This window comes from Amphiura filiformis, chromosome 11 (assembly GCF_039555335.1).
Source record: "Amphiura filiformis chromosome 11, Afil_fr2py, whole genome shotgun sequence".
Taxonomy (NCBI): Eukaryota; Metazoa; Echinodermata; class Ophiuroidea; order Amphilepidida; family Amphiuridae; genus Amphiura; species Amphiura filiformis.
This window is the reverse complement of record NC_092638.1, coordinates 51163027-51224271: the sequence shown is the minus strand read 5'-3', so window position 1 is coordinate 51224271 and position 61245 is coordinate 51163027. Positions and strand designations below refer to the sequence as shown.

Below are 61245 nucleotides of genomic sequence, written 5' to 3'. Positions count from 1 at the left end.
TTAACCTGTATGGGGTATGACGATTAGCATTTCAGGGACTTCGTGGGGTTCATTTTAAATTTAGGACTTAGGTGGTTTTTTGAATCATATACAAAGACAACAATGTTAGAATGAGATTACCACTAGTAAGATAATACAAAATAAAGCACACAGGTATCTATAATGTTGATAAGCATTCTGCCATGTAATATAAACCACACACTTTCCTTTATTAAACCCATTTTTTGTTCAAAAGTCATTCTCTAGCAATGAATGTGTTACAAGTGGACTTTTATACATACTGGATTTCAATCAATGTGTTACAAGACTCAAATCATGGAATTGGGTGATTCTTTCATACATGCTATTTTTCACATGCCCAATAGACACAGAGAATGAATTTGAGTTGTTCTTTCATGCATATGACAGGCCTATGTATAGCAACAATTTCCCATGCTTAACTCAATTTGGCCAAAGTATGGACTTAGGTGGCTTTTGTATTCATATATTCAATTCCTTTACTATGAACTTCACGATTGATATTCCACAAACGTAGATGTTCGTCTGATACATGGTCGAGAAAAGTTGTACGTTCTAACGCTGCATAGTACCTAAAACAAAACGAACACAGCGACTTCTACATACAGTAAGCCAAAAAATTAAGGTAACAGTTATGTTCACCCCTTGTATACCCTAAACAAAGACAGATATGTCATATTTGGAACCTGCAGCCAATAGCTGCATATTTTAGCTCGAATCCAAAAACCCAAGGAAGATACGAATTCAAAAGTTCATTGCGTGTCCTATTGATTTGCACACAAAGTGTTCACGAACAAGAGAATCAGCGCCGTACTTCCATTGATTAAAACTAGCGTCGTGCTTTCATTGATTAGAAAAAAGTGCAACTTGTGATTTCGTTTCTTTATTAGGTTTTAGACCACCGTTTCTTTAATTCTCAACCACTTAAATCAGAGCTAAAGAATACAGGTATTAGCTGCTTGTTTTAATTTTGACACATTTTTCTTTATTAGGATATACAGGGGTGAACACAACTGGTACCTTAATTTTGTGGCTTACTGTATTATAAGGACCAGTAAGCTTTTTTGCGTGCAGTTTTTTCGGTCGTGACAAACGCTATTTTTCCGTTCACCTCTACGATTTCTCGCTGGTAACGGTTAGTCATGCTTGGTAATTTTTTTTCTAAACATTCTTTTTCCGGAGTAAATGTCACTGCGTTTATCGCAATGTAAACCGTCGAACTTTATAGTGACCGTAAGACACGTTTTAGTTAGGTGAAAAAGTTCAATTTGGTGACCACTCTCTGGCTAGTAAGGTTTGACGATTGATTCGACTTCTATGGACCATTTAGAAAATAAATAGCCACCATGTCCCTCGCGAAAATCCCGGCATTTTTTCGCTAGAGGCCAAAATCCAAAATGGCCGCCGCCACCATTTTGAAAATTTAAGTTTTGAACCAGAGCACCTATAATCATGCACAAAGACACTTTTTCGGATATGTCGAGTACAAGGATTCCGATTCTGACATTAGTTTGACATTACGGCATCATTTTCACCCAGAAATCCAAGATGGTGGCCGGCACCATCTTGAAAAATTTAGTTTTGAACAAGAGGACCTAAAATCGTGTACAAAGACACTTTTTGGATAAGTCGACCACAAGGATTTCAAATTTGACATTACTTTGACATTACGAACTCATATTTACCCAGAAATCCAAGATGGTGGCCGCCGGCGCCATCTTGAAAAAAAAAAGAGTTTTGAACCAGATTACCTAAAATCGTGTACAAAGACACTTTTTCCGGTAAGTCGACCCCAAGAAATCCGAATCTGACATTAATTTGATGTTATAACATAATTTTTGCCCAGAAATCCAAGATGGTCCCTATTTGGTAGAGCGTAAATGTGATTTTTGAATGAGAGCAGAGGCATAAGTGTGTCATTTCCGCCTTATCTGGGGTTCATGTCCCTTATATGGGGTTTAAACTGCCTTATCTTGGGTTTACATCCTTTACCTAGGGATAAGACGCCTTACCTGTGGTTTAGACGGCCTTATCCTGGGTTTACGTTCCTTACCTGTGGCTAAGATGCCTTAACCTTATCGCAGTCTAAACCCAGATAAGGCATCTAAACCCCAGATAATGCGCCGTAACCCCAGATAAGGGACGTAGACCGCCGATAAAGCAGTCCAAACCCCAAATAAGGCGCCTTAAGTGTGTCATATTCTGGCACTCCTTCATCCATCGCTTCTACAGCTGCTGCACCTCCTACTTCCGCAATAGCTGCAATAGACTTTATCAACGCAATCTCTTCATCAGTCTTACGAATTCGCTTACACATAATCGGCTCTGCAATATCTACAATAGCTCGATCAGGAACAGATACTTTAAACTTTTTCATGTCATCAACTGACATGGTATCAAACTCGCAGGCGACTTTACCACGACTTGGAGCAAGTTCCTGAGCTACTTTCGCCAGAAGTGGTCTTTGTGCCAGTCGGTGTATACTACATTGTCGCAGATATGAGCGCGACGCCATGGATGGGCCCAATCGGTAAGAGCAGATATTGTGGTGACTTTGTCCATTGTGACGGCTAAGCCATATGGACGACCCATACTGAGGTGCAGGAAATCTGAAAAGTAATTGATGTTGTGGTACGACGTGAGCAGGACACCTTCTATACCACTGGTTTTCATGTAATCGCGAAGTGTTGCCAGACGGTTTTTCATCTCTTGATTGGAGAACGTCGGCTCAATCTGAGGGTTAACAAACAATGTGTGGTATTCATGAAAAGCCAGCAAGAAATCAAACACTATATGTGATGCGATCAAGCAAAATCAGTCGGAACTGGGATATATTGATTTTGAGATATAGCCAAACAAAGGAACCATTTCTTTGTGTTTTCTCTTGTTTTGAAATCTCGTTAATTGCTCATACAGGGTGAGTAAAAAAAGTGCAATAGAGCAACGAATCGATATTTATATAAGAACCAAGTTGAACTTTCCCATTATTGAAAGTGTCTATAAATGCCACGCTCAATAGTCACCTTCTGTGAAAAAATGAAGCGACTCGCTTCTACCGTTTAATTTTTACGAGTCCTTTTGCTGCGATACCCAATTTCATTAGTTGTCCACGAGGTACCGTGTATTTTGAATGGGAGCACACAATGCACGATAAATGCACCAGCTCTGAAACTGACTTTAACTTAAATAACGTTGATTTTTGCGTGATTTTTATTTCTTTTTTCTGTTCAAACAAACTTTCTAACATTACTTTATGTAAATACATACCTCACTCGACTCCAACTCCAGTTTATTTAATCCCAATATGTCCAACTTACTGGATGTTTTGTAATTCACTCCACTCCAATTGGCGCGCATTTTATTTCGACATTTGAAAAACCCGCCTATATGGTTTATATGGTTTTGACAGAGAATAAACATCTTTAAAATAAAGGGAAAATGAAAATAACAACAAATAATGTTTCTTCTCCTTAAACAAGACCAAGGGCAATAACACTTTGGGGCTCCATTTTATTTCAATGCCATTGAGGTTAAGAAAGTGGCAGTTGTTCCAAATCTACCTTACACAGAGTGGGCTGACATTCAAATTTTAGGTGTCTCTTGGCCAACATTAAAATTGGGTATCGCTATAAAATGTGTCATAAAAACAAAACGGTAAATGCTAATTCCTTGATATTTTCACACAAGATCACTAATGGATATGTTATTTATAAAATGTTTTTTAAAACATTTTATAAAAACCTAAAAGATTCAACTCGGTTCTTTAATAAAAATGGATTCTTTTCTCTATTGCACTTTTTTTTTTACTCACCCTGTATCTTTGGAACTGGTTGTTCAATTTCAATGTGGTTTTCTGCAAAATCCAGCTCTGTAAACTGAAAATTTAATAGTTCCGAGTTCCGACTGATTTTGCTTAATCGCATCACATATAAAAAAACATTTTTGCCGATATATTCTTAAATATGTTACTAAGTTTCCAGCATGTGTATACATTTCACCTAGTCTCAGACCTACTTGCAAACACAGAGGATATTTTAACGTGCCTACTTCGAATTCCGTGCATCAGTTTTGGACAAAGGTACCTCAAATGGGTAAGAAATGTATCTCATTTTTAAGAGGATATTGTTGAAGAGGATAATAAGCTTCTACCTATTTCTATGGAACTCATAAATATCTCTAGTCTTTGTTTGCTTTGGCTAAATCCTGTTCAAGTGGTGGGTTACAAAGCATTGTATTTTGTCTAGGTATGTATAACCAACATTCTTAAACACTTGTTAAGGTTCCTGCAATCTTATTGGTTCTTACCCGTGTGATATGACACGATATCACACGGGTGAGCGCGTGTGTATCAATGCGATACATGTACACGCTATTTAAACCAATCGGAGACGCATAGCAACAACGGGATTGGTCGATTTTAAGTCCTAGGCAGTTCCTTATAAAATGTAGGATTTAATTTGATTAAAATTTGTAATATACTTATGATATTTCTATTTGAATTGAAGTGTTTAAGAATGAGAATAAATGTATTGATTTTAGTCGCTGTCGTGCATCTATCATCTCATATAACACGGGCGACATCATTATTTTTGGCGTAAAACAACTCGGCGGATATCGCTCGTGTTATTTGAGACGATAGATGCAATCCAGTGGCTAAAAGCAATACCTTTATTCTCTAAATTAAGGGGACGTTCCTAAACCTCGTTGACATGTGGATAATTTGAAATGACCGCCAATTATGTTTGATATTTATTACCAGAAATGTGGGAAAAGACACACATGTAGAACCGGTATAGAAATGGTATACCATTTTGTTGAAGGAGAAAATTTCAACAAACCATAACCCCGCTTCTGGATATCGTTTGACGTCAAATGATATACCATTTTAAAGCTTGTGATATATATTTTCTAAACACGAAATAAAACAAAATTGACCGGGCGAAATTTACGGCTCATTCGTGATGTACGGGCACATTTTCCATTAACTTTTTTTTGTGGTCATAATTGAGCAAAATCATCAAAATAACGCATTTCCTAAAAATATTGCATCAAGGTATAAAGATGCAACGAGTATTGAAAATACATGTATTCTCAACAGCAAATAAGTTCATACATTCAAAGTTATAGCTGTTTAACTTTTCAGAAATTCTAGCCAAGTTGAACAGAAAGATGAGGTTCTAATGATCAATTCTAACCCGGCTGGCACCTTTGTCTAAAAATGATGCACGAAAATCTTAACTAGAGCAGTTAGACCGATATGGCCTCTCTACTATTGCAAGTACGTGTAGTGAGACAAAAAAAAATCCCTGCAGTGAGAACCAATACCCTTTCTCCTTATTTTAGTCACTCATGGAGAAAGCTTCGGGATGGATTTGTAGTGGTGCTGGCCCCAGACAGAGATTGCCCATAATTGTGAGGACACGGTGGCTCGGTGGACTCATAATCTGAGAGCTTGCTCGGCGTGCGTGGTTGCGAGTCCCAGTCCCATCACCGTGTTGCGCCCTTGGGAAAGGCGGTTTGCTTCTCTTGCCTCGCCCCACCAGGTGCAATGGGAAGCTGTTCGGGGAAGTTACAGTTGTTGTACTGATAAACCCTGCGCCATCTGTAGGCAGCAAACGTGGTTCCGACATATTCTAATGACGGCGGAATACATGTAAAGCGCTTTGAAGCTGTTTACGGCTTAAGGGATCTAAAATGAGCGTTTATCGGGTTTCGACAGTATTTTTTGTGGGATATGAGAGCACCTCAGACCTATCGAATTGCATTCTGAATACGAAGCATGTCTTTCTGATATCAAATAATTTTCATTTTTGAAAATCACAATATAATACAAATTTTATGACAAATTATAAAAATTTGATATTTTTCAAATTTTTGATATATAACAGTCCTCGAAGTAAATTATATAAATCTAATGATATATTCTTAAAGTGTATGTAGCAGGAGGAAAAGCCGACGGTCAATTGAACATTTTGACCTTTCATATTGAAGATATGGATTTTTTTCCCAAAAAGACCAAATCTTTTTTGGTGTTTTGGGGAAAAAAATCCATATCTTCAATACGAAAGGTCAAACTTTTCAATTGATCGTCGGCTTTTCATCCCACCTACATACACTTTAAGTATAAATCATCAGATTTACAAAGTTTACTTCAAGTACTGTTAAATATCAAAATGATTTGCCATAAAATGTGTATTAAATTCCGAATTTCAAAAATCAAAATTATTTGATATCAGAATGACATTCTTCGTATTCAGAATGCAATTCGATATGTCTGATGTGCTCTAATGTCCCAAAATAAATACTGTCCAAACGTTCATACCCCAGCCCTTAAAGCGCTATATATCTACATGTTTTTGTTTATTGTTTTTACCTTGCGTATCTTTCTTTATAGGTCGTTAAATACCTTGATTTTGGGTTCATTAATTCTCAACCAATTTCAACAAATGAGGTCTTATGTCAGAGCTAAAGATCACAGGTATATTAGTTGCTTGTTTTAATTTTGACATACCGGTATCTGTCTTTGTTTACAACTAGTACCTTAATTCGTTTGCGCACTGTATATAGCTATTAGTTCAAAAACAGTGTGCTTATATGAACTTTCCCGAATTGTATATAATTTACCGATATCTATTAAGCAACATATCAATTTGAATTTACAACCTTACAAACAGGCGAAAATATTAACGTTTTTCACATGATTTGCAATATAAAAATAATTGGCCATTCCTCATTCAAATGACGCTAGTATATGGACAATATATGTGTGCTCTTTCATTTAATGACATAAAGTTTGGAAAATACTGTAAGGAACACTTGAGGTTTTGATTTTTAAAACCTACATTTTGGTCAAAAATCGTGCTTGGATAGGTCGTTTTCAACAGATATACCCTATTTGCTTTGCTATAAACATTGAATCGGTTTATCTGTTGACCTAGTGAAAAAAAAAATGTTTTTAGGGAAATGTGTTAGCTTTCGTTCGATATAAAAAAATGTGATTGGATGAAGAGAACACTTGAGGTTTTGAGAAAACCCAATCACAGAGGCCTATTTTCCAGCTAGAATATCACACAGCTCTATGATGCTATGCACTCAACGTGTAGTGTAATGAAAGACTGTGTTCAGAGAATTCACTGCTAGCTTGGACGAAATTGTGTGCTCAGGTGTATCGAGGTGGAAACTGTGCATAGATGATTTATAAGAGAATCGTTTTGTAACCAAACCTTTCCAAATGCGTTGTGAAATATTTATCATCACATTTAGAAACTGTTATTTTGAACCATTTTGTGCCACTGGGGTGAGCTACAGCTAGGACAAAAATGACAATTCAATTGAATGGATTAACATTAAAGGAAGATCTGCCCTTAAAAAACCCATTTGACATTTTCTTTTCTGATTAAAATTTTACAGAGATTATAATTTTATGAAATTTTAAGCACCTGTGTGCACTTAATGCAACGTTGCCGTGTGTGTATGCATCGTATACTTTCATAGAGCTGCAGTTATAGTTTAAAATGACGACGATTCAGTTATTTATGGATTGACATTTTAAAGGAAAGCCCACCCATCTAAATCAATCCAATTATCATTTTCTTTAGTCATTTTATAATATTTCAGAGATTAGACTTTTTTTGTATAATGAAAATTATTTTTAAACATAACACCGCTTAACTTGGTATTAGTGAAACAAATGTGTTCTTTCAACGAGCTGTAGATTCATATACACATTCCGTGTACATAGCCTTAAAACTTTTGAATCCATGCTTTCTTCAGCTGTTTTCAGCTTTGACAGCTAGTTGCCATGGCAATTACCATGGGCATGAAAGTTAGTCTTAAAAACACATTGGTCAATCTGTCATCATAACCAGCTGGACATCACTTTGGTCACCACACTATATGCCCTTCGGCAATTCCAGCACTGAAACTACTTTCAACCACTATTTTTATCAATAGCATTAAATCATGCCACTGACCTGCCCAGCTGACCTCCAGAGCACCGAGAATGTGATGACATACAAAAGGTCAAACATCAGCAGGTGTCGAGGTATATGAGATCAAATTATGGAATCCAATATCAGAAAATGAAACAAGTGGAACAAAATTTATTACTCTCGCTTTTCTCTAATCGAGGGTAACTTTGCTAAAGTTCTTTAAGGATCCGTCGACGAAATGACTTTCAAAGTCTATACCGTAAAGATTCGCCTAATGGCGCTATGGGCTCACTTGACATAAGTGAAAGTTTAGGCACAACCTAAGAGTGCTCTCCGTAAAATTTCCACCCACCAGCAAATAAGGGCACGGAGCCTTAATTCGTGTTGGGATTTCAGAGAAGGGACCTCTCTATTTGTACATGAAATTTACCAGAAGGCAAAGGAGCCCAAGTGCGGCATTGGGCGAATCTTTACGGTAGTTGAATAAGTCACATCACAAAATAAAGAGAATGGTGGTTTATTATTAGCAGTATTCTTAAGGGGTTGTTTGGAATGGCAGGTCAGTCAGGGGTCAAAAACAAAATTGATACCTTTTTGACCTCAGCACATGTGTATGTATGATGTGCCATACAAAAATTAACAAAACAATACCTTAAAGTATCATTTTTTAATGTTTTTTTTGCCATAAACAGTATCTTTTGCAAGCTACAACTTTTTGTACCGTGGGCGTGTCTGTTGTCACGTCGTTAACAGACGGTCAGACCTTGAATAATAAATATTGTGGCTTTACATTACACATTGCTTAAAGCAATTATAGTAGCCTTGGCCCAAGGCTTTGGGTCTATAAGTACTCATCGAAAGTTGAACACAAGCACACCTTCGTTTGTATATTTTTTCTTTATTACTTTTTAATTTTCTCTTATTTTTTCGTGGTTGAACTCATTAAACAAAATTAAACATTGTACACTGAAAATAAATAAGTTTGAGAGCTTCTTGGTGGTAACAATTTAAGGAAGATGGTCATTAGAGAAGAAATGATGTTTTTGTTGAAGGTGTTTCTGCACGCTGTATCTCCTGCCGGGATCTCCTGTCATCAACATAGTGAAATTAATAACAATCTTTTGCATTTAGGTACATAGATTGTGTCATGAAAAGGACATTAAATATTTTGTTAACATTAACTTAGATTATCTACATGTAACCGTCTTTTGGGACACCCGGTATATCAATGTAAAGCTTATTTTGAGGAAAGATTACCTTTCCAATATCTAAAAAAAAAAAAAAAAAAAAAAAAAAAAAGAAGAAGAAGAAGAAGAAGAAAAAAAAAATGCCGACATTACAACCCATTTCTGTGAACGGTCACATATAGACTCAAAATGAAGTCTGGTATCCACCAACCTAACAACTGCCTTCAACAACCGTGACTGCCTTATGAAGGTAGTTGGAATGTGATATTTCTTGTTGTATCTTGTTGTATCCCCCCTTGTAGTAAATACCCTACACCACACACCCACAAACGAAAGTTTCAGTCCCAAGCCAAGGCTTAGGCTAAGCTACACAGCTATAAACCACATCTCCACAATCTAAGCAACTAGAAGAATATATACATCTCCTTTTTCTTTTCCATGTTCCCTGCTTGATTCGTAGTACGTTATAGGTTCTTTGCTCCATTTTGAACAAAGTCCTTCTGCTACAAGAGCCTGTAAATCTGCCTCCACATTGTCTTGCAGGAATTTGGGGTAGATCGTTTGTGTTTTGGTTATATATTCGGTCATGCAGAAAGTGAATAGTCCACCTGCAAAGAAAAACAAAATTAAAACAATGTGCTATTGATGACAAGGGGCTGTGCAGTAAATTATCTGTCCCCGGGCAAAAAGAAAGAAGGGGCAAGCAATTTTTGTTAGGGCAAGAAAAATGGGGGCAAGTAATTTAAAATAAAATGGGGTGGGGGATTTTTGGCATGTCGGAAAGGGGGCTAGAGGTTTTTGGCAAGTTAAAATAGGGGCTGGGAAGAGATTTTTGACAGCATTCATGAGATGTCTAATAAATTAAACACTAGAGGCTTTAGGGAAACAGTATGAAAACGTTATAATAATTATGCAAAATGTCCTGCTCATTTAGCTCACATTTTACATCTATTAGTTTGCAAATTGTGTTCCCCGTGGATGTAAATCTTCAGGAAATTTCCTGATTTCAGGAAATTTTGCTTGGATGTACCCTGTACAAAGTGTAGGGAAATACCCATTTTCAGGAAATGTTACAGCAGTTTCAGGAGATTTTGTCAGTGCTTGTTTTCATCCCTAGTTCCCTATAATCTGCATGTACAATGGGAGGGGTGATGATATTTTTGCAGGTCTAAGGGGATTTGGGCAGTATTTTATGGCAAGCCATTTTGAAATTTGCCCACCCGGGGGATAATACAATTGGTTTTATGAATTTAAGAATCATTGAATTATTGATCATTATAAAGTTTTCTTACCCTTTTTGGTGATTCGTATAAGTTCTGGAAATGAATCCGGTGTGATGCATCCAAAAGTGACACCACCCAATACACATACCACGTCGTACGTATCTGCAAAAAATGCATTTAATATATCACAATCACAGTTTCATATTAAAAGTAGAAATCTACATTTGATTGCACACATTCTGAGCAATACATTACAAAAAATTAGACACTTTTCTTAAAAATCCAACGCCCAGGTGCCTCCACTGAAGCAGCGTGTGACGGACAAGACATATGCCACGGCTTAGTACTCCTATTACTACACTCATAGAAATGACTTGTTCGCCTTGTTGGCGCAATTCAAAAGGAGTAAGTTTGGACAACTCAAAAATAGTGTAAAAGTTGCCAAAACAAAATTCATTTTAGTTATCCGAACTTAAAAATGCTGAAAAAGCTCAAAAGTTCCGTCAACTAATCAACTTTGTTGGCATTACTTAAAAGTTGATGTAAGTCGTTGCGTCAACTTTTTAAGTAATGCCAACTTCTGAATTCAAGTTCAGGGAACTTAGAAAATAAACAAGGTTCAAAGAACCAATTAGTTGAGTTATTGTAACTCAACATGTAAGTTGATGTAACTCGTTCATATTAAGTTACTGGTACTTATTGTTTGAGTTATTCCAATTTGGTACTTTGTTACTTAATTCACGTAATTGGATCATTTTCTGCACAATTAGCAGTATTCAAATATTTATTTTTGTAATCAGTGCAAAATTTTGTATACTATAGCACACCTCTAGAAAATTATGCTAGGCTAGTTTCATTTTCTGAGTAGTAACAACTCAATAAAGTAAATGCAAATGAGAGCGATCAACATAATGATATCCAGTCAGCGTTACTCAAAATTGTGCGCGTTGGCATTACTCGGAAAGTTGACGCAACGACTTACATCAACTTACTGAGTAATGCCAAGGAACAATTTCTATGAGTGTAGGGATGTCCACTGTCAACACATTTGCTGCTAGAACAGTTTTCAACTCAGTGTGGGTGTGTGTGTGTGTGTGTGTGTGGGGGGGGGGTGCACTCACCCATGTATTGTCTATGCAAACACAGCTTCATGCACTAACTCCCAGACCTGTTAAATGGTGAACAGTACTTGTTGTGGTCCAAATTTAGGCCTAAAACAGGGTGTTTCAAGAAATTCCTTATTCCACCAGAAAACATTTACTAAAATGAATGGTGAGTAAATAGAGAGGACCTTCCTTTATCAACTTTTTTTAAAAGAAAAAATCAAAGAGATGAGAACTACAACAGGCTAAAGTGACAAAATTATGTGCATCGGGTGTTGGAATGCAATTATTTACGAATTGAGATTGATTCAGACAAGCAATACGGTGATCGAGCAGTGACCAGATTGGCAGCCTGCATTGATGAAATCAGTGCGTGGATGACTCAGAATAAACTGAAACTTAACAATGATAAGTCCGAATTCTTTGTCGCTGCTTCACCTTATAACATCAAGAAAGTCGACATTGACAATTTGTCTCTCAGAATCGGTGACAACACTATCAAGAACCTTGGCGTGACATTCGATCAGACAATGTCCATGACTGACCATGTCAAAGCTGTCGTTAAGTCGGCTAATTTTCACCTCAGAAACATCTACCGGATTCGCCGTTACATTACCACAGAAAGTTGCCATCATCTTGTCCGTGCTCTGATTCTGTCCCGGCTCGACTACGCCAATGCTCTGATGTTTGGGATTTCGGCCAAAGACCGTTTAACAAGCAGTTACAGAAAGTCCAAAACAGGGCCGCAAGAATTGTTTTAGAGCCGAAAGACTACATCCATCAGCACCGCTACTCAAACACCTTCATTGGCTGCCAATTGAACAGCGAATCAAGTTCAAAATCTTGCTTATCACCTTCATAGAAGTCCACGGCCTCATTCCACCTACCTCGCCGAATTTCTTCAGAAATATTCATGCGGTAGGCCAAACTTGCGTTCCAGTGATGATAGCCTTCTTTTACGCAATCCACGAACCTACAGAAACGACGGTGACAAGGCCTTCTACGCTGCAGCCCCCCCCGACTATGGAACTCCATACCTGCTTCCCTTCGTCATTCCTCCTCTGTCCTTGCTTTTAGGAAGGGTCTTAAGACCTATTTATTCCCCGGTTGATACCACCGCTTTATTCATGCCCCGTATATTTGTGTTTTGTGGAGCTTTTATATTTATTTTGTTTGAGCAAGGTTTTTAAGTCAAGTCAACACATACATAAATGACAGCCAGTGAAAAAATTTCACTGACTATCCAGGATTTGAACCTGGGACCTTCGGATCACCGGACCGATGCTCTACCAACTGAGCTAATAAGTCAGATGGAGAAGAGCAGTGATGTTATTATCTATAGGCCTTCAGTTCAATACCCGTCCCAGGTTCAAATCCTGGATAGTCAGTGAAATTTTTTCACTGGCTGTCATTTATGTATGTGTTGACTTGACTTAAAAACCTTGCTCATGTTTAATTTACCACATAGATTAAACTTTATTTCTCCGTCTATTTATTTTGTTTGTTTTTATCCATGAACTGCAATGCCGGACTGGCATCTTTTATAACATTTGTTCATGCAGCATGCTCCTCTGCTTTAATCAATTATTGTGTGTTTTTGATGTATTTTGCTTGTGTAATTTGCTATGTTTTTGTAAAACAATATTGCATGTCGATTGCTAATGTTCTTCAAAATTGAGCTGGTCTCGCTAATATGTATTTTATGTAATTGTTATGTATATCATGCTGCCTATGAGGCTTTCATAATACATGTACATGTTAGGCCCTCCAGCCACATAGCTGGAGTTCCATATTGAGCTGTTTTAAAATTGCCTAATTTCCTGCTCTTTTAAATAATGAGCTGGTCTCACTAAGTATTTTAACTTTTTATCGTATTTCTTGCTAAATTGTTGGGTTTTTTTTTTTTTTTTTTTCTTGCCATATGTAATGCTATTTTTGTTGATTTTATGATGTATTGTATTGTAAAGCGCTTTGTATATGAAAAGGCGCTTAATAAATGTTGCTTATTATTATTATTATTATTATTATTATTATTATTATTATTATTATTATTATTATTATTATTATTATTATATTTATAAAATATTTTAACTTTTTAAAATGTTCTAGCAGCCCTAAATAAAACCGTGACACTCGAAAGCCATATCTCTGGAATGGAACGTCCGATTAAGATTATTTAAAGTACTCTTTAAAAGTAAATTTTATTGGACTGATTGCCGTAATGGAAAAACAAACAAACCAATTACTGCAGTCAGCTAATCATTCAAATCAGTCAGCGAGTCATTGCATCCAATAAAGTGACGTCACCCACGTCCGCATCATTGGGCTAATAAACTAGTGGCGTATTAGGGTTGGTAGCGCCCGGGGCAAGAAACAAAAATTGGCGCCCCTACCCCCCTCCACCGAGAATATCTTAGACGCGGGGTGTATTTTAATAATAAGACATTATGAAATTGCAATCATGCTCATGCATGCCAAAAGGTAGGTTCAATATTTTTATGTGAATCCGATTTGGCGCCCCCTAGTGGTAGCGCCCCGGGCATGTTCCCCCTAGTTACGCCACTGTAATAAACAAACTTGTAGGCCTAGAATATAGGACGTAGGCCTACCGATAGCGAAAAACCCTGTCTTTCCTTCGATTTGGAGAGAAATTGAACAGTGTACTTCGGTTATATTTATAAATGTGCTTTTATAAATACGCACGTGACCACCTCCGCGTTGCCATAACAACTTATAGACAAGAAGTCTCGAAGTGACCTTATACATAGCGAGTGGTCTTTCTATACATTTGAATGCAAAGGCAGAACAATATGAGACTGCTGTGCAGCAAAATTATCTATATTGTTAAACTTTGTGAATATATTGTAAACGTTTCCGTCATTGAATATTTTTTCCGTCGTCAAATACTTTCAAAATGTTGTTTTTGATAACATTATTACAAAATCGGAATTGCAATGTGTGTAATAATTTTGCTATTCAATTAATACTTAAATTTGATGATATTTATCTACAGAGTTCCTATCCTTTTCTGTATAGTGGTCAATGCATGAGGATTTGGTCACGCTTGTTGGTCTTGGTATGTCGTGCCCATGGGTCACGTGCTTATTTTATTAAAGCGCATTTATTAATATAACCGAAGTACACTGTTGAAGTGGGATAGCGATTGACAGAAAGTTGAGAAATAATGTAGGTAGGTAGGTAATATCCACAATAACGTTCCACATTTTTTCCCTTTGAAAATGGCCAAAGCGTTCCTAATGTTCTAATGTATTATTATGTCTAACCGTCCTCTAATTTGCACAATTGCATAATTAATGAGCTAATTTCCATAAAAATGCTAATTGTGCAAATTAGATCGTGACTAGACTATATAACACCTTAGAACATAATTATTAGAAACATTTTGACCAAGTTTCAAGGCAAAAGTATACCAAATAAAAGTACCCTGAACATTTATGTATGGATTTTTAGCAAAATATTGGCAAAAATTACATAATTAATGAGCCTTTTTAGTCATTTTCGCTCATTAACTTAATTGATTATTGATAAAATTAATAAGATAGAAAGAAAATGTAAATTGACATATTTTAAAAACCAATTTGCTTCAAACAAAAGGCATATTTATCGGTGTACTTTCATACTTTGCTCTACTCAATCTGTTTAAAACATGCTAAACAGCCATTTCCAAAATACCGCAAATACCACCTTTTAAAGGCTAAATTTAGAATTAATATAAAGGTTTGTTTTCTGTTCGGTTTTAGTCAAATACCATTGAATACTTCCCGATGCTTCATACGAAACAAGGCGAGAGTGTGTTTGATGGATCACAAAAATATATTTGTTTTATTGTTTAAAATAACGTCAGTCACTATTTTACAAAAACGGCCCTCTGTACGCAAAAGCTTGGTGTAACGCAAAAGGCATCAAATCCCATAACTTTTCGACCTTACACCATTCAGCGGACATTGAACAGTGTACTTCGCTTATATTTATAAATGCGCTTTTATAAATACGCACGTGACCACCACCGCGGTGCCATAACAGCTTATGGACAGTAAGTCTCGAAGTGACCTTCTACATAGCGAGTGGTCTTCCTATACATTTGAATGCAAAGGCGGAACAACATGAGACTGCTGTGCAGCAAAATATTATACTTAGTTCAACTTTGTGATTATATTGTAAATGTTTCCGCCGTTGAATATTTTTTTCCGTCGTCAAATACTTTCAAAATGTTGTTTTTGATAACATATTACCAATTCGGAATTGCAAAATGTGTAATAATTTTGCAATTCAATTAATACTTAAATTTGATGATATTTATCTACAAAGTTCCTATCCCTTTCTGTATAGTGGTCAATGCATGAGGATTTGGTCACGCTTGCTTGTCTTGGTATATCGTGCCCATGGGTCCCGTGCGTATTTATAAAAAAAATAAACCGAAGTACACTGTTGAATATCACAATTCGATACTGTTTGAAACCATTTTTGACATCGGAAGAATAGTCTTTACAAAATTCCATGCCCGGTTGTCGAACCCCCAATCAATTAGTCACCTTTATATACGTCTTATTTTTCAGGGCAGACATTTTTTTTTCCAAAAAATATGTCTCATATAAACGTTCTCCATTTTGTAGCAAACAAGTTCATCTTGACTTGAGCGTCATGATGCTCCAAGAGATCCATTTAATTGAGTATATTGCTGCAAAAATCAATTGTCAATGTTCGAACTCCTTCTTTTATTTTAAAGTTCTTTAATGCGCATCTATATTTATAGTGGCAATATCGGTTTTAGACGCATTTGGTACATTTTGTCATGGGGAGAAGGGCATAGAGTAATCGGCAGCTTCCTGAATATCTTGCGACAATTCGCTACGTTTGGGCGTTGCTGTGACTGGAAGAAACCTGCTGCTGTTCATGGCTTTATTATAGTAACCCCATTCATTCTCCAAAAGACTCCCTTGTAGAACAATACGAGAACTAATCCATGTTTTCATGATGTCGCGATCCTCCGGCCATTCTAATAGACTCTCACTATACGGTATTCCAACAGCCTGACAGAATTGACTCAATATTGAAGATGGATTACCCTGAAGGTCATCAGCGTCTATGATGACAGGGTTAGGAATAGGATCAAGATGTTCCTGTACATACTTGAGAAGTTTAAACTGCATCTCGTAGCCATTCGGTATACCTCTTTCTTTCTGTAGATCATTCCAATTCGTTGTATCGTTATCCATATTGTGCATTTTGGTGACTACATGCTTCCATGAGGGCAACACTTTATACGGATGTCGAATCAGAAAAGCGTGTCGAAATCCAATTGGAATGGTGTCATACCTTTCATCCAAGTAAAGGGCATGATCTCTGACCAATAACACTTTCTTGCCAGGGTAATCAGCCTCCAGTTGTTGTCTTATCCATCCATAGGTACACTTGCTATCATCAAAGGCGTGTTCAAATGTCACTTGATGGTTTGAAGAAGCACGGTCTTTGAACTTGACAAAATCCGGATTTGGCGTCCTCCCTTCAGCAGGACCATAGAGATATGCGCTTACGCAAGGCTCGTTCATTATTTGAATTCCATCAACGTAACTCAGACACTTGGTAAGGGCAGTTCCTAGCGTACGAGGCACACACCAAATGAAACACTCTGGTCAGACCTGCGGCTGGTCTTAGATCAGAAGATGACTCCATGGTCACAGACAATATCTTCAAGACTTCTTCACTACCGTTTGATTTAGCCAGGGAAGTGCACCCCTGATTTAGCCTATATCTTATTAGATAAAGCAGTACAGCTTTCCGTTATGTTCAAACTCAAGTTATATATATGAGTATTTTATGCCGATTCGTACATTTGCATATTGACCTTTTTCCCCTCAATGCACTATTCCAGTGGGTATGACGTCACCGGAACCATAGCCAGGTTACAGCGGGTCATTTAAAGCTCATTAATTTTCATTTATATGGTATATGGTATGACGACACCGGTACCGGATTAAGTGACTAAGATAGTAAGTGAGATTTCTTTCACTCAACCTTATTATTTTGACTTAAAATGAAAATTTTTCCTGACAGCCAGTGACGTAGCCAGCACTGTTTCAGAGGGGGGGGGGGCAAAGGGGGACAAGACAACTTGTAAGAGGGTCAAAGTTTGACGAAACTGGCCAAAAATGGGCAAACAATACAAAAGGCCTAAAATCATAAATATCAGGCCAGCCGGCAAGGGGAAGACTTCTCACAGAGGGCAGCTTCCCCCTTCCCCATTTGTCCCCTGGCTACACCACTGCTGACAGTTGTTGATTATAATATTTGGCAAATAATAACCAAATTAAAATTTGGCCGAAATCGTTTATCATTAAGGCTTTAAATGGAACAATAAAAGTATCTTTATAACTCTAAGGAACATTTTGTTTCTTTACTAAAGAGGCTGAATAATCTGGAATGGTTGTCTAAATGTTTTTTTTCATTATCAGGAACACTTTGAGGGTTCAAGTATAAAGGTTCTCTCTCCCAGGAGGACACGTTAAAACCCTTTTGGCACCTTTCTTTCCAAGAATGTGACGTGAAACTTACCGGCAGATACTTGGGTGTTTTCATCCGGTCGTATCATGTCGCATATATAATCACTGTAGATACCCTTTGATTGAGCTTGCTTTAGCATTCCTATGGCAGGATCCATTGCATCGATATTTGTGTAGCCAAGACGTTTAAGCTAAAATTATTATTAAGAATATATATATAGAGAGAGTACGTGCGTGAGTAAAAAGGGGCAATATTGACACAATATAATACTTCAACTCTTGTTTTATATGTTATAATGTCCTAATCAACACACTGGATAATTTTGTAATCGTGGTAGCTGCTATTTAAAAGCATAGAATTTTCTACACATGAAGTACAAGGCCCAAAGTTCATTTTAAGATTTTCATTTGACCCCTGGTGACCGCTAGAGGTCACTAAAGGTCATACAGGGATAAACAATTGATCTTTTCGGTAAATCCCATAGCCCTTGCGCGTAAACAGCTGTAAACCTGAGATGTCGTCATTTGACGTAACGCCGATCTGCGCCGATCGTTTATCGAGCATCGTTACTGCGCATTGCAAGTAGCTGTGACGTCAAATAACGACATCTCAGGTATACTCGCAAAGGCTAATGGGATTTACAGAAATGGCAAATTGGAAATGCCCCAATCTGGTTAAGAGATATACCAAATTATTCTATGAACTCTCGTTTTTAGATAAAATCTCACGTTTTTGGTTGAACAGGGCTAACAATAATTACAACTTGATCCGATTTTGGAAAATGGTGGCAAACTGTTCATTTAGCTTAAAGGTGTCAGAAAAAGAATAGTTTTGCCTATCTACCGTACGTGTTAACCTATTGAGATAGAGGGTAAAAAGGGTCAAAGTATATTGGCTGCACTTGGGCCACAGTTGATCTTTGACTTCTATTGCACATAACAACCAAAATCGTCAGATTTTATACCTGAAAATTAGATTTTTTTTTTATAGAATAACCCTAGAATAACGATAGGTCATAGCACAAACTGTTTTTTGAAATCCTTACCTGTAAAAAGACGAATAATTTGGCATATCTTTCAACAAAATGGGAGCATTAAATCTAAAGTTACATCTAATTTTGTTTGTGTGTGGGTGAAAACAGGGGGGGTGCGTCTGGGGGCGCAAGCGTGTATGTTGTGTAGGCGGGGTGGGATGTGTGAGGTATGGGGACTTGGTTACGTAGATATTTGGTGGGTGTAGATGTTAAATCAACCTTTTGGCCGAGGATTCCTGTTCCCGCTGCTGCATCTAATATACGAACGTCCTTCTTTGGTTGATGTTTCTCAATCACTTTTGAATATTCAAGTGCGCCAATTTCCTTGCCAGTAGCATCGATATACTTCAGAAGAAAGTATAAAATAATATTCAATAAATAACAATAAATACAGTGACGTACATAAGAGGCTAGACTACCTCGCAGCCTGATCTTTTTTTTCTTCTTTGCTTTTTACCTCTCAATCCCAATCAGATATGTCCTCTTTTAAGTTGGGCCCAAGCAGATGAGGCAATACAAAAAAAATCGCTATTTAATACCAGCGCATATGTCGCCAATGCGAGCCACTCATTCGAACGTGGGTCGTGTCGGCTCTTTTGATATGTCACGACTATCCGCACGCCATATACGTACTGTGTTATGCACATCATGTACGCGTACGACTAAAATTTCCATCGTAATAATAAAACAACGATTCCTGCGGTTTATTCAAAATCTCGAATTTCAAAATCTCAAAATCTCGAAAACTATAGCACCTAAAGTCTTGATTTTTCAGGATATGTTAGTTTACTAAGTACAATCGTGTAAAAAACGGAATTTTGAAAAATATTGAGGGTGTCCTCATCAGCAAAATTAATGATATGGCTAAAACATTCTTCTGTACGTTACTTCTTATAAAAAAACAGACCGGATAAAAAAGTATTTTTGTGATTCTAGCATCCTCTTTCATCATTATATTTCAGTTGTTAACTTGTTATCCATGAAAAAACATTTTTCTGTTTTCTGTTGATTCAGATTTTGCGTTCTTTCATATAGGTCATGTGGCGTAATTTCGTTCTGGTGTCAGAACATAAAACAAATTTGACGATATTTTGGCTGTCACCGTATAGTAGTGACAAAGGGTGGATGTAGAGGGGTTTTCCCCTAAGTCTTCCCCCGCGAAGCGCAAAACTAAAAAGCTCACAATAGGCCAATCCAGGAGGCCAGTATCTCAAAACATTCTTTTGTTTTAATTTCTCAATATAAGTGGATTTGTACATACAACGCTTACATTCAGTGACATACTGGGTCAAGTATCCACAGGGAGCAAAATTACAATTTGTTCTCACTCTCGGTCATCCTTTCCGAAAAACACCAATTGTGACAAAAGGGCGTGAAGCGCACAAAAATGTGCAATTACTTTACACTAATTGACTATTTGCCTCAGTTACCTATAGTCATGTTATTATTTTGTAAATTAAATCTAATACTGGAACTAAAATTTTTGCAACTCACTTTGCTACGTTGCGTCCGAAAGCATCGGACTTCGTCAGGCATCTGATTGAAGATGTTGTGATGACGTCAGATGTTGTGACGTCAAGACGGCGAGGAAGACGTCAGACGGCAGTGCAATCTAGTTTATGGCATTACCTGTGCTGCCCCGGACTGTGGTGACTCCTATGTAGGCGAGACAAAACAATCTCTACGAGCGCGATTAAACCAACACAGGCGGTTTACAACCACTGCAACAAGAAAACTGAACATTTCTTCAACCCTGAGGAAGTGGTTATTCTAGATAAGGAGGAGACGTGGTTTGAGCGAGGAGTCAGAGAATCCATATGGGAGAGAGTGGAGGAGCCCGCCATTAACAGAAAAGGGGGACTCCGCTTCCAGTTGTCACGTGCATGGGACCCGGCGTTACGAGACATTCCTCGCCGTCTGACGTCACAACATCTGACGTCATCACAACATCTTCAATCAGATGCCTGACGAAGTCCGATGCTTTCGGACGCAACGTAGCAAAGTGAGTGGCAAAATTTTTAGTTCCAGTATTAGATTTAATTTACAAAATAATGTTTTGAACTACTGGATGAATAATCTACACCAAGATATAGTCATGTTACTTGCGTCATTGTACGGCATTGCATATAATTTTTATGTTTTGCAAAACTCTTTTAGCTCCTCCACTGAGAAGTTGAAAACTGTTTTGGTCCCGTTCACGAGGTTAAAAATTTAAATTCATCCCAACACGTAGGCTAAACAAACAAACTTATGTCTCAAAGTCATGGCAGTTTCACGAACGAATGCGGTGCTTTTCTTTTCTTTATGTTTTTTAGATTTTTAAAAACTTAATTTTGAATCAAGATGTAATGTACACAGCATAAAATTGTGGTTAATTTACCACATTTGGAAGTACAAATATCAATCAATATTGTTTATCTAAATAATGCGAGTATTGAATTCAATAAATTTCCTTCAAAATATATCTCAGAATTTCATGGCTTTACGGCAAAATTTGAAATCATGAAAATTGCGACCTGCGATGTATCGATGCCACCTGAACCCGATTTCTCAAACAACAAGAACAAACTCAGCTCATCACTTACCTTATCGTAAGTTTCTGCAGTTTTGTTGTAGTACTCTATAACTGGTTTGGTATCGTCGTCAGAACATGATATAGCTATGTCATAACTTTCCTTTCGTGAAAATTGAATTCCGTCTTGAACAGCCATGACTTTGCTAAGATCCTTGTTTTCCCAGAGTCAGTTTGTTTTACAATTTGCTTGGATTTACATCCAATCCAATTCGATATTGATAATAAAAATAGACTTTTGTACATACATGCAGCGCTTTAATAAACTTACTTGCGCAGTGGAGTTGCCTGCTTTGTGAAGCAGAATCATCAGTTCAAATGTGAAGTACAGCGGAAAATTATCATAATGTCTGATTAATTAACAAAACAGAGGCCAATATTCGTCCACCTGGATGGAAATTATAATCAATTGTTCACAATGGCACTTGCGCCATGTGACTATATAAATTGTATTTTACACGTTTTCTTGTTCATCATAAGTATTAAACCTTTTCACTCTTTTTTTAAATACATACAAATAAGATCAAAAACTTTATTATGTGTTTCATGTGTATGATCCATGTGTATGATCCATGAACCTTCTTTCGGTCTTCTTTCCAAACTTTTTTAAATCCAAAATCCGTATGGCCCTGCGAATAAAATACTTCTGTGCGTTTTCTTTTCTTTTTGCCTTTTCTTGTGTAGTAATTCTGCTGTTGACCATAAATGGACCATGAATACACTATGGACCACATTAGCCTTATCCAATAGCATAATCCAATAACCTCAATTACATAATCATAGTGCACAATTTGACCTCAAGTTGCAGAGTATGAGTTTTTGTACCTACATTTTCAAAGGTCATTCAATGTATGTACAAATGTATTGTGGTTTAAGAACTGTGACCCTGATAGATGAGCATGCTGTGGATCCTAGCGATAGTGTCCGGGAATTGTATATCTGAACAGTATTGTTTTCTTACAGTAAATTAATTTCGGTCATTTCAGCCGTTTGGTCAGTAATATCTTACCATGCGTAAGTTATTTAATAATAGAATAGTTTGCTTTATAGACAAAACCCTGGTGTGATCCTTTTGTTTGGTAGTGTTTGGCCCGATGTTTGGGCTGAAGGTCAACGTTTTTAGAGACTATAATCTCTGATATATTATGTCCGAGTTAGTGTAAAGCTCCCGGTAAAGCTGTAAACATTTTGTTATCAACTAGTGATCCTTTTTCCTGGCATTTTAATGTGTTCAAATTCACTGAACATTTCCCCCTTTTTAAAGCTTTTTAAATAGTTATTAAAACTTATTTTACAGTCCTCCGGATGAGCAAATCACTGAAGATATCATATGGAACATGAGTTATGGTATTTGTTAGCTATTTGTTAGACTAAATTTAAATATATTATTTAAATTCAATTCAATCTTGTATTATTTTATTGCAAAATATTTCAACAACAACAACAACTTCAATTTGTTTAAGGGCTCTGGCATGAACGTTTCGACAGTATTTTTTGTGGGACATGAGAGTACATCAGACATTTTGAATTGAATTCTGAATATGAGGAATGTCCTTCTGATATCAAATTTTTTTTTTGAAATTCGCGATATAATACAAATTTTATGACAAATTATCCAAATTTGATATTTTTACATTTTTGATATTTAACAGTCCTCGAAGTAAACTTTCTAAATCTGATGATATGTTCTTAAAATGTATGTAGTAGCTGGGATGAAAAGCCGACGATCAATTTGAAATGTTGACCATTTATATTGAAGATATACGTTTTTTTTTTATCCCAAAAGACTAATTTTTTTTTGGTGTTTTGGGGGAAAAAATCCGAAATTTTCAATTCATCGTCGGCTTTTCATCCCAGCTACATACACTTTAAGCACATATCATTAGATTTATAAATTTTACTTCGAGGACTGTTAAATATGAATAATAAAAAAATATCAATTTTTAATAATTTACAATAAAATTTGTATTATGTCACCAATTTCAAATTTCAAAATTATTTGATATCAGAAGGACATTCCTCGTATTCAGAATACAAACTTCCCACACCCGGTTCCGGAGCCACTGAACATTTTAAAAATGTTGTTGTAGTGGTTTTTTAGTTTTATACCCTTTATACATGTTATATAATACAGATTTGACATGAAATATGGAATGATTTTTGGTCTGCATCAACTGCAAGGGCTAAATATCAATTGGGGTGTGTCGGGAGATGGTGTAAAATAATTGTTTAATAGAAAATGTGCTTTTCATAAGTCTACATTATGGTGCTCATAATGTAGCGAATTTGCCTAAAATGACGGATTTAGGAAGGCTGGAATTGAGCTTTGTGGGGGACACAATTTTGGACATTATGCAACATTGTTCTGTTATTATCAAATTTATAGGGGTTTGAGGTGATATTTCCTCTAAACTTCGCCAGCAATTGGCATTCATCACAGCTGAAATACACTTGCAATATACCAATTTTATGGGAGGAGCTTTAAAATATGGCGCTTAAAAGTTGTACGTACTTATAATTACTTGAATGGCTCCTCTGGGGTCAAATGTTATAAACTTACGGTGCAAAAACAACTGCGTTGTTTCTTTGTTCAATGAACTCACGCTGTTTTAAGAGCCACATTTCTCCATTTTTACAGCCTATTTCTGGTAAAATGAAGTTTGTCATTAAACATATTCCAACTTTGGCCAACAACTGCCTTATGAAGGTCGTTGGAATGTGAGATTTCTTGTTTGTATCCCCGCTTGTAGTAAATATAAGGGGGGGGGCTGACAAATGAAAGAAAAAAGTGTCCTCTGACAAAACATGAAAGAGAAAATCTGGAAGGCAAATGAAAAAGAAAAGGTGAAGACTGAAGTAAAATCTGTCTAAGGCTCAGTAAAAATAAAATCATGTTTAGCATCCTGGTGTTTTGAAAAAAGGAAGGGGAGGGAATTTTTTTGCGAAACTGCTCTAAATACCCATATTTAACGCCTTATTTTGTGTATTTGGCGTTGTGAATGATATCCTAAAATGAGCAGGAGGCGCTTTTTATTTTGTTGTTTTGGAAGGTAGCCCCCTCCTGTGATCACAAACTCTTCTGAAATATGTCTTATACATTTGCAAAGCTGTATACAAAATTTCAACTTCTCAAACATCTTTGAGAAGAAGTTATAAATAAAAATTTACAAAATAAAAAGACATGTTAAACATCTCCAAAAAAGGAGGTGAGCGGGGACGCTAAACTTGTTTATTTGTTTATTGGTATTATTTATAACAGCCCACCGATAATACTGAGTCAAAGTGTTGCAAACAGGAAATATTTGTTGTCTTTCTCCCCGAAATTTTATTTTGCCCCTTGACTAAGAAAGCTGGCTACGCCCCTGACCATACACACCCCCGCACGAAAGTTTCAGTCCAAAGGCTGAGCTACATAATAAACCACATCTCCACAATCTAAGCAACTATAAGAATATATACATCTCCTTTTTCTTTTCCGTGTTCCTGGCTTGCATCGTAAAACGTCACAGGTTCTTTGCTCCACTTTGAACAGAGTCCTTCTGCTACAAGAGCCTGTAAATCTGCCTCCACATTGTCTTGCAGAAATTTGGGGTCGATCGTTTGTGTTTTAGTCGTATATTCGGGCATACAGAAAGTGAATAGTCCGCCTGCAAAGAAAAAAACAAAACCAAACAAAATCAAAACAGTATGCCATGCACTATGGACCACAATAGGCTCATCCCAATGGCATAGTCCAATAACATCAATTACATAATCATAGTACAAAATTTGACCTCAAGTTGCAGAGTGTGAGTTTTTGTACCTACATCTTTTAAGGTCATTCAATGAATGTACAAATGTATGGGGAGGGGGGTTAAGAACTGTGCCCCTGATAGATGATCATGTTATGGATCCTAGTGATGGATGACAAGGGGTGTGCAGTAATTATCTGTAACAATTATCTTTGTTAGAGCAAAAAAGGAGGCAAGCAATTTAACATAAAAAGGGGTGGGAAGCAATTTTGCCAGGTCAGAAAGAGGGAAACTTGTCCCCTTTCTCGCCCTTCAAAAATATCCTCACCCCCTCCCCTTGCACATGCACATTTTAGGGAACCCAATGTGCAAACTTTAAAGCTCACATTTAACATGTAGATCATTTAAAGTTTGCACATTGGGTTCCCTAAAATTAGCATGTGCAAGGGGAGGGGGTGAGGATATTTTTGCAGGGCGAGAAGGAGACAAGCATTTTTTGGCAAGCTTGTTTGAATTGTGCCCACCCGGGGCCAGATAATACGATTGGTCTTATGAATTTATTTGATGAAAACAAAATTGAAAAAACAACAACAAAACAAATTGAACATTTTATGGTTTTCTTACCCTTTTTGGTGATTCTTATAAGTTCTGGAAATGAATCGGGTGTAATGCATGCAAAGGTGACACCGCCCAGCACACATACCACGTCGTATGTATCTGAAAAAAAAAATTGTATCTAATATATCACATTCACATTGTTATATTAAACGTAAAAATCTCCATTTGATTACAATAAGCATTACATTCTAAGCAAAACTTTTTTTAATCAAATCATCCAACGCCCGGGTACATCCCCTTAAAGGCCCATTCATCAATATTCAGATTTTAGTACCTTTATCGTTGATTATCGTTGATGTGATTAACATAGCCTGCTATAGTGGTTCAACAGAAAGCCATGTGACTTTTTTGAGTTGGAAAGAGTGAAATAATGATTTTAAATCAGGAAAGAAGTTGAGAAAATATTAAAAAGTTGTATTTTATCAGTTTCAAGTAAAAGAATACATCTTAGTGTTCAACTATTTATAAATATTAAGGAATCTCAAATTCGGGTGTGGTCGAATGTGTCTTCCCTAATTCTACCTTTAAGTGGCTAAGATACCGTAGTAAGTGAGTTTTCTATCATTTTACCTGACCAGAAAACGTACAGCTGTTGGCAAATAATAACTAAATTAAAATTTGACCGAAATCGTATATTAAGGAACCATAAAAGTATCTTTGTTCACTCGGAGGCTGCTGAATCTGCAATGGTTCTCTAAAGGGCCTTAAGGGTTCGTGCATTTTCAGGAATCATTTGTGAGGTCAAGTGTGAGAATTCTCCCAGGAGGACACTTTAGAACCGTTTTGGTACCTTTCTGTCTAAGAATGTGCCGTGCAACTTACCGTCAGGTACCTGGGTTTTTTCATCCGGTCGTATCATGTCGCATATATAATCACAATAGATACCTTTTGTTTGAGCTTGCTTCAGCATACCTATGGCAGGTTCCATTGCATCAATATTTGTATAGCCAAGACGTTTAAGCTAAAATGATTAAAAAAATATAGAAAGAGGGTCCGTGAGTAAAAAATGGCAAGACACAATACTAGCTGCAACTCTTAAATTTGCAGATAATGTTCTTATCAGCACACTGGGTATTTACAAGTGTTTGTGAACGGTCCCTTACAGCTGATTTTGTTTTTGTGTGGGGGAGTAGGCTGGTGGTTGTGTGTGTGTGTTGTGTGGGTGGTGGGCGGGGGATGTGTGAGCGCAAGCATGTATGTTGTGTGGGTGGGTGGGATGTGTGAGGTATGGGTACTTGGGGTACGTGGATGTTGGTGTGCGCATGGTACGTAAATGTTAAACCAACCTTTTGGCCGAGGATTCCTGTTCCCGCTGCTGCATCTAATATACGCACGTCCTTGTTTGGTTGATGTTTCTCAATCACTTTTGAATATTCAAGTGCGCCAATGTCTTTGCCAGTAACATCTAAATACTACAGAAGAAAAGTATAACATTATATTAAATTAATAACAATAAATGCAGTGACGTACATATTAGGCGGGCCACATAGAGTGCCCGGCGGCTCATGATAGACTAGTTCTATCATAGCTTTCAATTTTGGAAAATTCGCGATGCGTTCAGGAAGTTTGTGTACTGAAAATCGTGTGGGTAACAGCTATTAAAGCCATAATACCGCATTGCGTTTGGGTTTTGGAAAGAACCTTCTGTTAAATCATGCATGACTCAATTACAAATCTCTACATCCCTTTCTTCTTGTCTATTGATATTTTGAATAGTGTTTATCTTTCCCTAATAGATAGCGCCCTGATCGATTCTTCCTGCATATCAATATGCTTCATTTACATTACATCGGACACTAATCTCTACAATAACAAACCATAAACAATGATCACCTATATTACAGGTGATATAACAGGTCTATATTACAGGATTAGATTAGTAAACTATGATCTATTTGCAAGTATTATAATATATTGATTGAGCAGGAAAGATGTGATACTATTTTTTGTATAGTAGTCTAGTTGCCGGCGTCAGGTATACATAGAATGTTTTTTAAAAAAAATGATGATGACATGTATGATGCAAAATCATAGGTGTTGTGCGTTTGGCAATTTGGGAGGGGTGGGGGTTCAAAATGATCCCATAGGATTATAAAATCACAATTTCAATTGCTCAAATACCTCTTTCAGATATATCAAATTATTTACATAAATAAACAAAAATACATAAATAAATAAATAAATAAATAAATAAATAAATAAATAAATAAATAAATAAATAAATAAATAAATAAATAAACGAAAAAAATTGAACAAATTGTAGCGTAGCATTAAAATAATAAATATAACCATTGCTGTCAGGAGGACTCGAACCAACGATATTAACATTAGCAGTCTGATGCTCTACCATTGAGCTATGACAGCATGTAGTGATTAGTGTCGAGTTTTTAGCTTATACAGTGTTTGTCTGTGATAATGCCGCCTCGTGAAAGAAAGAAATATAAAATCTCAATTTTTAATTTAAATTTATTTGATAATTTTCTAACCTATATTTTCTTTAGAGCAGGGACAAATATTTCCCCTTTTATCCAATTTGACCGCTAAATAAGAATCTATATACTTCTTTTATTACTAATTTAATTCCGCGATTTGTTCCATTAAGCAATATCAAAGATTAATGTCAAGCATCTCACAACAGATTTTTAGTTGGCTTAGTGGTTTTGCACAGTGCTTTTTAACCGGGAGGTACCGAGATCGATTCCCACCTCTGCCTGCATTTTTTTAAAGACTGGGAAATAATAACCTGACATTCGCCGCTGACATTCGTACTGCAGAAGCGGAGTTATAACTTTTTAAACTTTACTCCTTCCGTAAAAGGGTACATTATTTTGGCACTTTTTCTTTTTTTCCACATTGCTGGTATTAAATATCAAATGGTCATAATTGGCGGTCACTTCAAATCATCCCCAACTGAACGAGGTTCAGGAAAGTCCTCTCATTGTCAATTGTTGGTTAGCCCACCACTTGAACAGGATTTAGCCAAAGCAAACAAAGACTTAAGCTTTTTACTAATGCTATACATAAGTATAAGCTTATTATCCTCTTCAACAATAGGATTAAAGATTGGTGCTTGACTGGAATTACGTGCTAGTGTCATTGGTTATTGTTAAAAGGCAATAAGGTGTGTAATTGCAATATTTCCTATGAATAGGAAAGACTTTCTACATCGAACCATGGATGCTAAAGGTTCGCAATACTGTTATTAGCTGTTATTTAGGGGAAGGTATCTTCCAACCCCAATTTCAAATGGTATGTTATAATGCTACACAGGGACGCCCTTGATTTTTCGCGCATTTCTACTTTCATGATTGTAATGCCCAAGGGTGTACTAATAGGGGTGAGCACTGACCCATATTTTTTCAGGAAGCAGTTTTTCTATGGCCAAATTTCATCATGAAAAAGAATCTGTCAAAACAAAATTCACCAGATGAAGTCATAAGGTCGGGTTTTGGTGAAAATTCAAAATGGCCGCCAAAATATGTGTTTTTTTAGGGATTTTACCACTATTAGTATAGTTTTAGGCAAAACGCACCACGTATTATGTCTTCCTATATGTTTTTGAGGCTGCTAATTCCAAATCTACCATTACTATAATGGCCAAATGAATATTTAGGTTAGATATTGGTAAAAATTCAAAATGGCCGCCAAAATCACCATTAAAAAATAATTTGCGGACAGTGCGCTATTTATATTGATATATTGAGTGAAGTTTCTTTTTGGTGTTTTCATTTCGCAGACTATGAATCTCTAATCTTTTAAGCGATATGATTAATAGTGGCAATAATTACCTCAGATTATACATTTTATAATGGTACATGAGGCACCAAGGCATTTTTTTATATTATTGGTAGGCACGACTGTATATGGTGTCAATTGTGTCATTTCAGCTATTACAGCTCACTATAGCAGCGGAAAAGCAAACATGAATCCATAATAACGCTAAAGTCTTGCTGGTTCAGGTCTTTCGCTAATCTAAGAAATGGAAAGAGTGTCTAATTACAGCTTAATCTCTGAGCAAAAGAATCCTCGCTGACTATGACCAATTCAAATCTCTACACAGTGAATAACAAGCGGCACAAAAAATCTGAAGATTGGCTTGATAAAGTCGGGCAATTCAATTGGGATATGAACGAAAATACTTAGGAAATACGTACAAACAGATACCTACCAAAAGAAACTGGAAGTAGAATTTGATGTCAAAATGACTATCGAGGACGAAATCTACACGGACAATTACATAGGGGAATAATTTTTACAAAACCGAATCGGCTGAAAGAGCTAGAGAAAAATTATCATGCAGTTATTGTTAACTACATGTATGCACACAACACAGGGGCCCGGCTTGTGACCAAGCCGGGCCGCCCTGGCTTGGTCACATTTGCAAGAGAGGTGTCACGAAACCGTAATAGGTACAAATTTAGTACTTTCTGTCAATCAAGTATGCTTTATTCTCTACATGTCAATCTTTAAATCATTAGCATAGTCCTTATAATAAGGGTGGACCGTGAAAATTGCGATCTGCGATGTATTGACACGACGGACCAAGATTTTAGGGAAAGCAACCTCTCACCAAGCCCACCAAATTGCTTCGTTAAACAAACTCACTAACCTTGTCGTACGTTTCGGCAGTTTTGTTGTAGTACTCTATGAGTGGTTTGGTATCATCATCAGAACATGACATGGCTATGTCATGAGCTTCTTTTCGTGAATGTTGAATTTTGCCTGGATCAGCCATGACTTTGCTAGTCTTTGTTTCTCAGAGTCCTTGTTCTCTTAGTCCTTGATTTACATCCAATCCAATTCGATATTGAGAATAAAAAGTAGGCTTATGTGCATACACGAAGCGCTATGTAAACTTACTTGTTGTCGCGGACGCGATTTTTGTCAGAAATGGCGCGGACAAAATAAAACAAAAGGAAAGGGATCTTTGAAACAATAATGGCGCGGAAATAACACACACCAGGGAGGCAGCGTTGAGAGTCCTCTAGCTAGTAGTTTTATTGCTGATGTGCAGAATCCAGGGTGTTATGAAACAACAAAACAAAAAGTAAAACAATAAGTAAACAATGAAACAAAATACAAATAAATGTGTGAAACATGAATGGAAGCACCATGATACCTATATCAATATCATCTCTAAAATAATAACACGGTGCAATAATTTAAGAACGTCCAAACCAAAATCAAATTATGATGAATTTTAATTCATCATAATTTGAAAGTGTGGCAGTATACGAAATCAAAAGTAAATTAACACCAAAATAATGAACAACAAAGTATGTGCAAGTGTGTAATAATATAATACAAATGGTACTACAAACAAAACAAATGTGACGGATCCATTATAAATGGTGCTTACGATGCCGTCCTTATTAAAGTTATTTGCCTACCGTAGTCGCGACACGCATGTATCGAGCGTGTAACCGATTATATTATGTTAATGCAAAATAATAATAATGAAATAATATATAACAACAAAATAATAATAAAATAATAAAAAGCAATTTATATAGCGCATTATGCAAAAGCCTCGATGCGCTTTACAGAAGAAAGACAATAATAGCAATAATAACCATTAAATTACTACATACTTTACAAGCTTTGAAATCCAAAAGATGCTTTTCGGGTAGTCCTATTATTTGAACTTACCTGAAATCCTGACATTCCTTTTGGTTTAACAATTTGAATTAAGAATGTACATGTCCCGCAAGATATTAGAAGAAAAAAAAAAAGCCTCCTTATCCTGTATAGCTTTAACACACACAAGTGCATATATTTACGAGCCACATGTTTTTCATTATATCATATTATTTTCATAATGCTTATTGCATGTGTACTATGTTAATTAACCCAGGCAAGCGAATTTGGTAAAACGCTAGGATCCAAACATGTTCATCTATCAGGGCACAGTTCTTTAACCCCAATACATTTGTACATTCATTGAATGCCCTTTGAAAAATTGGGTACAAAAATTCATACCCTGCAACGTGAGGGCAAAGTTGACCCTATTATTGCTTAATTGAGGTAACTGAACTATGCCATTGAGATGAGACCATTGTGGTCCATAGTGAAACACACCGTCGAAACAAAATGGAGTCATTTCCAAATGATCAGTTCAGTAACATTCAACAATCATACAAATTTGACCTAAGTTGGGGAGTATGAGCTTTTCTACCCCGGGTTTTCTATCCATCACATCTTAGTTCAATGAATGTATGAACATATTGGGGTTAAAGGACTGTGGCTTAGAGATGCGCATAATTATTTAATATCTTAGTGCCATTTTTAGAAAACTTGCAAATTGTTATTTATTTAAGTGTTAACAAAATATTTTGCAAAATTGTTCGCCAAAAATATTTGTAAAATTTTGGCAACATTGAAAATATGTCCTTGTTGTGTTTTGTTAATACATAAAACGTTTCATAAGAACCTTTTCATAACCTTTATGTAACCCGGCATTTAAATGATGTTAAAATTTGTGACTTAATTTCAATTTTAACAACATTTTTGTGCTTGCTTGATCGATCTGATCTCTCTTTTTTGTATTTGCAGGTTTTGAAACTTAGCAGACGATGATTTTAACTTAAAGCCATATTATAACATTTTCAAACAAATTAGATTAGCATTTCTTTGCCATAAAATGTTAGCTTTTACTGTCAGATATATCCCCTTTTATTTTTGAGCCGAACAACTACGGTTAAGCAAAGAAAAATGGAATTTACTACCAGCGCACATGTCGCCAATACGTACCACTCCTTCGGTCATGTTGTGTGGTACGACCCTTTGTTGTGTAGATCACCGTCCCGCACGCCGTGTACGTACTGTGTGTTATGAACCTCGTGTATGCGTTCGACTAATAATTCCATCGTAATAATAAAGCGCCGGTTCCGGCGTCGCCGGTTCCGGCGTTTTATTCAAAATCTCGGATTTTGACAAAACTACAACACTTAGAGTCTTGATTTTTGCAGGGTATATTGGTTTAATAAAGTACAATTTAATCGTGTAAAAAAGGAATTTTAAAAATTCAGTGAGGGCGTCTTCCTCAGCAAATGTTATAATATGGCTTTAAGCAAATATTTTTATAACTTACCTGACACTATGGAACACAATGGCCTCATCCCAATGGCATAGTTCAGTAATCTCAATCAAACAACCATAGTACAAAATTTGACCTCAAGTTGCAGAGTATGAGGATTTGTACCCAAATTTTCAAAAGGTCATTCAATGGATGTGCAAATGTATTGGAGTTATGAACTGTGCCCTGATACATGAGCATGTTGTGGATCCCCGTGTGAAATGCTGGCAAGTTGGTTAAAAGCAAAATGGATGTATAGTGTATCACATTCAGGCATTATTAATAATAATATTTATATATAATGATTATTGCATATGCACTTTCATCCATCTTTAATTAACACAGTCCAGGGTACGCAACTAAAATGGTCCAGCAGCTGTTGAAACGATTGGATGGACGTTCGCTTGGTGTCATCATTTATTAACGTTTCTAACATTATTTTCAATTTTACTACCTTTACAATACCAACATCAATCCCACTAATATATACATTTCTTTAGTTGCTTAACTTAGACTTTCTTTTCATTATAAATTTTTCATCTTTTCTACGTTTTTGTTGTAATTTTTATTCTATAAACTGTATATTTGTGTGCGAAATGAAGGTTCTAGTTTCATATATTTTTAATTTTATTTAGCCCAATAATATTATTCCTTTTATGATAAAAAGTAGTTTGAAAATTTGCTTACTATATGTTACTAATTTTTATGTTTTATCCATATGTCTACCCCTTGTAAAGCGGCAAACAATATTTAAAATAAATAGCGCCATCAGTGTTCAACTTTGCTTGAAAATGAATACAGTTCTACATGCCATCAAACAACCGCGGATGGCCAATAGCCGGTGCGTGTAAATTGTACACATTACATTCTACCAGTGTGGTCTGCGGGTTGGGTTAGGTTTAGGGTTTAGGTAAGAGCTAGGGGTAGGGTACTAGCCAACTTTTTCGAATTAATTTCTTAGATTGAGAAGTTAATCTATTCTATTGCGATGAGATTAAACTAATCTAAATTATATTAACATTTTTTAATCTTACAGATTAAAATTTAAATCCATAAGATTTACTTTTTAATCTTAGCATTGATTTATCTTGGATTAGAATAGACAGTAATACAAGACTAATCCAAATTAAGATTAAAAATTCAATCTAATGGATTCTAATCTAATGGATTCTAATTTTAGTTTAATCTATTTTAACATTAATAATAATTGTTAATCTAAGCTTGGATTTGTCCCTCATCGCATTCGAGAAGATCAACTTTTTAACCTTAGCAATTTAGAGAGCACATGCGGACCAGAGGAGGTAAACCATGCAGCAGGGCTTATCACTAACACCGTTCCTTTGATAATTCCAAATAAATTGAGTTTATGACATAATTTCAGATATAACAAAATCAGGTCGGAACAAAATGGCCATGCGTGATTGTTGAAGAACTATTGGATTCGGCCTACCATCATGGCGATTTCTGCCATGAAGATATCGGGGCGATGACACTGTGTACCAAGTAAAATGCAATATTATTATCATTTACTTTGTTTTAAGACAAAATGAAGACCTGAGCGCAAGAAGAACTTAAAGCCATATTATAACATTTTCAAACAAAATTGATAAGCATTTCTTTTCCATAAAATGTTAACTGTTACTGTCAGATATATCCCCTTTTATTTTTGAGCCGAACAACTACGTCAAAGCAAAGAAAATTGGAATTTACTACCAGCGCACATGTCGCCAATACGTACCACTCCTTCGGTCATGTTGTGGTACGACCCTTTTTTGTGTATATCACCGTCCCGCGCGCCGTGTACGTACGTGTTATGAACATCGTGTATGCGTTCGACTAATAATTCCATCGTAATAAGAAAGCGCCGGTTCCGGCGTTTTATTCAAAATCTCGGATTTTGACAAAACTACAGCACCTAGAGTCTTGATCTTTGCAGGGTATATTGCTTTAATAAAGTAAAATTTAATCGTGTAAAAAAAAGGAAATTTAAACATTCAGTGAGGGCGTCTTCCTCAGCAAATGTTTTAATATGGCTTTCAGTCCACTTGGCCCCTCAACATGTATACACTAAAGTTGCGTATAGTTTCGTATAGTTTGGTAATGTTTTGTACATGTTCAGGGGTCAAAACAAATTAATCACAACCTTTCATGATGTTTTCACCCTGCAGCATGTATTAAACATTATAAAACCCTAAGAAACTATACGTAACTTTAGAGTATACATGTTGAGGGGCCAAGTGGACTTAAGGTTCCTTGCGCTCAGGTCTTCAAATGTAGACGTTAGTCAAATTTATGTTAATTTCTATGCATACAACGGCAAGGGTAATATCGAGGGCTTAGAACCAGAACCACCTATGTTCACTTGTTTTCTGAATTACATGTTACTCATTTCGGCAACAAATGGACGGTTAATTATGCCATCCATAATAAATGCAAGTGACTTTGGGGTGTATGTTTGGTCACATAAACAGTTAGTTAGACGCAAGTGACCATGCATATTCCCCAAAGTTACTTACATTTTCTTATGGAGGGTATAATTAAGCATCCATTGTTACCGAAATAAGTAATATGTAAATGAGAAAACAGATGGACATAGGTGGTTCTGGCTCTAAGCCCACGATATAAATCTCAAATGTGTTCTTAGAAATGTAAATAAACGCAGACCAGAGGTTATAATAATAAAATGTTGAAATGATGTATCTTATAATGAAAGACAGAGATAAAAAGATTATATCGCGTCTGATGTCACTGTCAATTACTATCCTTGATCATGTTGATTGGTTTACACAGGTTAATAGCGCGTAAAAGGAAGGTCGATTTATCTGGTGCCAGTCGGAGAAAAGGAATAGCAGAAAATGCCGAAAAATTACTTACTTTTACAAGACAAAAAGCAACTTTTCTTGGCATTGTTGACATGGTGCCTTCGCGAAAGAAAGTTTCCTACTATAAAGAACTTTCGAGATGGTTAAAAACTCGTATTATGTAAGCTGAACTAAGCTTTTGTTTAGTAGGACCACTAGTTTCCCCTGGTAAACTAGTTTTTAATGTCGGACTAAACGTCCATCTAGTATGCTTGGCTAGTACAGCATGCAGTGAGGGAAATTGTTAGTACGGACATGCCGAACTATGCCAAATTATGGTACTTTACTAATAAGTGAAAATTAGTTGCACCGCAAAAGTCGGTCCAACTAACTTTTCTGGCTTTACGAATTGGTAGAACGAATCATGGTTGTGGACCGTACCAAGGGTTGTACTAAAGTTGAATTTACCGCCCTTTTGATCACATGACATGACTCTTATGACAAATAAAGCTAGTAGAGCTAGTCTGATGCAGCTGTAGACATAGCACATCTAGCGTCTTGAGATGGACATTTTAGCCCCGATTCTAGCCCGTTAGAAATGGTCGAAGAAATGGAAAGGTATGTTTATTGACATTTTTCCCAAGCTTGTTTTTGAATAACTTACAAACCGTTAGAATTTGAAATGAGATTGTAAATCGGAACACAAATGTCATGATGATGGACCGTGGGTTTGTGCATGCATGGTTGAGGCTGCCATGGTTGCCGAATTCGTGGAAACCTTCATCATGCCGTGTGTAGAAGAAAACAGGGCTCGAAAAACGGGGCCAAATCTATTTTTCAAATTCTAACCATGCTAAAACGGTTTGTAAGTTATTAAAAAATACAAGGTTGGGAAAAAAGGTCAATAAAACGTAAGTTTCCATATCTTCGACCACTTCTACCGGGCTAGAATTGGGCTAGTTCCACAGACTAGTTCAGTCAGTAAGTCGAACATTAGTACAGAATGCCCTATTAAAAAAAATAGTCGTACTTGACATCGTTTTTGATAGTAGAGCCCATTAGTAGAACACCCCAATATATTAGTAGAGTCCCTAGTAAGCTCTAGTAGGTCTCAGTTGAACTAATTTATTATATTAGTAGGTCAAGATTGAACTAGTATTTTGATAGTTAAGTCCCTAGTGTATCCTGACCTACTAACATATAGTTTAGTCCAGTCCAGCCGTATTAGTTACAGGTTAGTCGTACTTGACATTGTTTTAACTAACTTTTCCTTAGTTAGTCACCCCAAGTTTCGTTTTCAGTATGTTTGAAGGTGCAAAATTAACAATAAGGCACCCGATATTACAATCACCAATATTGTGCCTCTTATCAACTCTGTCAGAGATGCAGGAAGATGAACCATGCAGAAGATATGCTCTCTACACCCCATTACATAGTAAAAGAAGACCTGGAAGGCAAAGAACATCCTACTTGTCTTATGTGCAAAACTGTTGGGGGGATTTCGACATCTTTCTACTGCCAGATCATGCCATTGCCACTTTGGCTTCAGATCGTAGTAAATGGAGAAACTTTGTAGTCACCTGCTTCGCAGCCGAATGAAATGAATGAAAATGAATGAATGAAATGAAATACCGCCGCGTTCAGCAATCATATCATCATGACACTTGCAAACAAACCGTGCTCGAGTTTGATTGACAGATGACGTCAGACACAAACTAGTCTTTTTATCCTTGTCTTTCATTTAGGTCGAACATGATTTGTGACCACTGACCCAACATTGCTCTTATGCATTTTCACCCTCCTGTCATTACTCTAATGCTATTAAGCTCTAACCTCATCCCTTATTCTTCTAACATAAAATGCCCTAACCATAACTTTAACCCCTTTCGGGCTATTGAACTTTCGGGCAAATTGATTGGATGTGAGATAACATCAATACTATTATTGATAAGAATATCCTATTTGGCAAGGATCAGGACATATAGTATAGCGCGGGCTCCCATTGAACATGTAAATTGTCGTGCCACCCTAACTGCGCCTGTCCGTTGACGTCTGAAATCATATCAATAAATCATAGTAATTATTAATATTGCTTGTTTCACTTGTTTTCAATGAATTTCACCCCATTACATTGTAAACGCAACCTAGATAGTTCTACATTCTCAGTCTCGCACCCAGACTGCATGGTCTGTTACGAAAGACGAATGATAGGACTGACAGAAATCGGTGAAACATTCAATATAATAATTAACATGATTTATTGATATGATTTCAGACGTCAACGGTTAGGCACAGCTAGGGTGGCACGACAATGTACGTGTTCAATGGGAGCCCGCGCTATTCCATTGAAGGCAAGCATGATATAGATAGTGCATTATTACTTTGGGAAATTGAAAATATTGTACTACATATTTATTTCTTGAAAATCCCACTTCTGATAGACAATTGTTTTACAATAATACAGATCCATGTTATTATTAGTTAGGATATCATCAGTTTCTAAGTTCTATATTGAACTAGATAGATGGGGTCTTCTAGTGCTCTGATCTCGATACGATGATCTCCTATGATTGGGGTTGTACACAACTTGATAGATACATCCGGGATATGAAGTCGTGTTATCAGCTCTTGGGATTTGAGCAAATATGGCCGGTGTATTTGAGGATCTCTGTGGTAGAAAGATTCTTGAACCAAGATTAAATTGTGAATTGCTGAACGCAGGTGGTTCTGTAGTGAATCCTGAGTTTACAGTTCCCATTGAAGTAGGTCTTGCCTTGTTTTCTTCCTTTCGATTAGAATTAGGTACAAGAAGCATGAGGAAAACTGGTAGGAAAAGTAGTCCGTGAAAGGTACCGATGACAATGACCAGGAACATTGTCCAGAAAAAAGTACGGAAAATGTAGGATTTACTAAAGGCGAATGTGAACACGGCCAAAGCGGTAGAAATAGCACCTTGTAGTGTGGGAGCTCCTAGGGAGTACAAAGCATGGATAGATCGTTTTCGGCGATTTTGGTACGGAGATGTTGTGTATGCGTAGCTAATATGAGCAGAGTAGTCGACGCTGAAACCCATGGATATAATGAGAGTAACCATTGAGATGGAATCTAGTGGGATAGACAAGTGAGACATGTAACCGATGACTCCAATTAGGGTGGAGACAACGGAAAATGTGACTGTTATTGCGCAGATTGGATGAGGAATGAGAAGGAAAGCAATGAGAAACATTGACGCCACACCAATGCTCATTGTCAATATCGTGTTGCTACGTATTGCTATAAATTGTTCATAAGTCCGAGGAGCAGCACGAGTATAGGTAATGAGGTCCAAATTAGATTCGGCCACGACACCACGGATGTACCAGAACATGTCACGCTCTTTAACAGTTGTGTCAAGATCTTTTCCAATAACGTAAAACCGAGAACTAACTATTGATTGGTTGTCCGAATCAAAGATGATATCTGGCACAAATTGCTTATATACTGGTAAGACGAGAAATTTTTTGCGGAGAGTATTCAAAAATACTTCTTTGGATGGCCTTTCTATATTTACAACGCTCAAAAAATGTAAGTAATTCCTCAGCCATGAGATTGAGACATTTGAGTCGTGAAAGTACTCACTTGCTTCGAGATCTGCCATAACATTTTCTAAATCTCTCTGCACATCCGATTTCCAGTATTCAAGTTCTGATGTTGCTATCACAGACATGTCAGGGCCGTAACTTCGGAAGTATTTTTTCTCTTCCTTGTAATACATGCTCAGATAAGAATCATCAGTAGCGATATTTTGTTTCAATTCCCCGCCTTCTTCCAAATATACACAGCCCCATATCGCTAACCCAATGTATGCCAGGAACAGAAGAACAGTAATTGCAGCGGATAACGGATGTGTGACGAATGGACCGTAATATTTCTTAAAGAATATCATCAAAGCAGGTTCTGAAGATTCACTTGCATTGTCTTGATGGTTATCTTTGTTTGTTGAAGACCCTCCAGCACAAAGTAGAAAGTATGCATTTGATGGTGCGTCTTGTTTGGGAAGAACTTTGAGAAAGGTCAGTGCGTGACGATTCTGTTTTTCTCTGTATCCAGTTATCACTACCGATGCTGCAAAGAACGTTATCATATACAGATAACAAAACAGAACAGCAATGCAAGCATAGATACAAAACAGTCGAATGGAATAGAACTGTGTGATGCAGCCGATTCCGAACGCGAGGGCGTCAGTTACGCTGGTAATGGTGATAGATAATGCAGAATCTTCCATGGCTTGGCTCATTCTATCCGGCACTGATTTATAGACGCTTGTCTGTCGCCACGCAGATATCATGATGAACATGTCATCTACACCAATACCTGTTGGAAATTAAAAAAAATAATAATAGAGTTTTATCTTGCCGCAATCAATCTGTATAAAATGTAGAAAGAAAACAGGCTGCATGACAATACATCGCTCCTTTTACCAGAATTATATACGAGTAACATCTGGCATGCAATACCAGGATACCCCATGAACACTCGTCGTCATACTGAGGCAAATATTGTAACAGGGGCGTACTACGAAGGTTGTGTTGAAGTCAGTGTTGCAGCCGCCATTATATTTAGAGAATAATGGTAATGTTTTTTAGCCGCTGGAGTGTATCTATCGTCTCATATAACACGGGCGACATCATTATTTTAAGTAAAACAACGAGGCGGAGCCGAGTTGTTTTACGCCAAAAATAATGATGTCGCCCGTATTAGGTATGAGACGATAGATGCACGACAGCGGCTAAAAACAATACCTTTATTCTCATTCTTAAACACTTCATTTCAAACAAAAATATCATAAGTATTACAAATTTTAATCAAATTAAATTCTACATTTTACACGGAATTACCTAGGGCTTAAAATCGACTAGTCCCGTTGTTGCAGTGCGCCTCCGATTGGTTCAAATAGCGAGTACGCGTATCGCGTCGATTCACACGCGCTGACATGTGTGCTATCGTGTCATATCACACGGGTAAGAACCAATAAGATTGCAGGAACGTTCTCAAGTGTTTAATAATTTTCCATATTAAACGTCATTCCATACTGTCCATCTTTTTGTCTCCCATATTTGTCTCCCCCATACTTGCCTGTTGGCTTGCTAGTTAGACAAAAGTAAACCATGAACTTGTGTCATATGCGCTGAAGCACTTTAAGGTCTAGCTAAGCCAGACCCCATCCAATTTTCTTGGTAGTATATCACAACGGACTGAAGCTTTTATTAATCTATTTTGTCTGATTTGAGCGCTGACATATTGAAAATGTTGCCAATCAATATTTATGATGTCGTGCGATCGACAGCTGTAGTCTAGGTGTGCAATTAGCGACTTTATAATTAGGTGTTTGTATTTAAACATCGGGCGTATCGAGCTATATCGCCAGGTTATAGTGTGTTCATTCATGTTCTTCTAACCCTAGTCACCGCCTTGGAATTACATAGAAGGTTCTGTACTTGCGACAAAATTGAGGCAACTCAAGCTAGTAGCGAATACAGCCTCTTTTTAACGGGCGCGCGCCAAAAACCAAACACGATTGTATTATTATCATTATTATTATTATATCTGCACAGTTAGACTTTTGGGCCCCAGGGATCCAAAGTGGCCAAACATCATACAATAATAGCATTTGGGCCTCAGGGACCTCAGTTTAAATTAGTGTCTTCCTCTTATCTTTCCCTGTATTATGTTATGGGAGTTTTCATATACGTATACATATAGATATGTGAGGAGGGTAAACTTTTTGTCGCAATAATTTTGCCGACCATTGTCAGGTCTCTATTTTTTCATTAATTTTAGTACCTTTCCTTCAGTTATCACATTTGCAGACTTATTACTACTAAAATGTGCACCAAGGGATTTAACAGTTTTATTTGGTACAATTTCCATTCAAAATCATGCAACTTTCTTTCATTTGCTTTACGAGATCCAATCCACGTGGCTTCAGTTTTTATTGAATTGCCACAATAGAAAATTCACGCAATCTTTGTAAAACTTGACCGACCTGTTGGGTATGTGATAGAAATACTGTAATATCGTCCGCATCGCGCATATACATTAATATACGTACTGTACTTTACAACAATTCTGAAGGGGAAGTTTTATAGAATTTTATTTCTTATCTTTTTTACAGGCCAAAACTTCAATATAAAATATAAACAATAGTGCAGAAAGTGAACAGCCTTGATGTACATCTTTCTCTGAAGGGAGAAAATATGATACGATACAATTTTGAACAATGCAACTTTCCCTTCGATTCATCTCTTTTCCTAAAGTTCCTCATACCTCTTTCATTTTTCCATTCCTTGACTTTCAAGGTAAATTTATACACTCTTCTTCCTTCCACTTCCTCGTTTGCGTTTTTTTTCTCACTTTCGGTTTTCATATATAACTATAATAACCATATTGTTTTTATATTTCTACTTGCTTGTTTCTTGTTCCTGCTATTTATTTTCTTTCTCTCTTTTTCTATCTTGGTTTGTATCTTTATTTGTTTGGTTTTTCTTGCTCTTCTGAAAAACTTTTTTCGTTGTTTCTGTAACTTGCTACCCTTTTCCTTTTTTATTTGCTTCAAAATTCTTTTTTTTTTCCAGATGAATATCTTAAAGAACGGAGGTTAGGGGATAACGGAAAAAGCGACGTATTCCTGGTTTGCTTTATATTTTGGCCTCAGCCAGCCAAGCCCTGCGTATGGATTTCCAAAAATTGCCGTTTTGGCTTCTTTTTTGGACATGTTACCGGAAATGTTCGGTTTAAAATGGGCTAAAATCATTAAAAATGTATTTTTCAACCCAATTACCTCAACTCACATCACTGTTTATTTTACACGATAATCTTAAATAGAGCAATGCATCTGCCCAATATTGATATAGCATTTTCATAGTTTTCAATATCGTCAGTAGATTCTTGATAAACTTGAAAGAAAATTAGGCCATTTAAACAAAAAACATTACTCACCTAAAATTAGAAATGGCATTGATGCCGCTGTGCTAGCGTAGGGAATACCGATAAACGCAAGCAATCCAAATGTAGAACCTAAGGAAAGTCCAGCCGTGAACAAACCTAATATAGCCAATAAAGGTTTGCTACGGACCCAGTCCAGCATGGTGGTAGATAGTATACAGAAAGCGGCAACGATAAATACCCCACTTACAACTAGGTCCAAAGGGACGCCTGTAGACTCACCTAGGTCTTCAGTCACAGATACAATGGCAAACCGGTAGACATTGAGCTTATCGGAAATAAAATGCTCCATTTGATATAAAAACGTTCTTTCCCATTTCAACCCATTCTCTACTTCTTCATTAGTGTCATAACGTAACGGATACGCCAACAATAACGCTTCTGCTTTCTCGATCATATTCTTACCCTGAAGTGTTACACCTCCTAAAAGCCCACCTGTTAAGAATCTTTCTCCGTTTGAATTCATTGCAAAAGGATATGTGAGCGACACATTTTCCAGAAATCCCGTATAGTCTAGAAGAGCTAAAATTTCATTTTCGTGACATTCGCCATTCCATTTTAAGCATAAATCTTCAAATGTGTAATAAGCATCATCCTGTTGAATTGTAACATTCATTACTCTCCTGTGCAATCTTAAAACTTCTTTCATATTTGGTATTGTCAAAATATTGTCGTCGGTTTTGGGTGTAACAATTAGCCACCCGGAACGTCCAATTCTAAGTTGATGTCTGGGTAACATATTCTCGTCGACTACGTCAGAGTACATGTCTTCCAGAACGTCGCGATTTCGGAGCGATTCTGAACCTTGTGGACCGTACAAAGCTTCTGGGTCATTTTCTTTAGTAAAATGTGTAAACATTCCAGCCGCTAGCATCACAGTAAGCAAAAGTGGGATAATGATGAATGGTGCAGGGTGTTTACCAACAAGTTTACCATGAGCCGAAAACAACACTCGGAGGTGTTTCTCAACACAGTCAAATTTCATCTTGGTTCGGGTTGTTTGTAGTCAATTCTATAGAAAGTGTCTGTAGCCCATACCCCAGTATGTTGAGCTATTGAACAGAACATAGAAGAATAAACAATAGTTTTCATGCATTATACATGAGTTTGGTAAAAAAAGTTCTCAAGTAAATAAAACTATTCGTAGACCTTGCGCCTTCGCCGCCTGGTATGTCCATGGAGTACAGTAAGATGACATCGGGTTATATTTTTAATGTAGAACTTTACCCGGTAGTTGATACCCGATTTTGTATAGGCCTATAAAATTAAATCATAAAACTAGCGTAGTCGAATATTTATTAACAACTCTCTATAACTAGAAACATTGGGTTATTCCACTTAAAATCCACACTACCCCTGTGGAAAATTATGGAACTATCTTCCACAGGCGAGTATGAATTTCAAATGGAATGAACACATTAGGCACCTCTATTTGAATTTCATACACCCTCTGAGAAAGATTCAACCTGAATCTTCCACTGAGGGAGGGTGAGTTTCAAATGAAGCTGCTAATGTATTCATTCCATTTGAGATTCATACTCCCCCGTGGAAGACATTTCCAAAATCTTCCACAGGGGTAGTGTGGATTTCAACTGGAATATCTCATTGTTTAAAATGTGGTACATGAATTTATTAAAGTGGGTTAAGGGGACCTTTAAAAGTTTGGCATAGTTTGCTTGAAAAAAGGTAGAGGGTTAATTGTTGGTTCAGAATGATATTTAGAATATAAAATGAAAGTTTCTACTAGCACCTACGGGCATCTGCTGCAGACGTGTAACAATTTTAACTTTACAATAATACAATGCAAATCCCAAGTATTCATATGATGCGATCAAGCAAAATCAGTCGGAAATCAGTTTTGGAAACTCTTTAATTGCTCATATCTTTGGAACTGGTTCTTCAATTTCAATGGGGTTTTCTCCAAAATCCAGATTTGTTAATGCTGTTTACTATCCTATATACTATTCAATATTTCCGAGTTCCGACTGATTTTGCTTGATCGCATCACATATTAGTAACGGATAATAAACACTGCCGCACATGCATTACTTGTGTTAATATGTCAACGGTTTTAAAAAAAATATTTGAAACCTTTTTAGATTTAATTTTGAAACTTTTTACCACTGAACTGCGTCACGTTTTGAACATTTAAAAGACAGGACTTGGTCGTTATAATAATTGAATATATGAATACAAAAGCCACCTAAGTCCATACTTTGGCCAAATTGAGTTAAGCATGGGAAATTGTTGCTATACATAGGCCTGTCATATGCATGAAAGAACAACTCAAATTCATTCTCTGTGTCTATTGGGCATGTGAAAAATAGCATGTATGAAAGAATCACCCAATTCCATGATTTGAGTCTTGTAACACATTGATTGAAATCCAGTATGTATAAAAGTCCACTTGTAACACATTCATTGCTAGAGAATGACTTTTGAACAAAAATGGGTTTAATAAAGGAAAGTGTGTGGTTTATATTACATGGCAGAATGCTTATCAACATTATACATACCTGTGTGCTTTATTTTGTATTATCTTACTAGTGGTAATCTCATTCTAACATTGTTGTCTTTGTATATGATTCAAAAAACCACCTAAGTCCAAAATTTAAAATGAACCCCACGAAGTCCCTGAAATGCTAATCGTCATACCTAATACAGGTTAATCCACTCATTTGCACGTAAAACTTACCATATTGACCAGGTAAATCTAACTGAAGGAATTAAAATGATACACGAGTTTTTCTCTCAAAATAACTTCGCATGGACTTAGGTGGCTTTTGTATTCATGTATTCAATTGTATAATTGCGTCGGGTATTTTCCACTTTTGATGCTTTCTGTTCTCTGTGCAATATACAATGTGTGCATCGTATAATCATGTTATGGCCCAGTGGCGTAGCGTCATAGGGGCGGGGGGGTGTGTGGGTGTGTGTGTGTGTGTGGGGGGTACTTTCCCCCAATTGATTGCAAAATTTAGAAAATCCCATAGGAAAATTGCCAAAAACGGCCACCCAATCATGGCCGGTGCCTCCCCCATATGATGACCGACGCATACAGTTTACGACTGAGTTGCTTGGGACCTACAATGCTAAACAAAATAGGTTGGAATGAAAAATAAAATGTGCACCTTATAATGGCCATATTTTCGTTATTTTTAGAGTGATGAAATGGCGCTTTCTTTAGTGTCAAGTCTAAACATTACCCTCACCCCAATACCTCCCCGTGCCCCACCAATCAACAACTTGGGTACTACTGAGCGGAACAAAATATCAGGATTCAACATTGATTGGGGGGGGGGGCTCATTTGCAATACCGTACTAATTTCATTCCCACCCTTTTGTTTCAGGGTTGTAGTCAATACATAATCCTACAGGGAACACATTAGTTTGACAATGGAGTGAAAGACCCATTGCTGATTTGGCGCTGATATTAAAAGCACAGCCCTTTTGCGTGTATAGCAGAAAATTATAAAGTTTACTTCGAGTACTGTTAAATATCAAAAATATCAATTTTTAATAATTTGCCATAAAATGTGTATTACATTGCGAATTTCAAAAAATCAAAATTATTTGATATCAGAAGGACATTCTTCGTATTCAGAATGCAATTCGATATGTCTGATGTGCTCTAATGTCCCACAATAAATACTGTCCAAACGTTCATACACCATCCCTTAATCTGCAATAAATATTTTGTACATAAACATTATGTACCCAGAGATTTCCAGTGGTATCAAAATCTCAACTTTTTTTGAGAAAAGTGGGGGATGAGAATGTGGATTACAACCCCTTTAAAAATGTTAATAAAACGTTATTACCAGAACCAAAAACACATTGACAACATGTTTATCGACACCCTACCCTAGACTGCTCAGTCAAACATTGGAAGGTGAATTACATTAACCTCTTCACAAACTGTTACCAAATCCAACATTACTGTTGCAGAAAATGTGGGCTATGTGGCATTACGCTGGAATGAGATAAACAAATCGAGTCTTTTGAAATACCAATAGAACCGTTTACCGCTCTGTCAGCGTCAATAGAACAATAGCTGATCGATTGACTTTGGATGACAACGAATGTGTGGTACTTTGTTTGAACACATGAATGAATAGCCTCAAAGAGATCGAAACGGGAAAAATTTGCGAAACTATTTTCATCGTATCGATGAAAATTAACTAAACTTAATTTAGTTAATCCATCCATGAACTATTTACCCACACCGTATGTTGGTTATAACTACACCCCTGATAAATGTTGTGACTAAATTTGCATTTTTCTCAAAAAAATAACTACACACTGGTAACAAAAGTTATGTATATTCCAATTATTTCACTGAAATTTCAGTGATTCAAGACAAGTGGTTCATTATATACAGTAAGCCAAATAATTAAGGTACCAGTTGTGTTCACCCCTGTATATCCCAAACAAAGGCAAACATGTCATAATTGCAACCAACGGCCAATAGCTGCATCTTTCAGCTCGAATTTAAGACCTCATTCGTTGACATTGTCCAAGAAATAAAGACATGACGATCCAAAAACCCAAGGAAGGTGCAAATATAAAAGTTGCAGTTTGCCACATTAAATGCCCTATTGATTTGTACACGAAGCGTACGCGAACAAGATAACTAGCGCTGTGATTTCATTGATTAGCACGAAAAACTAGCATCGTGCTTTCATTGATTAGAACACAAAAGTGCAACTTTTTATTTCGTATCTTCATCAGGTTTTAGACTACCGTTTCTTTAATTCTCAACCAATTTCAACAAATAAGGTCTTAAATCAGAGCTAAAAAGTACAGGCATCGGCTGCTTGTTTTAATTTTGACACATTTGTCTTTATTTAGAATATACAGGGGTGAACACAACTGCTACCTTAATTCTTTTGCTTACTGTATGTTAAGAAATGAGGTACATTCTAGCGGTGCCTCTTTATTGATATAGCCAAACAAACGTAAAATGATTTGATTTGGAAACTCTTGAATTGCTCTTATCTTTGGAAATGGTTGTTCAATTCCAATGGGATTTTCTGCAAAATCCATCTGTGGAACTGTTTTGTACTATCCTATAATAAACTGAAAATTTAATATTTCTGAGTGCCGACTGGGTTTGCTTGATCGCATCACATTTTTGTTAAAAATGATTAGAAAAGCTCAAGACTTTGACGTGCTCTAAACGATAGCATGTAGCTTTGTTTGTACAGTGCCTTTTTTGTTTTAATCGTTATGCAAAATATTCCAACATAATATTATTTACGTGTTGTGAAAATATTTTGAATATTTGCCTAAAAATATTTTGTTGTTCTACTACTTTTTTTTTTATTACGTTTTAAAAGCGTTTTCAATCAAATGTGTACATAACTATTAAAACTCACCTCTATTAAAAGTGAGGCTCAGCATGTATAAAGTCGTGAATTAGCGTACATGAACATAGATGTATAAACTTCGAGATGTATTAGTGTTCCCAGTAATGTATTTTCTCCAAAAGTTTTCGTGTAACTAGCACGACTAATAAGTACACAGTTATACAAATGTTTTAACATTTATATATTGACGCTATATCACATACTCTCCATGTTTAACATTTAAAAATGTTAAACATGGAGAGTATGTGGATTGCGTGCCCGAGTTAAGTGATTTCCATACAAAACAACAAAACTAGACACAAAATGCGCGACCCTTTAGCTAAATTTTATTAGACCAGCTATACTCCAGTCGTAGTACTTTATTCATCATTGTATAAAATAAACTTTACCCAATTTTAAAGGTTAATATCTAAAAGTTGAAAAGTCTGTTTAAAACTGTTGTTACAAATTCTTAACGACCATCTTGCTAAGAGTATTTGGTGACAAATGAATGAAAAACAATTTAAATTGCAAATGTGGCACTAGTTTGAGGTCAAAGGATTAAAGTTAAGTTTGCCCACACGTAAGTTGATTGGCTGCTGCGTCACATCACTTATATTGAATGTTTTCCCCAGTTTAACGGACGTGATTGTACGCAGACACTTTGGAACTTTCACATGAATTCCAGCCGGGACATAAAATACATAGAAATGTACATGGCTTGTTAGAAGTGCTGCAAAAAACTTGCAAATACAATACAATACAATACAATACAATACAATACAATACAATACAATACAATACAATACAATACAATACAATACAATACAATACAAAGCGCTTTACAATGATCTTAAAAGTACAACTTGCACTAAACCTTAGGCTACAATAAAATGTACAACTTAACTAAAAATTAAAAAAAAAAAAAAAAAAAACTTAACGATCAATTAGTTTGGAAACAAATGGGCTTTTAGCTTAGAAACGTTACCAAAAACTTATGTTGGCTCACACATAAAATTGCTCACACATGCACTGCATTGCCTATGACTTTTAAGTCTAAACTTCTTGCATGACATGGTATATCGAAAGCAGACATTTTTGGGCAGGATCGTTACTATGGATTATGGAGAAATAGCCAAAAATATATATGCCCGGGGCAATTTTTTTTTCACAATTTTGGTTTGTTGCAAAATTTGTGATGTTAATAATGTTTAAAATATTGTCTGATAGTTTTCAGACCTGAATATAACTGGCATCTTGTATTTTCCGACATTTTTTAAGGTCATTCACTACTCTCAACATTGTCAATAATATTTACCAAAATAAGTACAAACGTTCCCCATAACGTCATAATGTGAGGGCGCCCATGCAAATTTGGAAAAGTCTGGCTATATACGATGTACCAAAGTATACTAGTAGGTAAAATAGTATGAAAATAATTGGGCCTCACCCCCCTCCTCTATGGTCATCTTTGATGGCCGGTCCTACACCCAGGTAAGGTGCTGGAGTGAAAATTTTATCACCAAAATGAGCGCAAAGGATGTATCTACGATTAGCTTAGGTCGTTTGGCCGTAAACGCGTGCGTTTTATTTTATGACGTATTGAAGATATTGCGGGGGGGGGGGGGGTGGCACACCCCTTTCATAGTTCTATTGTGAAAGACTGATATCTCAATTTCCAATTTTATAATACCATAACTTACGAACTCAATATCTTTGCTTAGGAATGTCCGATTTCATTGGGGAAAACTACATTGTGTAGCAAAATATCTATTTATTTAAGATAAGTAAAAACCTCAAAATTGATAACCTACCCCAAAGTGTCTGTTTTTGACATGGCACATATCACAACTGAGAGACCTGAGAGACCAATGTTTTGTGCCACATTTTTGTTATAACGCTATTTTGATGTTACCTTATTTCTAAAATCCTTATACCAATGCATGCAATCAAGCATTATGATATAAATGAAGTCATGATTATAATCTTAGAGAGACTAGTTTGTGTCTGACGTCAAACTCCCCACGACCCTGGATTGGTTACATGCGCGTATTTTTGGGGGGGGGGGCTTTGGGGGCGCCAGCCCCCCCGGGGTCAAAGTAGGGGGCGGCAAAAACGAAGGGGCGGCGGAGACGAAGGGGCGGCAAAAACAGGGGCGGCAAAACGAATTAGCAAAGAAAAAAAGGAAGCCAAAAATTGAAAAGCATAACATTTTTTGATAACGACCGTGAAAAAAAATTGGGTCAACCTTTTCGGGCTGTTAAGGAAGGGGCGGCAAAATTGTTTCTTCTTCAGCCCCCCCGATTCTGTCAACATAATATTATTATTATTATCCGAATTCACTAAAACTCCTATAAACCTATAAAATAGTATGCTCATGAAACCTGGTTGAATTTTGTACGGTAAAATGGGGAAGTGTAATCTTTATTCAAATGACTGGTAAATTTCAATTTCTAGCAAACACATTGCAGCTTAATAATTGTTGAAAATGCTTTCACAATTTATAGTAAATCACACCCTATAAAGTACAATATAATAATGAAAAATAATTCTGGCCTAGACATATCAGACAAAATATACAAGAACAGATATTTGTGAATAGAATTGAAAGTAAAACCAGTATAAACAGCCCCGGGTAACGACCAATTTTGACAAAGAATTACATAGTTGTTTTACGTAGGCTAACACCAAAAAACATATTGACTGTTAATATATACTGTGTGAATCACCATCTTGACAATTTACACTTTTATTTCAGAGCAGAGCAAACATTCAAAAGTCATAATGAGGTTTGCTCTTTGAAAATGATCCTTCAGCCCTCTCAAGATTTGAATACTATATTTTGATTATAATAGTCACAATTGCCTGATCGTGACAAATCACCAGTGATTAAAGCCCGATCCTGACTCCACATCGCAGCGCGATACGATGCTGCGATGCTACAAAAACTGTAATCTGAGCCAGGGTTTTACGAGCTCAGCGGTGAAAATTCTCATCTCGCGGTGGAAATTTCGATCCGCGATGGAGTTGGAAAATGTTCAACTTGTTTTGCATCGCGTTGCGATATCGCAGCCGTACACGCTTGTGATTGGCTGCTGGAAAATCAAGGTCGGTAGAATGAACTTAGAAGGAGATGCAGACCCCACATGCTTAAAAAATGTAAATGTACATTATAATTTCATCGCGCGATGATGTTTGAAAAGCATCGCAACATCGCATCGCGCTGAGTGGAGTGAATAGGACTCCTGTTTTCTGAAAACGCATGCAGAATGAACCAATGGGTATATTCAGTTTCTCAGTTCCACATATGGATAGCTAGCCCCCCTCATTGTGGTTATTCAATATAAATAAAATAAAATGTGTACAGTACATAACTAACTTACCCCTGACAAATCAGGTCCACGTACAGGTTCCTGTTGCGAATCGATTGTTAATGATGAGTGTAACTTGCTACATATCAAACTTGTAGATTATGTGAACATAAACATTATGTGAATACCGTTAACATTTCATTACATACAGATTTGTGGAACACCGAAAAAAGTTGTTCATTGTTCCCTAATGATAGATTCACACTGATAAATACATGTAACGTAAATGAAGACCTGAGCGCAAGAAGACCGTGACTCCACTTGGCCCCTCAACATGTATACACTCAAGTTACGTATAGTTTCGTATAGTTTGCTAATGTTTTATACATGTTCAGGGGCCAAAACAAATCTTTGACAACCTTTCATGATGTTTTCACCCTGGAACATATATTAAACATTATAAAAACTAAGAAACTATACGTAACTTTAGTGTATACATGTTGAGGGGCCAAGTGGACTTACGGTCTTCTTGCTCTCAGGTCTTCAAATGTAAATGTAAACTCAGAGAGTGGGTGATCATTGGAATGCACTAATGGAATGACTTTGCATACAAAATAATAAAATGAAAACTTGGCAAGTCCCAAATAATAAATCATATTAATGATAGGTAAACTTAAATGCAACATATCTTTTTTCCTTATCCCCGAAATCCTTTGTAATTGAAACTGATAATACGTCATCAGTAATGCGTATATTATACTCTCGACTAGTCATTGACGTGACGTATTCTGGGTTTCAACCGCAAAGGCTTTTGGGATGTTTCTAAAATGCGAATCTGCACAAGGCCACAAACGAACAATACGACATACACTAGGTATAAAAATAAACTCGCCAGTTATAGTCATCCTTGCTGTTCAACAACCTGATAATTTTGGATTATTCTGAAATATACATTCTATTAATTGGGTTTTACTTTCTCATTTGATACCCTGTTTGTGAATATTGGGCAAGAATTGACCAAGATATGCGCCTCCAAACCCTGAAACCCCAAAATCAAAAGTAGCAATTTCAACGATTTGCAACGGGAACGCATCGTTGTATTGGACACAAGCACCACGGGCCAATCATAAAGCACACAATGTAACAGGCAATTGAATCGTTAACATTTTTGATTTACCCATTTTCTAGAAAACACCTTTGCAATAAAACTTGAGCCCATTTGTTTGCACTACTTTGTGTAACTAAAATAATGCTTTCAAAATCAAAAAGAAAATTGAAATATCTTATTTACTTTTTTAATTAAATTTAATTTTTGCTCTTCAATTAATGACGATAATAGAATGGTACTTTCAGTTTTAAACTAAAAGTTCCTCAAATTGCTGAAATAACTGCAAAGATTCAACAATAGTGACTTATTATCTCTTGGGTGCTTTAGAATTTCTTGCTTTTTAAATGAAGCGCCTAAAGTCAGGTGGGTGATAAAGTAGTAGCTAACACTTGCTTTATATACTTCATACCCGCACGAACACACCTTTGCGATACGTAAAAACAATGGTACCACTTTCTCAAGTGGTGCATGACTTTCACATGACTTTCTTGTGGTCACTTAGTGATACTCGACTGCAGTGTAAAGCGTCAATATGCTGGCGGATCAGTGACCAACTTAATGGCCGAGCCCCTGTGTTCGAAACAATGGTACTACTTTCGGCAAATCAAATAGACATCAAAGGAACAATGCGCTACGTAATCTATTCCCTCCTTTTAAAAACCTCCTTGCAATCGCACCATTTGAGAAAGTGATACCATTGTTATTACAAAGCCCAAGGGTGTGCTTGACTTGCCTCAATGCGTAGTGCTGTGTGGTATATAATTATTTACATTTTCATTTGCCTCCTTGGCTAGTAAAGCAAACACACAAACAAACAGGCGATGTAAAATATCCAATGCTTTGTCTACCGAGACAGAAGTAAATAACGCGTTAACATCATCTTCGTCCTCTACTCTTTGATCTTTAACAAAATGAGCGATGTATTGTCATGCAGTCTGTTTTCTTTCTCAGTGGCGTAACTAGGGGAGGGGGCGGGGGCAACGTGCCCAGGGCGCCACATTTAGGAGAGCGTCGAAATGACGGTGGATAAAAAACAATAAATTCGGCGCTTCCTCCAAGCGGTGAAAGTCACACTTTTCGCGAGCTTCGCGCGAATTTCAGCACAAATAGTCATTTGAAAGATCAATTTAAGACCGAAATTCAACTTCATTGTAACCAAATTTCATTAAAGTGGTGTTTGTGCAAAGCGCGCAATTGTTTGAAAAAGGGGTGCGGGGGGGGCATTATACATCCTTGCCCCAGGCGCCACAACCCCTAGCATCGTCACTGATTCTTTCTACATTTTACACAGCTACGCGCGCTCTAAGATTGATTGCGGAGAGAATACTCCTTTTAAAAGAAATTCCAACAGGCATGACAGGTATTGGTGGAGATAACATGTTCATCATGATATCTGCGTGCCGTCCATAAATTAGTCCCGGATAGATTGAGTCAAGCAATTGAATATTCTGCACTGTCTATCACCATCACTAGCGTAACTGACGCCCTCGCGTTCGGAATTGGGTGCATCACACAGTTCTATTCCATTCGACTGTTTTGTATCTATGCTTGCATTGCTGTTTTGTTTTGTTATCTGTATATGATAACGTTCTTTGCAGCATATGCACCATCAAAGACACACTTTCTACTTTGTGCTGGAGGGTCTTCAACAAACGAAGATAACCATCAAGACAATAGGGGCATGTGGGAGGCACGTATGCCCCTACCCGCCAAGTGGGTGTAATTGTGAACAGTGGCGTAGCAAGAGCATCAGGGGCCCATGGACAAGGAGCAGTACGGGCCCTTTTAACCAGGGCACGATTTACCTTATGGGGCCCTGGGTCAAGCCAAAATTTTGAGGTCCCGAACTCACGTGCCGAGGAAGGCATGTACACTCAAGTCAGTGGCCAAGTTTTGGTTTACGTATAATATAGAGCTAAAAGAAAGATGCATAGGGCAATTTTGGGGTGCCCCAAATTTGGGCCCTTCTCTCCATTATCAGCCCTTATTTAATTTTCGCTTTTGTGCTCGGGCCCCTGAACCCTCGGGGCCCATGGACTTCCCCCACCCTGTCCCCCGCTTGCTACGCCCGTGATTGTGAACTTAACACAGAAACTTGAAATCATGTCGTTTTGTACAAATTTATTCACACCGTGGCAGGTGAAAAAAAAAGCAGATTTCCCGAGGCCAGGCTTAAGTCCAGACTCTGACCAAAGTGTCAGCCGACGCACAAAGCGTGATGATCATGGGCAGGGGCAATGCCCTAGATGGGGGTCAGGGGGGCGAAGCCCCCGGAAGCTCCAGGCTCCCGGAAGCTCCAGGGTTCTTGAGATGCTTTGGGCGACGGTGTCAGCCGTGTCATGGGTCCAGGGGTAATGCGCTAGATGGGGGTGCAATGCCATAGATGGGGTCAAGGGGAAATACACTACAGGGTGTCCCATAAAAAATTACCAGGCGAATGAATTTGGACGTAAGTCGAGAAAATGACATCAGAATCCAAAACTCTAAACATCGGCGTGTAGCTCATATTATTCTGCATCTTATAAGTTAATTCTACTGGAATCGGTTGACTGATTGCGAAGAAATGAGCGATTACATAACGCATGCCTCAATTCACTTCATTCCAAGTTTGAAAGAAAGATCATTCAACATCATGCGCACTAGTGGTTATAACACTGTCATTTGGGCTTCATATTTTGTTCGATGAAATCCTTTTCGTTCTTTTTAAACAATCTGTTTCTTTCAAAACATCTGATTAGGTTTTGTTCAAATTTGAAAACCTGCACGATATTGAAAATGAAAGCTTGCATGTAACATGATGCTCGGTACTTGCAAATATCTTTTTTTCGTTAATGTTGATATAAATGTTCCATAATTATTATTGTAAAAAGAATTCCAGCTGGCTTAAAAAATTCTCACACATTATTAATGTTTTGGAATATTTCCAAGAAATTGTAATGCAAAACATTAATGTTGTATAGTATCAAAAATCACACGTAAAACTGTAAGCAGTTGATTATTGTCATTCTTGGCTCAAATGTTCTTTGAAAAGTTAAAATATAACATATTTGCACAACATAAAGAATTGAAGATGGAAAGCTTCCAATTGCAGAAATCGAAGTTTTCTCGGACAAACTGTTATTTATCTTCAGTGAAGCATGGAAAACATAACACCGTCGGATTATAAAATAGATAATGTGGACTAAATTTAATGAGATACACAAACTTTAGGAAGCGGTGAGCGAGTATGAAAAAGCGCCTGCTGATCAAATTTGGAATGAACTGCATTGATGCGCGCATTATGTAATCGTTAATTTCTTCGCAACCAGTCAACCGAATCAAATAAAAATTTTCGTATGTGATGCACAATAAAATAGGCTATGCGCCACATTTTAAAGTTTTTGATTCTGATGTCTATTTCTCGACTTACACTCAATTTTATTCACTCGGTAATTTTTTCTGGGACACCCTGTAGATGGGGGTCCAGGCCCCGGAAGCTCCAGGGTTCTTGAGATGCAAAACCATATGACCCTCTTTCAATAACTAAAAAAATCATCTGATCCCGCTGTTTGCCTAAAAAACCCATCTGACCCCCTATATGTATTCTTCCTGATCACCGGTAGAAATAATGAAGGGTCCCTAATATTTTTGGTTAAAGGGGGTAACCCTATCGGTTTAGGATATGAATTCTCTTCAAACTTACATACAATCTCAAATATCGTTCCCTTAATGCATCTATGTGAGAAAACGGGAACAATTTCAGCGTTAATGTGAATAATTAGCATAATTAGCAAGCCAATACGTTGGTACGCGTGAATTGCATTACATATAACTGCGCCCATTATCATTCTTGACAAGATAGGTCATGCTGTATTTATTTCACTTAATTATTTCTTTATTTTTATCATGTACATTTTCACATATTTATAATTTTTTATTTTTTACTAATTTTTTTAATGGGGGGGGGGTGGGGGTCTTTATTTTTGTTTTTTGTTTTATATCATTATAGCGCCATCTATAGTTTAACAATATTCGATGTATTTTGAGGGACGAATTGGGACTTATGAAGTCTCAGACGATGGTGGACTACATTATTCAATGTGGCAACAGCCAAAAGCGTAAACAAAACAGACAATATGACGGCAACACTGCCTGCACGATGGACGCAATTATTTTTCCCGGAGCCAAGATCCGTTCTTAGCTCTATTGGCCGGGTGGCCCCATTACAGAAAAAAAATGCACAAAATATATTTCCCAGTGCAAAATATACATTTTCACATGAAAATAAATAATTTTAAATTCAAAGAAAAAAGAATAATATAATTTTTTTAATCATCGCCGGGGATGGGAATCGATCTCGGGACCCTTTGCGTGGGCGGCGAGATCCATAACCACTACACTACGTAGACTCATTGATATACGTAGGGGAAATTTTCAGTATATAGCCTATCGTAACATATCGTGCGTTATTCATACAAAAAAAATAAAAAAAATAGTACTTACAATGAGGTTCACTGGCGAACCTCAACGGATTTAGACTGATAAAATAGTGCTTAATAACATACGTACAGTTTTGGAATAATTTGAGACATTTTTGTGTTTACGTGTAAAACCAATGAAAACGTCAAAATTGAGCCAATCTTGGCCGGCCCCCCCTGTGAAGTCTTCCGAATTTATCCCGATCAACTCCCGTGTCGTGTAAAATATCGATCAAGTGGTAGCCTCTAACAAGGTGGTTTTTTCAAGATTTCTTCGGAAATACATCGATTTGAAGCGTCAAATTGCAGGATGATAATGACAAAAATACGATTCATTTTATGATATCAAAAACTCAACAACAATGAGAAAATGTTTTTTTTTTTTTTTTTTGTTGGCACAGTGTCGACTTCCTATTCGATAAATATAAATTTAATACTCCGTTGGTGAGCGACGGGCGACTGGTATTTCACCGAACGCAAGAAAAGGAGTTCTATCTGATTGGCTAGCAATCGATCGCTTAGGTCGCTTAGTAGTCAACTACAAACTCAAAACTGAGCATCGTATTCAATTCGATTGAAATCGATATTCTATTATTGCCGTAGATAAAGAGAGTGATAGTGTGTCAATAATGTACATTGTATTGCAGCTGGATTTTACATGCATTCTTTTATATAATTTTTTCTCAAAGAGTTGAATATGATCAAAATTTTTACTCAGGATTTCAAATTTTTTACCCGCAAATTGCAGTTAAACATATCCACGGCAAAATACCGGTCCTCACTAATTAGTGTATTTAATTTCCAGTTAGTGTATTTAAGATAAAACCTGACAACAAATAAAATTTTCTTGCAATAGAAATATCATATGGGATACTGATATGGTAGGCCGCAACAGCCACAACGTGGAGCTGCTACGCGTAGCTGATGTTTGCTCCGTGGAGCCAAATTGACCAATCATGATCATGTTAGAGTTTTTCATTACTCGGAGGTAAAACTGACTAATTAAGTACGACTTACTCATTACGTGAAGCGAATTTATTCATTAAGAATTTGCCAGACGAGCGTCACGTAGTTGCAAGATATCCTCGGTCACGAAAGTTATGATTCAAAAAGTAGTTTATGAAAAGTACGAACTGACTTATTATTAAGATGGACATGCACTCATAAGAAACTCATACAGTATTGTACATAACTATATAGCTAGGCAGAGTGGTGGTAAACTATGCACACAGTTCTGCGATCTGCAGTGTATCGCCGGGAGCTAATTTGTATAACTTGCGCGGTGTCCCTGCGGAATTCGACCTTCAGCAAACTGCAAACCAGTTCGGATTTACTTTATATACTAGTAGTAGGCCATACATACTGTAGTTACTGTCCGTTTTCCTATACACAATAGTCAGTGCGCTCACCATTGACGCGTGACCTCTACAAATAGTGTATGTTAGAAGTATAGGCCATTGCCTAGTTGACGTCACTACTGTGTAAAAAATAACCGGCCAATATTTAAAGTATTCTCTGAAATTCTAGAAAATATAGTTTTGTAACATGTCCTAAATTTTAGCTAATTTAGGTGTTTGAAAATATTGGTACTTTTGTACCAAAAAATATGAAGAAATTATTTCTAAACCGTGTTAAGTCATTAAGCTTCTCATTTTCAAGAACGCTGGTTAACAATAAGCAAACTATTGTCTCATTTCGTAAACAAAAGCCCACAGTATTGTTACCTTGCGTTCGCTTTATAATCGTTCACCCAACTGAAACTATAATACCAGCTCATTGCTCATTGCACAGGTAAAACAGACACAAGTGCAGTGTGTATTTAACCAGAGAAGATCTGATGTAACATAGTTGAGCCGTTTTCATTGAGTGTTATCTTGGTTTAATAGCTTTTAATAGGTGTCCTTCAAAGGTCGTGGTGAGTTCTACTGTAGACATGACTGCATCATGATTATTTTTAAGTCAACAACATTCAACAATATGATCACCGTGATAGTATGAGAGTATCAGTACCGTGGGTGTCAGTGATCCTGGCCTGACACAGTAGACAAACAAACAAACAAACACGCCACACACATGACACATGCATGCAAGGTAACATTGACTATACACTAATCAAACAATGGTATTGATCCTGTACAACTGGTCGTGGTTTATTTACAATCGATTCATTTAAAATCCCCATAGTAAACATTAATTTTGGCAAGAGTTTTCTCTCTCTGGAACGAGGATGCATCCACTGGCTCCGCGTAATGAAAAGATCTAACATGATTGGTCAATTTAGCTCCGCGAAGCGAAAAGTAAGCTACGCGTAGCAGCTCCACGTTGTGGCGGTTACGGCCAGCCATATATTGATCATGCGAAAATCGTAAAACATAGAATAGAAACAGTGTGGCAGGCGCTCAAAATCTCAAATTGCATGCTTAGCCTGAGTTGCACGGCCTATCTCGAATAAAATCACCATGCGTAGTTGTTGAAAAACGTGAGGATTCATCGTACTATCACGGCAATTTTTAACACGAAGATATAGGGATGATGACGGTGTGGGGGGGTGATGCTGTTGATCGGGTTACGGACCTTTAAGTACCGCTTTTCATAATTATTACGAGCTTTTGTATAATCTGACGTATGTGATAGGACAATAATATACATTATTGACAAGTGATGTTATCATAACGTGTCATGTATTAAACGGCATAAATTCATTGCAGTATCGTGTTTTATACAAGGTGCGATATGTTTATTTTCAAAATATTAATAACACATCGTAAGCTTGGACTAATACCGAAAAGTCTTTGTGGTCACATATTGCTTACCGTGTGTTCGCACAAAGAATTACATTATCCATTGTACGATAAATACAAACACAATGCGGTATAGTTTGATTTTTTGGGATAATATTCCCTTGTACAAACATATAATGCAATTTCAAATCCAAGCACAAAGACACATAAGGACTGCTTGAAATGAATAATGAATATGCGTACTATGCAAACATATCTGAGTAGCAATAGGTTATATACCACTAATATGCCTGGGCGATACATGGAAATACGACGAGTAACTATTTGTTCATACTGCAGTTACTGTCCGTTTTCCTATACACAATACACAGTGCTCTCACCATTGACGCGTGACCCCTACAAATGATGTATGTTGGGAGAATGGACACTTGCCTAGTTAACATCACTGTGTGAAAAATAACCAGCCAATATTTTATTTATTCTCCAAAACTTCTAGCAAATATATTTCTCTAACATGACCTAAAATTACAGCTAGGTTAGATGTTCAGAAATGGTCGCACTTTTGTAAAATATGAGTGAGGGCAAGGCATAGCTAGCCAACTCCCCGTGTTATTTGAATGGAGATTTGACCGAAAATATTGGTATCGGACCGCTCACTTCTGAAGGATGCCACAAAAAAACGGTAAAAGCTACATTTAAATTATTCTAAATAGGTTCTAGAAAATAAAGTTTTGTAACATGTCCTAAATTTTTAGCTAATTTAGGTGTTTGGAGAGGGTCGTACTTTTGTGTTTTAGGAAGGACATGTAAACGACAGATAACACCAAAAATATGAAGAAATTATTTCTAAACCGTGTTAAGTCAAAAATCATTATGTTGCTCATTTTCAAGAATGCTGGTTTACAAAAAGCACGACATTGTCTGATTTCGTGAACAAAGCCACACATAACATTGTTTCCTTTCGTTTCCTTTGTAATCGGTTACCCAACTGAAGCTATGAATACCAGCTTTATTGCGATATCGCACATGAAAACAGTCACTTGTGCACAACCAGAGAAGATCCGATTTAATCAGTTGAGCTGTTTCAATGAGTGTTATCTTGGTTTAATAGCTTTTAATGGGGTTAAGTCCTGCAAAGGTCGAGATGAATTCTACTGTAGACATGACTGCATCATGTTGCATGGCATCTAAAAAGACTGCATTAAAATCGCTGAAATTGAGTTATATAGGCTATATATAAGTTATATAGCCTAAAAGGTCCTTTTAAGGAAAAGTGGGTAATGGTGAATCCAACGGACGAGGACACAAAACACATCAAGGATCAATAAATGATACAAGAGGATACCTTGAATACAAACAACAGAAAGGAAAACGAGCAAGGTACACCAACTTGATGTGGGGAAACAAGTAAAATACAGACTAGACAATATGCAGGGGGGGGGGCAAAACTGGCAATTTTTGGCCATCGAACTTTGCTTGTTT

General features: G+C 36.9%; 3 protein-coding genes and 2 non-coding genes across 5 annotated transcripts; all 5 read right to left on the bottom strand.

Annotated features, from left to right (window-relative positions):
• Positions 1–573: 573 nt before the first annotated feature.
• Positions 574–11484, bottom strand: LOC140163751 (creatinase-like). The gene is given in 6 exon segments (XM_072187068.1): positions 574–616; positions 2190–2466; positions 2469–2751; positions 9557–9744; positions 10429–10521; positions 11481–11484. Coding segments are annotated over 6 exon segments (888 nt in total).
• Positions 11485–12697: 1213 nt separating this feature from the next.
• On the bottom strand, positions 12698–12771 carry Trnat-ggu (transfer RNA threonine (anticodon GGU)). The gene has a single exon. It is a non-coding gene; the product is annotated as a tRNA-Thr (tRNA).
• An 11451-nt stretch (positions 12772–24222) lies between these two features.
• Positions 24223–31865, bottom strand: LOC140164039 (methyltransferase-like protein 27). The gene is made up of 6 exons (XM_072187308.1): positions 31588–31865; positions 30548–30941; positions 27225–27350; positions 26761–26899; positions 25945–26037; positions 24223–25236 (listed from the first exon to the last, which is right to left on the bottom strand). Exons 2-6 carry the CDS (start codon positions 30671–30673, stop codon positions 25025–25027), a joined length of 696 nt encoding a protein of 231 aa, XP_072043409.1. The 5' UTR covers positions 30674–30941; positions 31588–31865; the 3' UTR covers positions 24223–25024.
• Positions 28231–28302, bottom strand: Trnas-gcu (transfer RNA serine (anticodon GCU)). The gene has a single exon. It is a non-coding gene; the product is annotated as a tRNA-Ser (tRNA).
• Positions 31866–38320: 6455 nt separating the features above from the next.
• Positions 38321–43783, bottom strand: LOC140163750 (patched domain-containing protein 3-like). Its single transcript, XM_072187067.1, has 3 exons — positions 42793–43783; positions 40887–40940; positions 38321–40167 (listed from the first exon to the last, which is right to left on the bottom strand). Exons 1-3 carry the CDS (start codon positions 43781–43783, stop codon positions 38321–38323), a joined length of 2892 nt encoding a protein of 963 aa, XP_072043168.1.
• Between the last annotated feature and the right edge of the window lie 17462 nt (positions 43784–61245).

Coding starts and splice junctions, on each gene's coding strand:
- LOC140164039 (XM_072187308.1), bottom strand. CDS start 30,673: ATGGCTGATCCAGGCAAAATTCAACATTCACGAAAAGAAGCTCATGAC. Junction 27,351..30,547: donor CTGCCGAAACGTACGACAAG/GTTAGTGAGTTT, acceptor TTTCTTCTGTAG/TATTTAGATGTTACTGGCAA. Junction 26,900..27,224: donor CAGGAATCCTCGGCCAAAAG/GTTGGTTTAACA, acceptor TAATCATTTTAG/CTTAAACGTCTTGGCTATAC.
- LOC140163750 (XM_072187067.1), bottom strand. CDS start 43,783: ATGAAATTTGACTGTGTTGAGAAACACCTCCGAGTGTTGTTTTCGGCT. Junction 40,941..42,792: donor AATGCCATTTCTAATTTTAG/GTGAGTAATGTT, acceptor TTGTCTAACTAG/CAAGCCAACAGGCAAGTATG. Junction 40,168..40,886: donor GGGAGACAAAAAGATGGACA/GTATGGAATGAC, acceptor AATTTCCAACAG/GTATTGGTGTAGATGACATG.